At 39.4% G+C, this 72,089-nt stretch overlaps 1 pseudogene, besides 3 other annotated features; it reads left to right on the forward strand.

Moving 5' to 3' along the window:
• Positions 11,309-12,038: an enhancer, noted in NCBI's record as "H3K27ac-H3K4me1 hESC enhancer chrX:130291947-130292676 (GRCh37/hg19 assembly coordinates)". NCBI's record gives its function as "activates a minimal SCP1, AML or CMV promoter by ChIP-STARR-seq in naive H9 embryonic stem cells {active_cell/tissue: H9 hESC(naive)}" and the evidence as "EXISTENCE:reporter gene assay evidence [ECO:0000049][PMID:30033119]".
• Positions 57,432-58,380, forward strand: OR11Q1P (olfactory receptor family 11 subfamily Q member 1 pseudogene; annotated as a pseudogene).
• Positions 65,841-66,620: an enhancer, noted in NCBI's record as "OCT4-NANOG hESC enhancer chrX:130346479-130347258 (GRCh37/hg19 assembly coordinates)". NCBI's record gives its function as "activates a minimal SCP1, AML or CMV promoter by ChIP-STARR-seq in naive H9 embryonic stem cells {active_cell/tissue: H9 hESC(naive)}" and the evidence as "EXISTENCE:reporter gene assay evidence [ECO:0000049][PMID:30033119]".
• Positions 66,621-67,398: an enhancer, noted in NCBI's record as "OCT4-NANOG hESC enhancer chrX:130347259-130348036 (GRCh37/hg19 assembly coordinates)". NCBI's record gives its function as "activates a minimal SCP1, AML or CMV promoter by ChIP-STARR-seq in naive and primed H9 embryonic stem cells {active_cell/tissue: H9 hESC(naive and primed)}" and the evidence as "EXISTENCE:reporter gene assay evidence [ECO:0000049][PMID:30033119]".

The following is a 72,089-nucleotide window of genomic DNA, read 5'->3' on the forward strand; positions in this document are numbered from 1 at the left end:
CTACTTCAGGTTGGGAGCATTCCTGGCCCATGGATAACACTTAAAGGTCACGTGTCTCTGACCAATCCTTACAAGTCATCACTGACCCAATGCCATGCATATCTTGCCACACTATCTTCCCGCCCTGTCTTTTACAACTGTCCTCTATACCCCCTTAGAAGACCACTGGCATCACATCTGTCTTCATAGTGGAGCCCTCCTGGCAGCTTTATTACCCACCTCCTATGTTCCAGGCACTGTCCAAGGTACTGTGATTGACAATTGAGAATGAAACGGTACCTGTCCCTGCTTTCCCAGAGCTCACTCAGTTCAGATTTTGAATGTCTCTCTCTTCACTGCCTCTCTTTCTCTTCAGCTTTAAAAAGTGCCCAGGAGTCTCTCATATTGAGAATGCCAGTTGTCCTCTCAATGACCATCTCATCTCTTACCTTGCACTGCCTGAATCCTTTTCCCACAATTTGTAAAATAATCTTTCTAAAGCACAGATTTGATTAGTACTTATTCTAGCTTAAAAACCTCCTTTGATTCCCCACCATCTACAAGCTCAAACCCAACTTCTTAGTAAGGCACACGAGACCTTTCACAATATGGCAGCAGTTTGGTCTCTTGATCTAATTTCCCGAAAATCCACATTACAAACCCTGTGCTCAGGAATGAGACTAGAGTGAAGCACCTAGGATATGACTCTAAAAGTGAGTATCTCCTTAAATTTGTGTGCCCTAATTTCTTCACTCAACTGCCCTAGTCCTGACCCTGCTTGTATTAAAGCCACACATAATGTGCCCTGTATCCTCAAATACATGATATGCCTTTATATCTCTGTATCTTTGCAATGTTTTTTGCCTTCACCACCCCCTCCTCTCTCATCATTAAAAACAATTCATAATTTTAAACTTTATTTGTTTATTAGTGTCACGCCTAAGTAGAGTATAAGCCCCAAGAGAATAGGAGTCATGTCTATGTTGCTCACTGTTGTATCTCTAGCAATTAGGAAAAGGAAGAAATAAATTAATTCAATTCAAAGCCACTTCCTCTATGGAACCCTCCCTGACTCTTCTCTCCCTCTGAAAATTCAGTTGCTTTTCTTTTTGTGCTTACACAAGGCTCCATGGATATAACACACTTACAGCTTTATGACATTGTGTGATATTTACTAGAAGTATTTATCCCCAACTATAAATATATATTTAAGTAAACATTTCTATTTTAGAACAATTTTAGATTTACAGAATTATTACAAAGATAGTACAGAGAGTTTCTATATATGCCACACTAGTTTCCCTTTCATTAACATCTTACACTAGTATGCATACTTTTCACAGTTAATGAAACAATATTGATAGATTATTATTAACTAAAGTCTGTATTCAAATTTCCTCAGTTTTCCCTTAATGTTCTTTTTTTAATTCATCAATGTTCCATCCAGGATATCACATTACATTCAGTCACTGCACCTCCTGCAGCTCCCTTGGATTTTTCAAACTTTCCTTGTTTTTGATGACCTTAACATATTTTAGGGTTACAGGTCAGACATTTTATAAAATATATTTAAATTTTCAATGATGTTTTTCTCATGATCAGATTGGGGTAACGTGTTTTTGAAAGGAAGACCTCGGAAATAAAGTGCCATTCTCACCACTTTGTATCAAAGGTATACCAACAATATATATTAATCTTCATCACTTGGCTTGAGGTAATCTTTGTCAAGTTTCCTCACCATAAAGTTATTATTTTTTTCTCCCATTCCATGCTTTACTCTTTGGAAGAAGGTCACTCTTAAGTAACAGGGGTTTTTATTTCACCTCCTTAAGCGTGGAATATTTACATAAATTATTTGAAATTCTTCTGTATCTGGGACCTATTCTTCCCCATTTATTTATTCAATAATTTATTTATATTGGCACAAACTCAAGGATATTTGTTTTATATTTGGGGCTATAAGAATATTTTACTTATTTTGTTGCTCAAATATTCCAGCTTTGGTCACTGAGAACTATTTCAGTTGGCTCCTGTATTCCTTTTACATAGCCCCCCCTTTTTTTTTTAGCGCTTTTATTGTTTCTGGTACTCTAAGATACTCCAAGATCATTTTGTATAATTCATGCTCCAGTGATTGCCAGATATTTTCTCTAAAAAGTCCTGGTTTCTTTTATTGGAGAATGGTAGTAGAAACAAAGATCAGGGTGCCAGGTGTGTTCATTGATTGTGTCATTGCTTCTTGGCCGTCTCAGCTGACAGAGCAAGGAGATCTAAGTGTGATACTGAACCCATGTGTATAGACATATGTATAAATATTTCTCTATGTAACCACCTGCATCAGTATTAAGCTAAATGAGAGTTGCTAGTGATGTCTCTTATTCTAGTCCTCACCACATGGATCATTCTAGCCTCCTTCCCTTGCTTATCTGTAAACTTCCACTCCCACAGTGAGAAACCTGGCTCCTACCATTCACTATTTGTTTACTTAATTCTTCAATTCCAGTGTAACTGTATAGCAGTGTGAGAATTGTTAACTCATACTCCCATGGGAACCACCTTTATCACTGGAGCAGAATGCTTCTGAACAGTTCCTTTTGCCTTTAGTCTTACAGAGTTCACGCATTTCCAAAGGTACTCAGATCAGCACCTTATTCCCCCTGCCCACTTCAATTAGGTTGTTTAATACGCTTATAATGCATTTAGATCTTATTGTTATTCTGCATTCCATCCTGGGATTCCCTGGCTGTCTAAATATTTTTAATTTGCATACATTAAGTTTATTCTTTGTGTTCTAAATTTCTATAGGTTTTGACAATGCTTAATATCTTGTATTCACCATTACAATATCATAAAGAATAAATTTACCGACCTAGAAATTCCACTGTACTTTACCCATTCAACCCTCCTTCCCTCAAAACACTGTAACCTCTGACCTTTTCACTCTCTCTAGTTTTGCCTTTACCTGAATGTCACATAAGTGAAATCATGTAATATGTATCCTTTTCAGACTGACTTCTTGCACTTAGCAATAGGTATCTAATACTTATTCATGTCTTTTTGTGACTTTATAGCTCTTTTGAAATTACTTTTAAAAATCACAATTTTATTGTGTGGATGTATCAGTTTGTTTATTCATTCACACATTGAAGGGCATCTTGATTGCTTTCAATTTTTGGTGGTTATGAATAAAGCAACTACGAACATTCATGTGTACATTTTTGTGTGGACATAGCTTTTCAAATCAGTTGGGTAAATACCTAGAAGCATGACTGCTGCACTATATAGTGAGGTTTTGTTTAGCTTTGTAAGAAACTGCCAAACTGTCTTCCAAAGAGGCTGTACCATTTTTCATTCTCACCTGCAGTGAACGAGAGGTTTTGTACTGTTTACTTGCCAGCAGTTGGTATTGTCAATTGTTTGGATTCTAGCCAATCTAATACATGTAAAGTGGTATTTCATTGTTGTTTGAATTTGCAACGCTCTAATGACAAGTGGTGTTAACATCTTATATGCTTATTTGCCATCTGTGTATCTTCTTTGTTAAGTTGTCTATTCACATCTTTTGTATATTTCCCCCTGCTATATTATTTAATGTTTTAATGAAACATCACATACATGCATATGCAGAAGAAATCACAAGTGGCCACTATTTGAACTTCTATATCATAAACATACCCATGTAACAAGCGTCTGAGATCAAGAAAAAGAAGATCACTGACACCCCAGAAACTCCCCTGTGTATCCTCACATTTATTGCCCCTTGGCATCTAACAGAATAAATTTTTCCTATGTTTTAAACTTTATTATGAATGGGTTATGCAGTCTATATTTCTTTCTTTTTACTTCTTTCAATCAACATTATGTTTGAAGATACATCAATATTGTTACATGTAGTTTTAGTTTGTTCATACTCATTGCTATATGGTATTCCTTTATATAAATTTATTGATCAATTCTACACAAATATTTGTGTAGTTTGAAGCTATTATAAAGAGTACTACTATGAATATTCTTGTACATTTCTGTTGGTGCACATATATACATATTTCTATTTGGTGTATATCTAGGAAGGAATTGTTAGATTACAGAGTAGGCAGATATGCAGCTTTAGTAGATACTGCTGAACAATAGTTCAGAATGGTTTTATGAATTTACACTTCCACTAGTGTAAAAGAGTTCTAGTTTCTCCACATCCTTGAAAACACTTAGTATTGTCAGGCTTTTTAATTTTAGGCAATTTGGTGGGTGTTTTCTTATTATGGTTTTAACTTTTATTTTTCTGATAACTAATAAAGCTACTCATCTTTTCATGTGTTTATTGAACAGTTGGATATACTCTGTTGTGAAATGTCTCTTTTGGACCTGAAAGCATGTGTTAGTGAGGCTACAGAAAAGGGACTGTGACAGGAAACACCTAGTGTGATTTTAAAAGCAGGAAATAAAAAGATGCATGTAGTTAGCAAAACATTAAAGAATTTATCTAAATAGCTAGAGAGGTTCATTGCAGCCAGAAGCGGTTCCTTTATTTCTATAAGACATTCCAAAACCTGATAGGATAATTTCTCAAAAAAAACTTTGAGGAAGGAAGATGCAAGGTAGACCAAGCATTGAGCCATGCACCTTGTGTGTTTTCTTCATTCTTACAACAAATCAAGGAGGTAGCAATTTACAGACCCTAGTTTTATTCTCTCTATAATCTGCTGTGCTAAAAAGTGTCTTGCGCACCAATTGTCACAGCAGACTTAAGAAAATAATCTAAACATTAAATAAACCCTACGTAAAAAAAAAAGTCTCTTTCAATCTTTTGCCCATTTTTCTATTTGATGGTTGCATTTTCTTACTGATCTGAACTTCATATGTTCTTGATATAATTCTTTTGTTGAATATAGGTAATGCAAATATTTTCTCCAACCTATGGATTGACTTTTCACTTTCTTAATAGTATCTTCTCACAAATGGAAGTTATTACTTTTAATATAATCTAATTTATCAAAATTGTATCTTATGATTAGCATTTTTTGTGTTCTGTTTTAAAAATACCTTTGGAAATCATAATTCTCAGTAAACTATCGCAAGAACAAAAAACCAAACACTGCATGTTCTCACTCATAGGTGGGAATTGAACAATGAGAACACATGGACACAGGAAGGGGAACATCACACTCTGGGGACTGTTGTGGGGTAGCGGGAGGGGGGAGGGATAGCTTTAGGAGATATACCTAATGCTAGATGACGAGTTAATGGGTGCAGCACACCAGCATGGCACATGTATACATATGTAACTAACCTGCACATTGTGCACATGTACCTTAAAACTTAAAGTATAATAAAATAAAATAAAATAAAATAATAAAAAAATGCAAAAAAAAAATACCTTTGCCAACCACAAGATCATGAAGAATTCTCTAATGATTTCCTCTAAAAACTGTACTGTTTGGCTTTTTATATGATATGAGAAATGGGTCAATATTCATTTCTAATAGATTGAGAGACAATTGGCACAACCACATTTATTGAAAAGACACTTTCTCCACTATATTGCAATGTCACCATTGTCCTAATTAGATGACTTTGTATGTATCAGTCTATTTCTAGACTCTATTCTCTTTCTTTTTTTTTTTGGTTTCGGTTTTTTTTTTTTATTAACTTTAAGTTTTAGGGTACATGTGCACATTGTGCAGGTTAGTTACATATGTATACATGTGCCATGCTGGTGCGCTGCACCCACTAACTCGTCATCTAGCATTAGGTATATCTCCCGATGCTATCCCTCCTCACTCCCCCCACCCCACAACAGTCCCCAGAGTGTGATATTCCCCTTCCTGTGTCCATGTGATCTCATTGTTCAATTCCCACCTATGAGTGAGAATATGCGGTGTTTGGTTTTTTGTTCTTGCAATAGTTTACTGAGAATGATGATTTCCAATTTCATCCATGTCCCTACAAAGGACACGAATTCATCATTTTTTATGGCTGCATAGTATTCCATGGTGTATATGTGCCACATTTTCTTAATCCAGTCTATCATTGTTGGACATTTGGGTTGGTTCCAAGTCTTTGCTATTGTGAATAATGCCGCAATAAACATACGTGTGCATGTGTCTTTATAGCAGCATGATTTATAGTCCTCTGGGTATATACCCAGTAATGGGATGGCTGGGTCAAATGGTATTGCTAGTTCTAGATCCCTGAGGAATCGCCACACTGACTTCCACAATGGTTGAACTAGTTTACAGTCCCACCAACAGTGTAAAAGTGTTCCTATTTCTCCACATCCTCTCCAGCACCTGTTGTTTCCTGACTTTTTAATGATTGCCATTCTAACTGGTGTGAGATGGTATCTCATTGTGGTTTTGATTTGCATTTCTCTGATGGCCAGTGATGATGAGCATTCTTTCATGTGTTTTTTGGCTGCATAAATGTCTTCTTTTGAGAAGTGTCTGTTCATGTCCTTCACCCACTTTTTGATGGGGTTGTTTGTTTTTTTCTTGTAAATTTGTTTGAGTTCATTGTAGATTCTGGATATTAGCCCTTTGTCAGATGAGTAGGTTGCAAAAATTTTCTCCCATTTTGTAGGTTGCCTGTTCACTCTGATGGTAGTTTCTTTTGCTGTGCAGAAACTCTTTAGTTTAATTAGATCCCATTTGTCAATTTTGTCTTTTGTTGCCATTGCTTTTGGTGTTTTGGACATGAAGTCCTTGCCCATGCCTATGTCCTGAATGGTAATGCCTAGGTTTTCTTCTAGGGCTTTTATGGTTTTACGTCTAACGTTTAAGTGTTTAATCCATCTTGAATTGATTTTTGTATAAGGTGTAAGGAAGGGATCCAGTTTCAGCTTTCTACATATGGCTAGCCAGTTTTCCCAGCACCATTTATTAAATAGGGAATCCTTTCCCCATTGCTTGTTTTTCTCAGGTTTGTCAAAGATCAGATAGTTGTAGACATGTGGCATTATTTCTGAGGGCTCTGTTCTGTTCCATTGATCTATATCTCTGTTTTGGTACAAGTACCATGCTGTTTTGGTTACTGTAGGCTTGTAGTATAGTTTGAAGTCAGGTAGTGTGATGCCTCCAGCTTTGTTCTTTTGGCTTAGGATTGCCTTGGCAATGCGGGCTCTTTTTTGGTTCCATATGAACTTTAAAGTAGTTTTTTCCAATTCTTTGAAGTCATTGGTAGCTTGATGGGGATGGCATTGAATCTGTAAATTACCTTGGGCAGTATGGCCATTTTCACGATATTGATTCTTCCTACCCATGAGCATGGAATGTTCTTCCATTTGTTTGTATCTTCTTTCATTTCCTTGAGCAATGGTTTGTAGTTCTCCTTGAAGAGGTCCTTCACATCCCTTGTAAGTTGGATTCCTAGGTATTTTATTCTCTTTGAAGCAATTGTGAATGGGAGTTCACTCATGATTTGGCTCTCTGTTTGTCTGTTGTTGGTGTATAAGAATGCTTGTGATTTTTGTACTTGATTTTGTATCCTGAGACTTTGCTGAAGTTGCTTATCAGCTTAAGGACATTTTGGGCTGAGACAATGGGGTTTTCTAGATATACAATCATGTCGTCTGCAAAGAGGGACAATTTGACTTCCTCTTTTCCTAATTGAATACCCTTTATTTCCTTCTCCTGCCTAATTGCCCTGGCCAGAACTTCCAACACTATGTTGAATAGGAGTGGTGAGAGAGGGCATCCCTGTCTTGTGCCAGTTTGCAAAGGGAATGCTTCCAGTTTTTGCCCATTCAGTATGATATTGGCTGTGGGTTTGTCACAGATAGCTCTTATTATTTTTAAATACGTCCCATCAATACCTAATTTATTGAGAGTTTTTAGCATGAAGGGTTGTTGAATTTTGTCAAAGGTTTTTTCTGCATCTATTGAGATAATCATGTGGTTTTTGTCTTTGGCTCTGTTTATATGCTGGATTACATTTATTGATTTGTGTATATTGAACCAGCCTTGCATCCCAGGGATGAAGCCCACTTGATCATGGTGGATAAGCTTTTTGATGTGCTGCTGGATTCGTTTTGCCAGTATTTTATTGAGGATTTTTCATCAATGTTCATCAAGGATAATGGTCGAAAATTCTCTTTATTTGTTGTGTCTCTTCCTGGCTTTGGTATCAGAATGATGCTGGCCTCATAAAATGAGTTAGGGAGGATTCCCTCTTTTTCTATTGGTTGGAATAGTTTCAGAAGGAGTGGTACCAGTTCCTCCTTGTACCTCTGGTAGAATTCAGCTGTGAATCCACCTGGTCCTGGACTCTTTTTGGTTGGTAAGCTATTGATTATTGCCACAATTTCAGATCCTGTTATTGGCCTATTCAGAGATTCAACTTCTTCCTGGTTTAGTCTTGGGAGAGTGTATGTGTCAAGGAATTTATCCATTTCTTCTAGATTTTCTAGTTTATTTGCATAGAGGTGTTTGTAGTATTCTCTGATGGTAGTTTGTATTTCTGTGGGATCGCTGGTGATATCCCCTTTATCATTTTTTATTGTGTCTATTTGATTCTTCTCTCTTTTTTTCTTTATTAGTCTCACTAGCGGTCTATCAATTTTGTTGATCCTTTCAAAAAACCAGCTCCTGGATTCATTAATTTTTTGAAGGGTTTTCTGTGTCTCTATTTCCTTCAGTTCTGCTCTGATTTTAGTTATTTCTTGCGTTCTGCTAGCTTTTGAATGTGTTTGCTCTTGCTTTTCTAGTTCTTTTAATTGTGATGTTAGGGTGTCAATTTTGGATCTTTCCTGCTTTCTCTTGTGGGCATTTAGTGCTATAAATTTCCCTCTACACACTGCTTTGAATGCGTCCCAGAGATTCTGGTATGTTGTGTCTTTGTTCTCATTGGTTTCAAAGAACATCTTTATTTCTGCCTTCATTTCGTTATGTACCCAGTAGTCATTCAGGAGCAGGTTGTTCAGTTTCCATGTATTTGAGCGGTTTTGAGTGAGATTCTTAATCCTGAGTTCTAGTTTGATTGCACTGTGGTCTGAGAGATAGTTTGTTATAATTTCTGTTCTTTTACATTTGCTGAGGAGAGCTTTACTTCCCAGTATGTGGTCAATTTTGGAATAGGTGTGGTGTGGTGCTGAAAAAAATGTATATTCTGTTGAATTGGGGTGGAGAGTTCTGTAGATGTCTATTAGGTCTGCTTGGTGCAGAGCTGAGTTCAATTCCTGGGTATCCTTGTTGACTTTCTGTCTCGTTGATCTGTCTAATGTTGACAGTGGGGTGTTAAAGTCTCCCATTATTAATGTGTGGGAGTCTAAGTCTCTTTGTAGGTCACTCAGGACTTGCTTTATGAATCTGGGTGCTCCTGTATTGGGTGCATATATATTTAGGATAGTTAGCTATTCTTGTTGAATTGATCCCTTTACCATTATGTAATGGCCTTCTTTGTCTCTTTTGATCTTTGTTGGTTGAAAGTCTGTTTTATCAGAGACTAGGATTGCAACCCCTGCCTTTTTTTGTTTTCCATTGGCTTGGTAGATCTTCCTCCATCCTTTTATTTTGAGCCTATGTGTGTCTCTGCACGTGAGATGGGTTTCCTGAATACAGCACATTGATGGGTCTTGACTCTATCCAATTTGCCAGTCTGTGTCTTTTAATTGGAATATTTAGTCCATTTACATTTAAAGTTAATATTGTTATGTGTGAATTTGATCCTGTCATGATGATGTTAGTTGGTTATTTTGCTCGTTAGTTGATGTAGTTTCTTCCTAGTCTCGATGGTCTTTACATTTTGGCATGATTTTGCCGCAGCTGGTACCGGTTGTTCCTTTCCATGTTTAGTGCTTCCTTCAGGAGCTCTTTTAGGGCAGGCCTGGTGGTGACAAAATCTCTCAGCATTTGCTTGTCTGTAAAGTATTTTATTTCTCCTTCACTTATGAAGCTTAGTTTGGCTGGATAGGAAATTCTGGGTTGAAAATTCTTTTCTTTAAGAATGTTGAATATTGGCCCCCACTCTCTTCTGGCTTGTAGGGTTTCTGCCAAGAGATCTGCTGTTAGTCTGATGGGCTTCCCTTTGAGGGTAACCCGACCTTTCTCTCTGGCTGCCCTTAACATTTTTTCCTTCATTTCAACTTTGGTGAATCTGACAATTATGTGTCTTGGAGTTGCTCTTCTCGAGGAGTATCTTTGTGGCGTTCTCTGTATTTCCTGAATCTGAACATTGGCCTGCCTTGCTAGATTGGGGAAGTTCTCCTGGATAATATCCTGCAGAGTGTTTTCCAACTTGGTTCCATTCTCCCCGTCACTTTCAGGTACACCAGTCAGATGTAGATTTGGTCTTTTCACATAGTCCCATATTTCTTGGAGGCTTTGCTCATTTCTTTTTATTCTTTTTTTCTCTAAACTTCCCTTCTCGCTTCATTTCGTTCATTTCATCTTCCATCGCTGATACCCTTTCTTCCAGTTGATCGCATCGGCTCCTGAGGCTTCTGCATTCTTCACGTAGCTCTCGAGCCTTGGTTTTCAGCTCCATCAGCTCCTTTAAGCACTTCTCTCTATTGATTATTCTAGTTATACATTCTTCTAAATTTTTTTCAAAGTTTTCAACTTCTTTGCCTTTGGTTTAAATGTCCTCCTGTAGCTCAGAGTAATTTGATCGTCTGAAGCCTTTTTCTCTCAGCTCGTCAAAGTCATTCTCTGTCCAGCTTTGTTCCGTTGCTGGTGAGGAACTGCGTTCCTTTGGAGGAGGAGAGGCGCTCTACTTTTTAGAGTTTCCAGTTTTTCTGTTCTGTTTTTTCCCCATCTTTGTGGTTTTATCTACTTTTGGTCTTTGATGATGGTGATGTACAGATGGGTTTTTGGTGTGGATGTCCTTTCTGTTTGTTAGTTTTCCTTCTAACAGAGAGGACCCTCAGCTGCAGGTCTGTTGGAATACCCTGCCGTGTGAGGTGTCAGTGTGCCCCTGGTGGGGGGTGCCTCCCAGTTAGGCTGCTCGGGGGTCAGGGGTCAGGGACCCAGTTCAGGAGGCAGTCTGCCCGTTCTCAGATCTCCAGCTGCGTGCTAGGAGAACCACTGCTCTCTTCAAAGCTGTCAGACAGGGACATTTAAGTCTGCAGAGGTTACTGCTGTCTTTTTGTTTGTCTGTGCCCTGCCCCCAGAGGTGGAGCCTACAGAGGCAGGCAGGCCTCCTTGAGCTGTGGTGGGCTCCACCCAGTTCGAGCTTCCCAGCTGCTTTGCTTACCTAATCAAGCCTGGGCAATGTCGGGCGCCCCTCCCCCAGCCTCGCTGCTGCCTTGCAGTTTGATCTCAGACTGCTGTGCTAGCAATCAGTGAGACTCCGTGGGCGTAGGACCCTCCGAGCCAGGTGCGGGACAGACTCTCGTGGTGCGCAGTTTTTTAAGCCCGTCGGAAAAGCGCAGTATTCAGGTGGGAGTGACCCGATTTTCCAGGTGCGTCCGTCACCCCTTTCTTTGACTCGGAAAGGGAACTCCCTGACCCCTTGCACTTCCCAAGTGAGGCAATGCCTCGCCCTGCTTCGGCTCGCGCATGGTGCACGCACCCACTGACCTGCGCCCACTGTCTGGCACTCCCTAGTGAGATGAACCTGGTACCTCAGATGGAAATGCAGAAATCACCTGTCTTCTGCCTCGCTCACGCTGGGAGCTGTAGACCGGAGCTGTTCCTATTCTGCCATCTTGACTCCTCCCCCCTGTATTCTCTTTCTTGGTGTATTTATCAATCCTGGCACACTATATTAATTATTATACCTTTATAATAGGCCTTAACATATGGTAGTGTAACTGCTTTAGCTGCTCCAAATAGGTTTTGTGCTCCCAAATGTAGGTCTATATTTTGTTTTTCTTTCTTTTCTCAGGCCCCAACTCCGTGTCTGACACAAAGTCAGGTCTGAGTAAATAATCTAGCCTTCTATTTACCACCACACTTTTGGAGTGATTTATATCTACTTCTTTTACTTCCTTACTACCCACCTCTGCCTTAGACAGTGTCATTCAACCTCTACATTTCCATGCCAATAGAATGCTGTTTTCCAAGATCACCATTTGTGGTGAACAATGTTAGTGCTTCAACTAGATCTACTCAGATCTTTCTTTGTGTCTTCTGTGATTTGGGTGAGCATTTGTTCCAGCAATAAGCACTTGCGTTTCTTTTGCAGGTGACTGTTCTTGGATCTCAGAACCCCTTTATCCACCTGCATGGAGAGCCAGAAGTGCCAGGACATTTAGGTCCCTCTTGGATCTTAAACAATGAATAATGAATGAGGGAATATGAAAGTCCCAGATCTCTTGCCTCACACCAGAACAACTCTGGGACACAATATACTCCAAAGTTCCCCTGTGGAATCAGACTGTAGCTACATTTGGGGGACTTTGTCTATTATCATGCCCTTGCTTGACTTCTGCTCCATCCTTGTCTTGCTTCCCCAATCTCCTGTCAGTTCTCTTTGGGGGCACTACCTAGTATATGATTTGCATGTGTCTGAGGGCCTGCTTCTGAGGAAACTTTCCTAGGATAGTTGACCAAAAATGATCCTAGAAGCGGACTCTAACGATGTAATTCTGGAATTGTATCAGTTGTCAGCTACAGTGCAACAGTGATTTCTTGCTGCATTATAATTGCTAAACTTTCATCTGTTGTTAGTTGGAATGGATTCAAATGTAGAAGAAGATGCTGTGCCCTATGTGATATCTGTAGCATTTTGAGACATAGCAGGGAAATGGACTGTGGAATTTGTTGTTTCTGGGCAACACTGATGTGTTGAAGGGAGGAAATGACAGCCTCAAGTCAGCCAATTACCAACTTAATCCACTGTGTACAACTTAGAAGACCTCCATAGCAGCGTATAAAGAGACCCTCCTCCTGCATTGAGAATGGAAACCATACTGAAGACCTGATTTTTTAATTATTATTATACTTTAAGTTCTGGGATACATGTGTAGAATGTGCAGGTCTTATGTTTAAGTCTATAATCCATGTTAAGTTAATTTTTGTATAAGGTATAAGGAAGAGGTTCAGTTTCAGTTTTCTGCATATAGCTAGCCAGTTTTCCCAACACCATTTATTAAATAGGGAATCCTTTCCCCATTGCTTGTTTTTGTCACGTTTGTCAAAGATCAGATGGTTGTAGATGTGTGGCATTATTTCTGAGGCCTCTGTTCTGTTCCATTCATCTATATATCTGTTTTGGTACCAGTACCCTGCTTTTTTGGTTACTTGTAGCCTATAGAAATCAGGTAGCATGATGCCTCCAGCTTTGTTCTTTTTGCTTAGGATTGTCTTGGCTATACGGGTTCTTTTTTGGTTCCATATGAAATTTAAAGTAGTTTTTTCTAATTCTGTGAAGAAAGTCAATGATAGCTTAATGGGGATAGAATTGAATCTATAAATTACTTTGGGCAGTATGGCCATTTTCACAATATTGATTGTTCCTATCCATGAGCATGGAATGTTTTTCCATTTATTTGCGTCCTCTTTTATTTCCTTGAGCAGTGGTTTGTAGTTCTCCTTGAAGAGGTCTTTCATATCCCTTGTGAGTTGTATTCCTAGGTATTTTATTCTCTTTGTAGCAATTGTGAATGGGAGTTCACTCATGATTTGGCTTTCTGTTTGTCTACTATTGGTGTATAGCAGTGCCTGTGATTTTTGCACATTGATTTTGTATCCTGAGACTTTGCTGAAGTTGCTTATCAGCTTAAGGAGATTTTGGGATGAGATGATGGGGTTTTCTAAATATATAATCATGTCATCTGCAAACAGAGACAATTTGACTTCCTCTCTTCCTATTTGAGTACCCTTTATTTCTTTTGCTTGCCTGATTGCCCTGGCCAGAACTTCCAATACTATGTTGAATAGGAGTGGTGAGAGAGGGCATCCTTGTCTTGTGCCAGTTTTCAAAGGGAATGCTTCCAGCTTTTGCCCATTCAATATGATATTGGTTGTGGGTTTGTCATAAATAGCTCTTATTATTTTGAGATACGTTCCATCAATAACTAGCTTATTGAGAGTTTTAGCATGAAGAGGTGTTGAATGTTATCGAAGGCCTTTTCTGCATCTATTGAGATAATCATGTGGTTTTTGTCATTGGTTCTGTTTATGTGATGGATTATGTTTATTGATTTGTGTATGTTGAACCAGCCTTGCATCCCAGGGATGCAGCCAACTTCATCGTGGTGGATAAGCTTTTTGATGTGCACTGGATTCAGTTTGCTAGTATTTTATTGAGGATTTTCACATCTGTGTTTATCAGGGATACTGGCCTGAAATTTTCTTTTTTTGTTGTGTCTATGCCAGGTTTTGATATCAGCATGATGCTGGCCTCATAAAATGAGTTAGGGAGGAGTCCCTCTTTTTCTATTGTTTGGATTAGTTTCATAAGGAATTTGTCTTTGTACCTCTGGTAGAATTCGGCTGTGAATCCATCTGGTCCTGGGCTTTTTTTGGTTGGTAGGCTATTAATTACTGCTTCAATTTCAGAACTTGTTATTGGTCTATTCAGGGATTTGATTCGACTTCTTTCTGGCTTAGTCTTGGGAGGGTGTATGTGTCCAGGAATTTATCCATTTCTTCTAGATTTTCCAGTTTATTTGAGTAGAGGTGTTTATACTATTCTCCGATGGTAGTTTGTATTTCTGTGGGATCAGTGGTGATATCCCCTTTATCATTTTTTATTGTGTCTGTGTGATTCTTCTCTCTTTTCTTCTTTATTAGTCTTGCTAGCAGTCTATCTATTTTGTTGATCTTTTCAAAAAACCAGCTCCTGGATTCATTGAGTTTTGAAAGGTTTTTTGTGTCTCTATCTCCTTCAGTTCTGCTCCAATTTTAGTTATTTCTTGTCTTCTGCTAGCTTTTGAATGTGTTTGCTCCTGCTTCTCTAGTTCTTTTAATTGTGATGTTAGGGTGTCAATTTTAGATTTTTCCTCTTTCTCTTGTGGGCATTCAGTGCTATCAATTTCCCTCTAAACACTGCTTTAGCTGTGTCCCAGAGATTCTGGTACATTGTGTCTTTGTTCTCATTGGTTTCAAATAACTCATTTATTCCTGCCTTAATTTTGTTATTTACCCAGTAGTCATTCAGGAGCAGGTTGTTCAGTTTCCATGTAGTTGTGTGGTTTTGAGTGAGTTTTCTTAATCCTGAGTTCTAATTTGATTGCACTGTGGTCTGAGAGACTGTTTGTTATGATTTCTGTTCTTTTGCATTTGCTAAGGAGTGTTTTCCTTCCAATTATGTGGTCAGTTTTAGAATAAGTGTGATGTGGTGCTGAAAAGAATGTATATGCTGTTGATTTGGGGTGGAGAGTTCTGTAGATGTCTATTAAGTCCACTTGGTCCAAAGCTGAGTTCAAGTCCTGAATATCCTTGTTAATGTTCTGTCTTGTTGATCTGTCTAATATTGACAGTGGGGTGTTAAAGTCTCCCACTATTATTGTTTGGGAGTCTGAATCTCTTTGTAGGTCTCTAAGAACTTGCTTTATGAATCTGGATGTTCTTGTATTGGGTGCATATATATTTAGGATAGTTAGCTTTTCTTGTTGCGTTGATCCCTTTACCATTATGTAATGCCCTTCTTTGCCTTTTTTGATCTTTGTTGCTTTAAAGCCTGTTTTGTCAGAGACTAGGATTGCAACCCCTGCTTTTTTTTGCTTTCCATTTGCATGGTAAATGTTGCTCAATTTCTTAATTTTGAGCCTATGTATGTCTTTGCATGTGAGATGGGTCTCCTGAATACAGCACGCTGATGCGTCCTGACTCTTTATCCAATTTGCCAGTTTGTGTCTTTTAATTGTGACATTTAGCCCATTTACATTTAAGGTTAATATTGTTACTGTTATGTGTGAATTTGATCCTGTCATTATGATGCTAGCTGGTTATTTTGCCTGTTAGTTGATGCAGTTTCTTCATAGTATTGATGGTCTTTACAATTTGGTATGTTTTTGCAGTGACCGGTACTGGTTTTTCCTTTCCATAATTAGTGCTTCCTTCAGGAGCTCTTGTAAGGCAGGGCTACTGGTGACAAAATCTCTCAGCATTTGCTTGTCTGTAAAGGATTTTATTTCCCCTTATGAAGCTTAATTTGGCTGGATATGAAATTCTGTGTTGAAAATTCTTTTCTTTAACAATGTTGAATGTCGGCCTCCACTCTCTTCTGGCTTGTATGGTTTCTGCCGAGAGATCTGCTGTTAGTCTGATGGGCTTCCCTTTGTGGGTAACGAGACCTTTCTTTCTGGCTGCCTTTAACATTTTTTCCTTCATTTCAACCTTGGTGAATCTGACGATTATGTGTCTTGGGGTTGCTCTTCTCGAGGGGTATATTTGTGGTGTTCTCTGTATTTCCTGAATTTGAATGTTGGCCTGTCTTGCTAGGTTGGGAAGTTTTCCTGGATAACATCCTGAAGAGTGTTTTCCAACTTGGTTCCATTCACCCTGTCACTTTCAGGTACACCAATCAAATGTAGGTTTGGTCTTTTCACATAGTCCCATATTTCTTGTAGGCTTTGTTCATTCATTTTTATTCTTTTTTCTCTAATCTTGTCTTCACACTTTGTTTCATTAAGTTGATCTTTAATCTGTGATATCCTTTCCTCCACTTGATCAATTCGGCTGTTGATACTTGTGTATGTTTCATGAAGTTCTCATGCTGTGATTTCAGCTCCATCAGGTCATTTATGTTCTTCTCTAAACTGTTTATTCTAGTTAGCAATTCCTCTAACCTTTTTTCAAGATTTTTAGCTTCCTTGCATTGGATTAGTACATGCTCCTTTAGCTCAGAGGAGTTTGTTATTACCCACCTTCTGAACCCTACTTCTTTTAATTCGTCAAACTCATTCTCTGTCTAGTTTTGTTTCCTTGCTGGCGAGGAGTTGTGATCCTTTGGAGAAGAGGCATTCTGATTTTTGAAAATTTCAGCCTTTTTGTGCTTGTTTTTTCTCATCTTCGTGGATTTCTCTTCCTTTGGTCTTTGATGTTGGTGACCTTCAGATGGGATTTCTGTTTGGGCATCCTTTTTGTTGATGTTGATGCTATTCCTTTCTGTTTGTTAGTTTTCCTTCTAACAGTCAGGCCCCTCTGCTGCAGGTCTGCTGGAGTTTGCTGGAGGTCCACTCCAGACACTGTTTGCCTGAGTATTACCAGCAGAGGCTGCAGAACTGCAAAAATTGCTGTCTCTTCCTTCCTCTGGAAGCTTTGTCCCACAGGGGCACCCGCCAGATGCCAGCCTGAGCTCTCCTGTATGAGGTGTCTGTCAACCCCTGCTGGGAAGTGTCTCCCAGTCAGGATGCACGGGGGTCAGGGACTCACTTGAGGAGGCAGTCTGTCCCTTAGCAGAGCTCAAACGCTGTGCTGGGTGTTCCGCTGCTCTCTTCAGAGCCAGCAGGCAGGAACATTTAAGTCTGCTGAAGCTGTGCCCACAGCTGCCCCTTCCCCCAGGTGCTCTGTCCCAGGGAGATGGGAGTTTTGTCTATAAGCCCCTGACTGGGGCTGCTGTCTTTCTTTCAGAGATACCCTGCCCAGAGAGGAGAAATCTAGAGAGGCAGTCTGACTACAGTGGCGTTGCCCAGCTGCGGTGGGCTCCGCCCAGTTTGAACTTCTTGGTGGCTTTGTTTACACTGTGAGGGGAAAATCGCCTACTCAAGTCTCAGTAATGGTGGATGTCCTTCCCCCCACCAAGCTCGAGTGTCTCTGGTCAACTTCAGACTGCTGTACTGGCAGCAAGAATTTTGAGCCAGTGGATCTTAGCTTGCTGGGCTCCTTGGGGGTAGGATCTGTTGAGCTAGACCATTTGGCTCCCTGGCTTCAGCCCCCTTTGCAGGGGAGTGAACAGTTATCTCGCTGGCGTTACAGGTGCCACTGGGGTATAAAAAACAGCAAACAAACAAAAAAACTCCTGCAGCTAGCTTGGTGTCTGCCCAAACAGCTGCCCAGTTTTATGCTTGAAATCCTGGGCCATGGTGGCGTAGGCACCTGAGGGAATCTCCTGATCTGCAGGTTGTGAAGACCATGGGAAAAGCATAGCATCTGGGCTGGAATGCACCATTCCTCAGGGCACAGTCCCTTATGGTTTTCCTTGGCTAGGGGAAGGAGTTCCCCGACCCCTTGTGCTTCCTGAGTGAGGTGACGCACCACCCTGCTTTGGCTAGCTCTCCATGGGCTGCACCCACTGTCTAACCAGTCCCAATGAGAAGAGCCAGGTACCTCAGTTGGAAATGCAGAAATCACCCGCCTTTTGCGTTGATCTCGCTGTGAACTGCAGACCGGAGCCGTTCCTATTCGGCCATCTTGCCAGCCACCCTGAAGACCTGATTTTTAAAAGTAGAAGAGTGTCAGAGAAGGTGAAATTCATAGCCTCCATAAGACTAAGACCCGTACACAAAAATTATGGCTCTGACAGGGAATGACTCACAATCTGAGGCTTGGGTTGGGGTCACCTAAGTTTACCCACTGACGAAATATGGAACCTTTTTATTCTCCAAAACATTGTGGTCCTGCAATAAATAGTCCATTCCTTATTGCTAGTAGATAACAGCACTCTCCTGTCTGAAGGCTAAGTAGAGATTTTAACTGAAGTAGATGCCTTGCAAGCCAATACTTGCCCTTCTCAAGATCTACCCCAACATTTCTTTCTGGCCATTGGACCAATAACTAGGTCAAGTTAGCGTGACCAATCTGGGGAAGGTCTGGCTTTACTAATGGAGGAAATGTGTTATTAATCAAAGGAGCTACAGAATCTAATAATATGTGTTATCAGGAACTGGGGTAACATGCCTGCATATGTATCTTGAAGCTAACTTGATTAAAGAAAAGTGAAATATAAAGCTGGATAAGAGAAAACACTTTTAAAATTTGTTTTCTATATGTGAGCATTCTACTGTGACTCAATATTTAACATATCTTGTAAGGGTACCTGGAGCCAAGCCTATTAGTTAAAATGACTGAGATGACTCCTGGAAATTTGGGGGAAAATGTGAATCGCATTAAATGAAATGAGATGCTTGAACTGCTTTGTCAGAGTGTTAAAAAATGGGGATAAAAATGCTCTCAGAAGTGGGCATGTTAGAATGGATCTATTTCATAAAACCTGAGGTCCCACCAGAGGACTATTTTTGGGAAGGCTCAGAGTACACTCCCTTGACTAAGGTGAAAAGAAGTGCAATAATAAGGGGCAGTTCCAAAATATTTTAGAAGCTCAGAAGTAAATGATCTCTGCTCTGCTAGGCTGGAGCTGACTGTAGGAGATTAGGTTATAGAATTGAGCTTTCTAGTTTCTGTGGAAATGATAAGATTCCAGAAGAACAGAGGTCAGATGGCAGCACACAATCGCCAGAAGCCAGGTGAACACAATTATTGTAATGGTCAAGTGGCAACCAAAGTGTCCTGTCATGCAGGAATGTATGGTGATGACTAATAGATCATGGTGTTCCTAGAAGCAAGATACACAGTTGGCCAATGAGAGTGTTGTTTGCTTGACATATATAATTTATAATCATAAGTGGATGAATAGAAGTTAATCTACACTACCCCAATGAAGGGTCAAAATATTTTGCCTTGTTTTCATGCCTGAGCCAGTTGTTAGCCTCAGAAGTCATCAATCGAAAGAGAAATTGAGTACGCTTGAAGAAAGATCTTGCAATGCAAAAGCAAGCATATACAGTAGTGATTCTATCAGTTCTTCCCCAAAAGGGACTTATTAACATTTATAAATATAAGCGAACACTAAGAAAAAGGGGATTGCCCATATCTTTTAAGGGCTGTTGGATACAGAGTTTAAGCAGATGCTGATATTAAGGAACCTAAAGCACAATAACACCCACCCCCAACACTAAAATAGGTCCTTGTGGAATTCAGTTCTTGCCTTGGTCCATCTTACAGTGGGTCCAATGGGTCCAAAGACTCAGTGGGAATTTCTGATTGCTTAAGCAGAAGGACATACTTAGCATGTGGAAGAAACCTGACTTTTGGTTCCAGGACCCATGAATTAAGAGCTATTATGGTAGAAAATCACACATGAACATTATGAAAGTGGTACCTTCCCCAGAACAAGGTGGTAAATAAAAAACGATACCACATTTTAAGTGGAATGGTAGAGATTAGTGACAATCCCAAAGACTTAAGGGAGCAGGGCTGATAATCCACATTATGTCTTCATTCACTGTGAAAAAAATAGATGTACCATGGTAGATTATGATGAACTAACACAAACTTAAACAAGTAATAGTCCTGACTAAAGCTTGTATGCCAGATATGGTTTTTTTACTATAATGGATTATTATCAATGCAGCATCTGGTATTTGGTAGGTGGATTTGATGGGGCTAAAAGATTTGTTTAAATCTTCATCTGGAAAGAGGAGGAGAAGTTGTTCATATTCACCCAAATAGGCAGTAGTATACCTTTATGCTTTTGATTCAGGTCTATTTTAACTCTCCTGCCATTTGTTATAATACAGTACAAAGAGAATACGATCGTCTGAAAATTCTATAGGATATCATGATGGTCCACTATATTGATAACATCAATTTAATTGGCTCTGATAAAGAGAAAGTGGCAAGTACTCTGGATTCGCGAGCTCCAGAGGGTAGAAAATAAACCTTATAAGGATGCAGAGATTTGTCACATTGGTGAAATTTTGCAGGATTCACTTACGTTTCTTTGAATGGCAAAAAATGACAATTACTTTTGCACCAACATAATATTTAGGTCATGCCAGTATGTCCTTTCCATGAAAAGGGCACTTTATTACACCTTGACTCTCCTACTATTGAGAACATAGCACAGTGCTTTGTAGGTCTTTTTGGATTTTGGAGACTGCATATACTGCAATTGGGAATACTAGCTTGACTCATTTTTGAGATTACTTTGAAATCTTCCAGTTTTAATTGGGGTTATAAACAAGAAAGGGCATTGAGGAATATCCAGGCTATAGTACAAATGGCATGACTGCTTGAGATAAACAACCTGGCAAATTTCATGGAGCTGAGGATATTTGCAGTAGATACAGATGCCAGATGGAGTCTTGGGTGAATCCCAACAGAAGAGTTGAGGCATAAATCCCTAGGGTTTTGAAGCAAGTCATATTTTCTGCAGCAAAGAAAGGGACACACTTCAAAAAGAAGCTCCAGATATGCTATTAGGTCCTGGTAGAGAATGAGTGAGTGTCCATGGGACATCAATTGACTATGCATTCAGAGCTTGTATATAAACTGGGTTCTGTCAGACACACGAGGTCATAAGTTGGTCAATCACAGCAGCAATTCATGGTATATTTGGAATTAGATCTGACTATGTCCAGTGGGTATGAGTGAGTTACATGAACCAGTGGCCCAGTTCTCATTGTTGCAATAAGGCCTATCTCTTTCTCAGCTCACACCTATGGGTTCATGGGGGCATTCTCTATGACGAGTTGACAGAGGCAGCTAAACTACATCCTCACTCAGAGGTAACTCTAAAAATGCAGTAGTAATTGAAGTTTTTCAAGTATGCAAAGCTGGTCAATCATCCACTCTGGGTGAAGACATAAATGGCTCTTGTTAGTCATACATGAACTTCTGGACAGTGGTAAATAGTTTGTCTGATTGGGCAAGGTCTTAGGAGAAGCAGGATTGAATGATTAAGGCAAAGAAGAGGCATACAGTTAAACCTATAGGAGTTGGCACCAAATGTGAGGATCTTTACATCTCACAGTAATGCCCATGAAAGATCATCCACAAAACGAAAAGTACTAAACAATGGGTCAACAGAATTATTCGTTCAGTAGATGTCAGCATCTGTGTTTGTCATACAAGCACTTACATGATATACCTATGAATGTAGTAATCATGGTATGCGAGACAGAGGCTATGTATTGGACTAACATTTGGGCTTCCTTTCACCAAAGCTGATTAGCTACTATCACTTAGTATCTTTAATAAATATCTTTTTGATCTTTCAGCACTGGAGACTAATGCTTAATCTTCAATATGGTACTGTTTCTCAAAGAGAAAAACCAACTACTTGATGGAAAGTTGATTTTATCTTGCTTCAGAAGGGACAATGATTTATCAGAACTTCGATTTACTTGTATTCTGGGTGTGGATTTGTCTTTTCTACCTGCAGTGCTTCAACCCACTCTACTATCTATATTCTTATAGAAAATCTGACTTACTGACATGAGGTTCGATATAATATTATCTCACATTAATTGATTCACTTTATATCAAAGCAGTCATAACAATAATTTTATAACCATGGGATCCACTTGTTCTACAATATACCGCATACCCAGAAGCTGCCAGCCTTAGTGGAGTACTGACATGGTCTCTTAAAGGCACATATAAAGCAGTATCTTGGAAATGATGCCTGTGATTTGAGGGCTTTGTTCTTCATGAGGCAATGTATGTCTTAAACCAGCAGTCATTATATGACACTCTACCATAAATAGGTAGAATACACAGACCTGGCAGAAAATGAGTGGACATTGGAGTGACCCCATTCACCATCATTCCCAGGGACTCATTTGAAAACTTTAAGTTCTGTGGTTCTAGATGTCCTGGTTTCCAGAAAGTAGATGCTTCCGCTAGGGAACACTATAAGATTCCTACTAAACTTAAAGTTATGGCTGCCACCTGGTAATTTGAGGTTTCTTGTGCCACTGGAGCAGCAGGTAAAGAAAGGAGTTAACATACTGGCAAGGCTAATTGGCCTTGATCATAATGAGCAGATAGAGTTGTTTCTCCCATATACATTTTTAACTGTGAATGGACAATGGCCCTGGGAGGAAGGGGCTGGAGAACAGGAAAGTCAGTCATCTTTCTGCCATGTACAGCCTTCCAGGCATCTTGAGCACCTTAAGACTGATTCTACCTCCACAGCAATGAGCTCAGAACATAGCAAGAAGGGAAGACATTTCCAAGGTGACCCAGGCCCAAACATCACCTCCACAAGGCATCAGCATGAAGCATTCCCAATCATGATGAGGCCCGAGGATTGGCTCCACTCTCAGGAAAAGAAGGAAATGTATTTATTAACTATAGGCCAAGAGGGAATATGGCAACAGGGATCTGAATGTCAGGAAATGATGCCCTAGGTGGAATTGGATTACTTATTCAAAAGCTAAATCAAAAAAGTTGTTCAGTGCTGGCTGAAAGGGTAATTCTGGGACTTGTGAGGATTTGACTCCATCAGCCAGAGATGGGATAAACTTGCTATATCAGAGGGCCTATCCAAGGATCTATTTGGCATATTTTTATTTCTATGCCCGATCATATGACACTGAGTACCCCTCACATTATCCTACACTTATTCAAAGTTTCTTATTTGCTGAGTGTCCACAGTGTTCCAGGCACTGTGCCAAATTCAAGTAGTGGTGGGACTGAGAGAGTGGCACTGGGTGCTGGGATAAGATACACAGTTGAATTAGCCAGGGTACCTTCCCTTGAATAGACTGAGTGAGATCTAGCAGGGCAGACAGAATATTGATCGAAAATAGTATGAAAAGTGATAATACACAAGTCTAAACACAATGCCATGAGACTCCAAGGGAAGAATAAGTTGTTCAGCTGTCTGAAAGTCAAGGAAGTATTCACAAAGGAGAAGACACTTGAGTGAAGGTTTAATTGATAAGTAGAAGTTTGATAGGCTGAGCAGAGGAGGAAAGTCATTCTGGGCAGAGGGAATAAAGGCACAAAAATAAGAAAATAGCCAGATTTCTGTGAAATGGTGAGGAGCCTTTGTGGGGATGAGATCCATTACAAACAGTTGCGCAAGTTTTTCTCTGTATAAGGGTGCCTGGCTAAAAGATCCCCCCTTGCATTCTGCTTGATACATCAGACATTCTGATGAGGAGCTTTAAGCTGTGTCTTCCTAAAGAAAGGGTCTTATTCTACAAACTGTTGTTATCAGAGGTCCACAATTTTCCTTTTGTCTTGGAGTTTCATCCCAGGGTACTATAGAGAATGATCCCCTCAAGATATTCTCAGCCCCAAATCAGATACCAGTGGCAGATTTTTCTTGTGAATCTCTGCCAGGTCCTAGAGTTGATGGCTCTTACTTCATGCTAGAAACCCTGAGACATTCGGGGGAAGGAAAAACTGGAGATGGCCTCTTCCAGAGGCTCCTTGTGGCTTTGGAGAACATGGTGCCCAAGAAGTTCAGTGATTCAGGGGAGCCAAGGAAGGGGCAGGAGAGAGGCAATTGGTAGCTAATGCAAAGAAGAATAACTCCAACCATGGGCCACAAATACATTTAATATATAGTTAGACTCAACTAACAATACCTATTTCCTCCCACCACCAAGTACAAACACACACACACGCATGCACACACACACATTCTCCTACATTCTCCTAAGGAAGAAAAGGAAAAGGAGGCAGAACTATAAGCTGATGCCCTATCACCCAATAACCTAAAGCTGTGAGTCAGAAAATAAGCCATAGTAGGAATATAAAACTCCTTCTTGCTTTCCCTCACCCATTCTAACACTTTCCTCAAGTTTTTAGCAGATTTGCCCTAGCAGTACCAGGGCTGGCTGCCAGACATCAAAGCTTCATGTGTCCACTGTAGCTATTGCCCACTCCACTCCAGATGTCACAACTTGTTATTGATATTTTACCACCAATACTCCCAACTTGGAGGCAAGATGACTTTGTGCCTCTTTACATCTTTGTAGAGACTCCTCAGCACTCCATATCCCAATTTCTGTGACCTTGATCAGTTTGCTTGTCAGCACGAAGTCTGTTTCTTCATCTCTTAAACAGTAAAGATGATAATATCTATCTCAGTGGGTTGTTTGTAAGGATTAAATGAGATGTTTTGGGCAAGGCACCCAACACAGTGTGTCTGGCACATAGTACAAACCCACTAAATATTATTAATTAGTGTCTATCCAACACAGGTGCAGTTCAGTTACACAGTTAATAAAAGACTCAATGGGGGCTTGAACCAAAGTTTTATGATTTGGTCAAATTTATTAGTTTATGGATCTATCCACTTATCCTGGAAGGGAACTTTGGGGTTTTTCCAGTTTACTTTCTGAGTGTCTACTCTGTGTAAGTAACTAGGGCTCGGCACTGGAAATACCAAGATGAACAAGATATTATTCCTGCTTTTGAGAAGTTGATAGTCTCATCGGGGAGAATGGTGACCAAATAGTTACAATGCAAAGAGGTAGTCCTGTTATAGTTGGATGCAGGATTCTGTGGAAGCACAAATCAGAGGCAATTGGTTCAAAGTAGGAATAAAGGGAAAAATTTCTTCATGAGATGTCACCTGAGGTGAGTTTTGGCAGATGAGTGGGTGTTGGTGTTATGAAAAGGAGAGGCATGGGTGTGTTGCTGATAAGAGTTATGGGTGGGAGTCCACATCCAGGCTATGGTGCCTAAGCAAGATCCTAGTGTCCAGGGTACCTTAGGGCTGAAGCACGAGGGATAGGGAAGAAGCTAGAGAGTTTGGCAGGAACCAAGTCACGAGAGTTTGTAGACTCTAGATTATGGGACTTTTTTTTCCTGAGAGTAATAGGGACAATTGACTGATTTTAAAATGGACAATGATATATTTGGATGTGATGTTTTAAAAGGACTAGGGCAGGCACATCAGATAAGAGATACTTGCAGTAGTTGAGGCTAGAGATGAAGTTGGCTTACACCAGAGTAGTAGTAGTGGAGATGGAGGATATATATGTGATGGGAGATATATTTGGGGGATACAGAATGGACAGGACATGATAGGACTCATTGATGGATGAAGGGTGAGGGCAAAAACCAAAATCCAGGGTTACTGTAAGGATTTTGGCCTAAGGAACTGGGTAAATGATGGTGGCAGCCAGTAAGACTAGGAACATGGAAGAAATTTTTTCCTACTCTCTCATTTTGCATGTAAGAAAACTGAGTCCCTCAGAGGAGAAGCAGTATGCCCAAGGTTGCACAAAATAGTAGAAACAAGTTGGGGGTGTGGGACACAGATTTCATTTTTATTTAGTTTTTGTCCAACACATTTTACACTGCCCCAAAATGTTCCTCAGCTCAGCAGTCTTTGTACATTGGTAAGAGATAAATGAATCAAATTAACATCAGAAGCTCAGTATCAAAGCAGGGAGGGTAGATGCTTAGGTAATAAATCTACAGTTTTGTTAACATGACTCCCATTAAAGAGAATTTATTCACCAGGCATTGATTTTTTTCTTTTAGCATTGGACTTACAATGAGTGATTTCATATTTAGCAAAACACACTACTCTTGGTAATTAATGAGACAAGAATCACAGCCCAGTCAGGAGGATATGTGGTTTCCAACAACGATGTAAGGCCTGGTTGAAAAAGGAGAGATAGCTTTTATACTCTAAGGAGTCTCAGTCTTCAGCAACCCCCAGTCTGGAGAAGGAAATAGCTATTCATCCAAGTTATATCTATTGAGGGCCCCACTGTGTTCCAGGCACTGTTCTAAGCATTTGGGATATGTTGATGAGCTAAATAGACATAGGTAGCTGATTTAATTGAGCTTACATTTTAGTGAAGGAGAAAGACAATAAACAGTAAATGCCATATGTAAGTAAAACATATAGTATGTTTGATAAAGATAAATGCTAAGGAAAAATATGAAATGAAAAATATAAGCATGTGTTACGAATTGAATTGTGTCCCTCAAAAATTCATATGTTGAAGTCCCAATTTCCCGTACTTCAGATTGTGACTATATATGGAGATAAAGGCTTCAAAAATTAATTTAAAGGGAGGTCATTGGGGGCAGGCCTAATCCAATATGACTGGTGTCCTTATAAGTAAAGAGAATTTGAACATGAACATGTACACAAGAAGACCATATGAAAACACAGGGAGAGGACAGTCATCTACAATCCAAGGAGAGAGGTCTCAGAAAAAACCAACCTATTTGATATCAAACTTTCAGTCTCCAGAACTGTGAGAAAATAAACTTTCATAGTCTTAGCTGCATAGTTTGTAACACTTTGTTATGGCAGTCCTAGCAAACTAACATGAGAGGGGGATAAGGAGTGCTGGGGTGGCACTAGGGTTTCAGTTTTGCCTAGAAAGATAAGGTGAAATATGAGCAAAAAACATGGAGGAAATGAAGGAGCATCACAGAGAGATATCTGGGGAAGTGTGTCTGAGGCAGAGGAGAGAGCAAGTACAAAGGTCCTGAGGTGGGAGTGTGCCTGGTGAGTTTTACGAACAGCAAAGAAAGCCAGCATGGCTAAAGCAGAGTGATTAAGGGGGAAATTGGGAGGAGATGAGGTCACAAAGTTAATATATGATGGGCCAGATCATGTAGGGCCTTTTAGGTTATTGTATGAAAGTTTACTCTCGGTGAAATTAAGATCAAGCCACTATGGAAAACAGTTTGTTGGTTCCTCAGTGAATTAAAGATACACTTACCATATGACCCAGAAATTCTACTCTTAGGTATATACGCAAAAGAACTGAAAATAGATGCTTGTACGTGGATGCTCATAGCAGCATAATTTACAGTAGCCAAAAGGTAGAAACAACTCAAACGTCTAACAAAAGATAACTGGATAAATAAAATGTAGTATATCCATACAATGGAATATTATTTCACCATAAAAAGAAATGAAGTTAATTCCTGTACATTGTAGGACTGCTACAATATGGATAAACCTTGAAAATATCATACTAAATGAAAGGAACCAGTCACAAAAGGCTACATATCATGTAGTTCCATTTATATGAAATGTTTAGAATAGGCAAATCCATGGAGGCAGAAAGATTAGTGAATGTCAGGTTCTGGGTAGAATGGGGAATGGGGAGTGATTGCTTAATGGGAATCGATTTTCCTTTTAGGGCAATGAAAATGTTCTGGAACTAGATGGTGGTGATGATGACATAACATTGTGAATTTACTAAAATTCACCAATGGTAAATTTTATGTTACATATATTTTACCATGTATTAATTAGTCAGGATTCTCCAGAGGAAAAAACCACCTAGAGAGAGAGTGAGAGTAGAAATTGGCTCACTCAATTGTGGAGACTGGAAGTCTCATAATCTACCACCTGCAAGCTGGAGAACCAGGAAAGTCAGTGATGCAAGTCAGTCTGAGTCTGAAGGCCTGAGAACTAGGAGCACTGATGTCTGAGGGCAGGAGAAGATGGATGTCCCAGATCAAACAGGAAGTAAATTCACACTTACTTTGCCTTTTTGTTCCAGTCAGGCTTTCAATGGATTGGATGAGCCCACTGTATTGGTGAAAGTGATCTCTATTCAGTCTATCAGTTCAAATGTCAATCTCTCCTGGAAACACCATCATAGACGCACCCAGAAATAATGTTTGACAAACTATCTGGGCATCCCTTAGCCAAATCAAGTTGATACACAAAATTAACCATCACATACCACAGTAAAAATATTTATATCCAAAGTACTGTTTTGAACAGAGGAGTATAATGATTTGGCCTATGTATTTTTTAATAAAAGATCATTTACCTGCTCTGTTAAGAAGGAACTTATAGGCAACAACAGAAGCAGGGCTATCAATCAGAGGCTGTTTCAACATAAAATTGAAAGTTGTGACTTAGAATGGTAGTAGTGGAGATGGTGAGAAATGATTGTATACTGGGAATATACTGAACATAGAGACAGCAGTTTTTCCTAACAGATTAGATGTGGATGTGAGAGAAAAAGAAGAGTCAAGGATGACTTTAAGGTTTTGACTTGACCAAGTGGAAGAATAAAGTTGCCATCAACTGAAGAAGGGGCACTTTTGAAGAGAAAGATCAGGAGGTGTTTGTTTGCTTGTTTTTTGATGGACATGTCAAGTTTGAAATTTCTATTAGACATCTAAATGTATATGTTGATTAAATAAGTGGATGAAGAGTTCTGGAACTTAGTGGAAAGGTCTGGGAAGGAGATACTAGTTTGGAAGTTTTCAGCATGTAGATATTTAAAGCCATGAGACTTGATGAGATTATAAGTGATGGTTCTCCCATCCTATATAGGCTGTTCAGACTCTCACATTGTGGAACCTTAATTCTGATAGAGGAAACATAATTTCTTTACTCTAAAAAGCTCTCAATTTTTAGGAAGATATGGTCAACAGGTTCCTTGTCTGCACAGAGAAATTTTTGGTACCCTGATATGTCCCCAGCATGACAGAAAAATCATTGTCTCCTTACTCTAAAGATCTCCCAATTTTATTAGGGAGACATTGTCCACCTACTCTAAGTAACCCCAAGGTTGAGAAGAAAGACATTCTTTCTCAGTAGGGAACCTCCCCAAGCCTGATGAAGAAAGCGTGGCCTCTGCTCCAGTCTCCCTAGGGTTTATACCAGCTGCCCCAAGAAGGAGGCATATAAAGCACTAGCATAGCTCAGGCAGAAGCAACAGCTCACAGACCTAAAGCTAACAATGAAGAAATCCATACATGTTACAGCCCAAAGCTGAATACCAGCTAATGTCTATGTCTGGGAAGAGCAGTTAGAGTTCATTAATTGAGTTGCTGGTAACACTGCCATTCTCAAGGCTAATTATCCTTAATTGGAGTTGTCTACTTTGATAATAAGCATTTAGTTTCCTTCCATTCAATTTAACAATATTCCAGGCACTATGCTAGACACTTTGGAGAATACCATACTTTAAAGAGCTCAATGTTTAGGCATGAGATCAGCCTGATATGTAGATAACTCAAACTTAAGGCAGAAGGTAATGAGTGCAGTAGAGAATTATATGCACTAGCATATAGTGTTAGAGCAGAGATTAATTCTGCCTGGGAGTGGGGGGAGTTGGATGGAGTTGTATAGAAGAAACAATATTTGAGCTAGAATTTAGGAGAATGGAGTAAAATTTCCATGGGTAGGAGAAAGGCATTCCAGGCAGAGGAAACATCAGCAAGTGATTGAAAGCCTACAAATGCAGAGCATAAATAATTATCTATGTACTCACTTGTTTATTTCATTTATCCATTAATTTAGCAAATATTTATTGAGCACCTATTATGTCCCAGGCATCCTCCTAGGTGCTTTAGATATAACAGTGAACAAATCAAATTCCCTGTACTCAGGGAGTTTATATTCTAGAGGACTGGGATGGATTATAAACAAAGAAACAAACAAATATGTAATTTGTTAGGTAGTAATAAATGCTTTGAAGAAAAATAAAGCATAATAAGGGGTAGAGTGTGATGGGGAAGAGGTTCTGTCATTTTATATAGAGTGATCAGGGAAGTCATCTCTGCTAAGGTGCCAGTTGAATAGAGACTTGAATGAGATGAAGGAGTGCATAAAATACATATCCAATGGAAGAACATTTTATTAAATAGATGGGGAAAATAGCAAGTGGAAATACCTTGTGGCAAGAGTATGTTTTCTATGTTCTAAGGATCAAGACCTGAGCAACAAGAAGACTAAAATCACCATTTACCAAAATTGGGAAGCCTGAGATAGAGGCAGCCTTGGAATTTATGGAGGATCTGGAGTTTGGTTTGGAGTATATTAGGTTTAACATGTTTATTAGATATCCAGGTGTAGGTAACCAATAGGCAATTGGATATATGAATCTGTAGTTTAGGAGAGATATCCAGTCTGGAGCTAAAAACTGGGGAGCTGATGGCTCATCAATTATATTTAACATCATGAAACTGGATGAGATCGTAAAGGAGCAACTGAAGATAGAGTCATGGTCTAAGGACTGAGCTCCAAGGTACTCTAACGTTAAGCATTTGGATCAATGATCAGAAGCCAATGAAAGAGATTTGAAATAAATCATGAGTAGAGAGGTTTTCCAAAGTGAAAGCAAGAAGTAACAAGGCTCAGAATTACAGCCTGGCATTGGGGATATAGAAATGGGCTAAGGATCGGGTGTGGAGGGCACCAGGTTGGGGACGTGTAAAGGAGAGAGAAGGTCATGGGAGGCCTCATGGGTATTATTTTGGCTCACAGAACTTGGTAGATAATGGTGCCATTAGCTAATACAGGGGATATGAGCAGAAAAGAACTAGCTTGAGCAGAGGAAATAAGAGGAGTTGGGGAAATGTTGAGTTCAGTTTGTGATATTTGAGTTTGAGATTTTTGTAAGGCATTCAAGAAGAGAAATCAGATTGACATTTGTAAATGCAAGATCTCTAGAACATAAAAACTGGCATTGTTTCTTCAGCCACTAACCACTGTGTGTTTGTCACTCAATTTCATAACATGGTGTCCACTGATGAGTGAGGGCTGGAGGAGAGACATACTTAGTAAGGAGGAGATTCAAATTTCTGAATCTACTCTGCCACACACTAGATGTGAGACCTTGGGACAGTCATGTCATCTCTCTGAGCCTAGGTTTCCTCATTGGTAAATGGAGACAATATTAATACCTCATGGGTTGTTTTGGGGATTAAATGAGATAATGCATGGAAAAAATCTTGAGAGAAGTAAGTGCATACAAAATTTTGGTTGAGTGAAACTATGAATAAAACAATAGTTTGAGCACCTCCCAGGGGAACCAGGAAATTCCAGATGGGGAGGTGCAAGTCAGACAAGGCATATCTGGGACATAAGTGGGAAGTGGGAGTAGAAAGGACCTTTCTGGAAGTTCCTGGTGTTTCCCTAGAGACTCTAGAAGTTTAAGAGGTGGCCTTCAGGAAGGGCTACTGGGAAGTCACCTGCTTGTCTGGGCTTCGGGCAGACCTGCCCTTGAGATGTCTGTGCCAATTCCTCCAGGAGGGGAGCTGTCTCTGGGGACTAGGTGGGGCTCAGAAAAGGGATAAGAGGCCAGAAACTGAGGGCTTGTGGGCTGAGCAGATCTGAAGTGGGTTAGTCATTGACTGGGCTGGGGCAGATGGAGATACAGAAAAAGGGAAAGGATAAAAGGAGTATAACATCACAGCAATAATGTAAGAAACAGTGCATGTGTATGTGATGGGGTGAAGAGGTTGAGTGACAGAGACTGGAAATAGAATGAGAAAGCAATCAGCACTACAGCAGTGCCTGTCAGAGCCTAGCAGAGGGCCTGACACTCAATTGGTAGGCAGTATTTGTTGAATGAATGTATGAATGGAGCAGGGGGCAGGCTGGGAGGAGAGAGAGAGAGAGAGAGAGAGAGAGAGAGAGAGAGAGAGAATGATATGAGTGGTGGAAGACTGGATCTGTAACTCGACAAACATTATTGATCCCCTATCGCCTGCCAGGTACTGAGAAAATAACAGGCTGAAGCACAGCACTGAGTCACAAATAGCTTCAGGCCATAACAGGCTGGCGACTGTGTAGAAAGCAATATGGAAAGCAGTCACTGTTCTCAGTTGTCTGAAGTGTCTGAGTGTCCACCAGAAAATCCTTACCCTGCCTGCTTCTGTGGTGATTTAGTGTCCCTGTACCTACTGTATGTCAAACTCCAGGAAAATCAGCAAGCCTGTTTTAATATCAGTTATCAGTACATTAAACTGGGAAGAAAACTCATTTGGAATGCCAAGAACTGTCACCTGATTTATGTCTTTTGATTCTTACCAGAATTCTGAAAGGTAGGCATCATGAATCATTCCCATTTTCGATATGACAAACCTGAGGCTTATAAGTAGAATGGCTTGCTCAAGATCATAGCAGAACCAGGATTCAAACCTAGTTCTCCTATTCATTGGTCTGTTTTCTGTTCTCTCATCCCTGGCTGCATTCATGAATCCTGTACACATCCAGCCCCAGCACTGCCTCCCAAAGACTGGATAAATGGAAACACACATATCTGAAGTCAGCATATGTTGAACAGAAGCATATGCTGCACAGGAAGAATCTTGGCTTTAGTATAGATTTTACATCAGGGACTCTAATATAAAAAGGATCCCAGTGCAATTCATTCATACATTCATTACTCATTCACTCATTTAATCACATATATTCATATATACTTTGAACATAGGCTGGTCTCATGCTATGTGTCCCAAGTAGTTGTAAGTATAAACAGAAGTCAGAAATGGTGAGTTACATAGAGAAGTTCTCTCTATTAAGTGATGGGAAAATTAAAGAGAACAATGATAATAGCTAACGTTTATTGCATGCTTACACTGTTCCAACTACTTCCCGTGGTTTAACTTCTTATATCTTCAAAAATAACTGTATAAGGTATAGGTACCATTATTTTCTCCATTTTATGGTTGGAGAATGGAGACCCAGAGAAATTATACAGCTTGCCTAAGGTGACACAGCCAGTTAAGTGGCAGAGCCAGGATTTGAATCCAGGAAGTCTGGCTCCAGAGTTCCCAAAATGACAATTCCTGGCTGGGATAAGTGCTATGTTTTCTATCCTCTCTTCTCAATCATCCTGACATTCCTTCTCTGCTCAAAGGAGATCTCTCTCCCTTTTTGTATCATTCTCTTTGCCAGTCCATGCTTCTGTTTCTTCTGTTACCCTCACCTAGAGTGACCCTCCACTGCTTTATCCTCCTATCCAAGTCTCTGAATTCTTATGCTGAAAATATCACTTCCAATGTTGTCAACTTCTTCCTGAAGCTTCACATGAACCCACCTTATCAATGTGAAGTGAATTCTTTCTCTTTCTCTGTAGAGTAAGTATGTAGCACTTACTATATTCTGCTGATATTTTTGTTTTTATATTATTACTTGTATACTTATATTTCCTTCCTCTCCCCACTGCCAACTAGATTGCATCTTCCTTAAGAGCTAGGACCATGTCTTGAGTCCTGAAAGTGTTTGGCGTGGTGCTGAGGGGTTGTAGGTGTCTGTTTGTACAGAAGTGAATTATCTGATGCTTGGTTTCCCAGATATACATGAGCTTCATGCAATATGTCTTGGTGTATGAGTCAAAATCACCTGCTTCCTAAAGGGACTTTTCACATCTTTGATGCAAGTTGTAGAGGTGGTGTGGAGCATAGGTTTGATGATGCCATAGAAGACAACAATGAATTTGTTTATACCTTGGAAAACCTGTGAATGAGATTTTAATAGGCTGCAAAAGGACCTGGGGAAGAACAGCAGATAACACAAATGCAGTGACCTCAGTTGAAATCCCATGGTGTCAGTATCCTTAGAATAGCCCATAATACTTCCAGAGGGAGAAGGGATGTTTGGCTGGGGACTTTCTAGTGCTTTTGTCATTTCATAACTATGTTGACATTAAAAAACAAATTTCACCTGAAATTCCCCAATAGAGCTGGGATGAGGCAGGACATATATAATGGTTTCCTTGGAAAATATTGGTTATATAGAAGATAGGGAATTCTTACTTCTGAACACTGGGAATCACCTTCCAGCAGATAGTTTCAAAAATGGGGGTGTGGGAGGTGAGAGACTTTCCTCCCAAGCCATCAAGGAAAGAAAAAAAAAATACTGCTTCAGAAATTTGGGCACTATTTGAAGAAAGGAGCTATCTTCCCATGTTTGCCACCAAAAACTTTGCACTAGTCTGACTTAGACTTGAGGAACTATAGTTCTATCTGAATGCAGAATGTAGAGGAAAAGCTGCCTCTTCATTGAACCAATGAAAAACTGGATATTGGTCATGTTCCAGGACTCTAAACCACGCCTGCTGCCACTTTTACCCTTTGCAGCTGATTAAATCAACTGCCTAGGACCCACCTTGAGCCATTGTCTGCTGGGTTTCTACATCTTTGATGGAGGTAAATGCTTCTACATGAGTTTATCTCAGGCTCTAAAGAGCAAAGATTGGTGAGCAGAGACTAATCTGTTCAAATTCTCTCGACTACCTGAGGCTAGGTTATCTGGGGGATCTGGCTTCCAAAGGAGAAATTAGAACGTAATAGGAACCTCTGTGCAAAACATGTGGAGTGACTGAGGGAAGCTAACGTAAAGGTTAAAAATTCCTTCCTGTTTCTCTTCCTTCTGCTATTTAACTCCCTGCAGCCTGTAGCCTCGCAAACTGGTGGATACCCAGTTTACTTATTTTTTGTGATGCAGAGCTCATTAACATACACATGTGGTACATGTCGGAAAAGCTCTAGCTGTTTCTTATTACTCTATGGAGCCACGCAGAATAAGTTTGAACTTTCTTCAAAATGACAACTTTTCAAATATTCAAGATAGCTCTTATTGTCCTTCATCACCTAACACCCTGATTATTCAATATCCCCCAACAGATCTACCAAATCTCTGCCCTTCTTTCTAATCTATCCTGCAAAAATGTAATCTCTATACAGGGCCCTTTTATCCCGTTGCTTGCTCCAGAGCCTAAAATGCATTCCATCAGGTCTATTAAGGTATATATAGTAAAATTTACTAATTTTTAGGTTTACAGTTCTGAGTTTCAGAAAACATACAGTCATTTAACCATCACCACATGAATACATGGAATATTCTCATCAACCCATATCACCCCACTGACAGCCTTTGCAGTCAGTCCCTCCATCCATTCTCACTCCCACAACCACTAGTTTAATTTCTCTCCCTTTTCTTGAAAGTTAGATAACTGGACCATGGAATATATAGCCGTTTGTGTCCTTCTTTCACATAGCACAATGCTTTTGAGATTCATACATGTTGTGGCATGTATCAGTAGTTCACTCCTTTCATTGGTAGTATTGCTCCATTCTGTAAATGTACTACAATTTAATCATCCATTCCATAGTAGATAGAAATTTGGGTTTATCCTTCTTTGTTAGCTATTTTGAGTAAATCTGCTGTAAGTATTTTCATGTAAGTCTTTGTTGACGTATGCTATTATTTCTTTTGGATAAATACATAAGGGTGAGGTGGCTGGATCATAAGTTATTTGTTTAAATTCATAAGAAACTACTAAACTGTTTTCCAAAGGGGCTATACTATTTTCTTTGCCAACAGCAATGTATATACGTTTTAGTTGCTCTGCAACATCATCAGGTATTGTCAGTAATCTTTGCTTTGTTTTGTTTTTAACATTCTAGAAAATGTGTATTGCTATTTTACTGTGGGTTTAATATGAATTTCTCTAAAGAAAAATTATATTGGATATCTTGAATTGTCTGTTTGAAACTTGTCAAATTTTCTTTGGGTTGTTTGTTTTATTCTTATTGAGCTGTGAGAGTTATTTATATATTCTGGATACAAGTCCTTTATCAGACATGTGTTCTGAAAATATTTCTGTCTGCCTGTGGCTTGCCTGTTTATTTCCTTAACAGTGCCATTTGAAGAGTAGAGGCTTGGAAAGATAAAGTCAAATTTATTAAATTTACTTTTGTTGTCTGTGTTTTTTGAGTCCTTTCTAGGAAATCTTTCCCTAACCCAGATCACATTAAATTTCCCCACAAGTTTTATAGGTTTTGGTTTAACATTTACAACTATGATCCCTTTGGAGTCAGTTTTTAAATATGGTACAGCTTATAAGTTAAAGCTCATTTTTAGCTTGTGGTGGTCCTATTGTTCCAGCATTATTTGCTGAGAATACTATCCTTTCATCACTACTTATTTAGTCACCTTTGTAGAAAATCGGTCGATCATATGTATTTTGGATCTCTTTCTAGACTCTGTTTTGTTTCATTGATCTATCATTTTTTCTTGACATTGTAACTTTACACTAAGTCTTGGAAGCAAGCAATGTAAGTCTTCCAATGTTGTTATTTTTCAAAATTGTATTGGCTATTTTAGACAGTATAGCCCAATATAAAACAAGGCCTTTAAAAATTGAAAATCATTTTTAAGGATGATTTCAATCACCATTTTTCTATATAAATCTAAGTAGATGACTGAAAATCATCATGAGATCTATTTAGAAAAAGGGTAATTATCCCCATCACTTCTCCATTTAACAGTCCAATTTGGCCTGTTCTTAAACTTGGAAAGGTTGAATGGAACCTCATAATGGCTTATCTCAGCTTTAATTCTTGGTCCCGCCCATTAAGGCCCATGTATTAATTTCATATTATTGCTGTAACAAATTACCATAAATTAAAGGGCTTTAAATACCCAACTCTATTATATTACAACTCTGTAGATCAGAAATCTGACTCGGGTTATTATGTTAATATCAAGGTGTTGACAGAACTGTGTTTCTTTCTAGAATCTCTAGGGGAGAATTTGTTTTCTGGCCCTTTCCAGCCTCTAGAAGCTGTCCTCATTACTAGGCTTGTAACCCCTTTACATCTTAAAAACTAGCAATGGCCAGTTGAGTCTTTCTCATGTCACATTGCTGTGATGCTGACTTTTCTTCTGCTTCCCTCTTCTACATTTAAGGGCCTTGTATATTTATCTGGGTTCACTGGATGATCCAGAATAATTGTCCTATTTTAAGATCACTGGAATACAAAATTTACATTCCATATGAAACATTAGTACTTTTTAGCCATCTAACTTTTTCTCTCTATATATATTTATATAGAATGTATTTATATATTATTAATTACATAAATATATTTTATGTAATATACTTATATGTTACATATATAATAATATAATATGTATATTCATAGGTTCTGGGGGTTAGGACATGACATCTTTCTGAGACCATTATTTTGCCTACCACAGTCATGATGTATTTTCCTTAGTATATATTGCTAGATTCTGCTTGTTAAGATTTCCTTAAGGCTTTCCACATTTTTGCTCCTGAGGGATATTTTTCTGTACTTTTCTTGACTTGTGATGCCCTTGTCCAGTTTTGATATCAGAGTAATGGTGGTGTATTAATGCAATGTTCTGGACAATGTTTCTTAGGCTTATCTTTTCTGGAAGAGTTTGTTTGTAATTGATGTGATTTTTTTCATTAAATGCTTGGAAGAATTTGCCACTGAAGACACACATGACTGAAGTTTTTGTGTTGTTTCTGTTTGTTTGTTTGGATGTTTCTAACTATGAATTTAATTTCTGTAGTAGATATAGGACAATTGAAGTTGTTGATTTTTTTCTTGAGTGAGCAACAGTAGTGCCTTTCAAGGAATTTGTCTATTTCATTTAAATGATCAAATTTATTGGCATAAATTGTTCAAAATAGTCCTTCGTTATATTTTTTAATTTCTGTAAGATCTGTAGTAATGCCCTTTCTTCCTTTCTAACACTGGTAATTTGTGTCTTCTTTTCTTTCTTCTTGATCCATCTGGCTTGAGGTTCATAAATTTTATTGTTCTTGTGTGAGAACCAGGCTTTGGCTTCATTAATTTTTATTGCTTTTCTGTTTTTTCTGCCATTGATTTGTAGTCTTTGTATTTTCGTACCTTCTTCCCGCTTTAGAATCTAATTTTGCTCTTTTTTCTAGTTTCTTAAACTAGACGTTTGGATAATTGATTTAAAAGCTTTCTTCTTTTCTGACATAAGCTTTTTCTGCTAAAAAATCTTTCTCTAAGCATGTTTTATGTGTGTCCCACATATTTTGATATGTTTTAATTTTCATTAAATTCAACATATTTTATGATTTCATTTATAACTACTTCTTTGACCCTTTTTTTTTTTTAGAATAGTGTTGTTTACTTTCCACCTAATTATGTATTTCTGGAATAACAATTTCAAGTTTAATTCTGTTGTAGTCAGAAAATACTTTCTATGACTTCAATTATTTTAAATTTATTGTGTCTCCTGTGGCCCAGAAAATAGGCCATTTTTGTTGAAAGCACCATGTGCACCTGAAACCAATACATATTGTACTGTTGGCTGGAGTGTTCTATAAAAGTCAGTTATGTCAATTTTGTTGATAGTGTTGTATAGATCTATATTCTTGTTTATTTTTGTCTACTTGTTCTATTATTAAATGAAAGAAAAATGTTGAAGTATCCAACTGTAATAGTGTATTCATCTTTGTTCCCTTTTAGTTCTAACAGTTTTTGCTTAATGTATTTTAAAATTCTATAGCTAGGTACACACACATTTAAAATTATGATGTTTTCTTAACAAATTTAATAATGATATATAATTCAATTTGTTAAGAAAACATCATAATCATCTCTGGTGGTAATATTACTTATTCTGAAGTGTTCCTGGTGTGATATTAATTAATATAACCATTCCATCTTTCTTTTGGTTAAGATTTACATGATATATCTTATTTTTATTTTACTTTTCATCTATTGATGTTTCTTCTAAACAGCATATAGTTGAGTCTTGCTTTTACAGCCAATCTGAAAAGATTGAACTGTTCTGTGGGTCTTCAGATCATTTACAATTAGTGGAAATATTGATATTGTTACATTTACATCTATACCTTGATAGTTACTTTTTGTTCATCTGATCTTTTCTTTGTTCATTTATTTTCTTGTTTCCTTTGGAATAAATTGGATAATCTTTATGATTCCAATTTATCTCCTCTATTGACTTGTTTATGCCATTTTTCAAAATTTTGTTTATTGGCTTTACTATAGTTTACAATATACATCTTTATTTAATCTAAGCCCAACTTTAAATTATATTATGCAAATTCACATATAGTATAAGAACCTTACACCAATGTTTACAATTTCTACTTGACATCTATTGTGCCATTGTTGCCATACATTTCGCTTATACGTGTTACAAACCCCACCATATATTGTTACTATTTTTTATCTTGAAACTGTCTGTTATCTTTTATCGAGATTAAAATATTCAAAGGATGCCTTTTATGTTTAGTTTTATTTTTACCATTCCTGGCACTTTTCATTACTTTCTATAGATCCAAGTTTCCATCTGGTGTCATATATTTTCTGCCTTAATTACTTCCTTTAACATTTCTTATGGCATTTGCTTGCTAGAAGTAAATAATCTCAGCTTTTGTTCATCTGAGAAAGTCTTCATTTTCCCTTCATTTTTGAAAAATATTTTCAATAAGTGTAGATTTCTGGGTTGACATATTTTTCTTGCAATTGTAAAGATGCCACTTAATTGTCTTCTGGATTGCATAGTTTCTGATTCGAAATCCACTGTGACTCTGATTTTGTTCTTCTGTATTTACTGTGTCTTTTTACCATTAATATTTTTTTTATAGTTGGTTTTCTATCTTTATGTTGGTGTGTGTGAATGTGTGTGTGTTTATTCACAACTTGTTCCTCTCAGCTTCTTGAATGTGTAGTATATAGTCTTTCATTATTTTTGGAAAATTCTGTCATTATGTTTTCAAATAATTCTGCCAATTTTTTTCTGCCTTCCATTTCTGAGACTTGAATTACTTGTATTTTAGTCAACTATGTATTGTCTTACAGCTTTTTGATACTTATTCTTTTTACTTTTCTTTCTTTTGCATTGTAGTTTGGATAATTTATAATGACCTATCCTCAAGTTTACTATTCTTTCTTTGACTGTATTATGACTACTGGGAGAGGGACAGGAAATCCCTCCATCAAATTTATTTATTAATAACTTATTTTGACTTTTTTATTTATTAACAGCTCCATCAAAGCAATTATTCATCTGTATAATTTTATTACAGCATTACTTTCTTATTGTGGGGTTTTTAAATTTTCTAGCATTTCCATTTCACTTTTTCTTAGTGTTTTGATTGCTATGCTAAAATTTCCCATCTGTTCATACATGCATTTCCATATTTTCTGCTAGATCTGTTATCATATTAATTGTAGGTATTTTAAAGTCTCTTATGTAATCTTTCCAATATTTGCACCATCTCTAAATCAGGTTTGATTGATTGCTTTATTTCCTGGCAATCGATGATTTTTTATTGCCTTTGTTTTTGTACCTTATTTTTTATTTAATGTCATACAATGTGTATAGAGGAATAGTAGAGACTAAGGTAAATAGTAGCTATACCTGGAAATGGCCTTCAGTCTTCTTCTATAAGGCTTTTTAATTATGAAATTGAGCCAACCCACTCAGGAGTTGAGCAAGCCTTGGGATTTGTGCTATCATTACCATCAGTACACCACAGGTTTTAAATTCTCTTAGTGGACTGCTGCTGCTACCATATGCTTGGAATTAAAATTGTATCTAGAGAGTTTTTCTCAGTGTTTCTAGTTCCCCTTCAGCTTTCAGCTGCTCTTGCATGCCTGGGCCACAGAGGGGACTCTCTCTCCATGTTCTTGCCCTTCCTCCAATAGTAAAATGCTTTTGCTTGTTATTTGGTGCTCACTGCTCATAGGGAAATGGCATGTTCTCTGTTATGGTCCGGTCTCAATCTCTAGCAGGACTTGCACACATGAGCTTCAGAAATGGGGCTTAGTAGTGTTCCTCACAGTGGCAATGAAACTCTGCTTTGTAACTGTGGTTGTTCTTGAATAGGAATTTCCTGTCCCTCTCGCAGTAGTAGCAAACCTATGTTTGGTATGTTTGTAGGATCCTGTGCCTAAGAAAGTTCTCTGCCCCTTCTCTGGAGGAGAGGGTTTTGCTTATATTCTTTCCCCAGGAAAGATTTTTCTTGAGTCCTGGGTGCAAGAGAGTTTATACTCTCCCTCAGAGGGTTTATAACCTTTCCTCAGAGGCAGACACGTTTTGGTTCTACTACTCCCCAGAAGTAATAAGATTTTTGACTGTCATGGGAGTGAGGGGAGTCCCTGTCCTATCCCTAGCATCTTAAGTCTTTTGCTTCATAGGAGAGAAGAGTCTGAGAAAGCTGACAGGGAAGCCCTTCCCCCAAACTTGAACACCCAGTGTAGGCATATGGAAAATTGCATGTATGTGAATGCAAACTCCCCTTGTGTCAGAAACAACCAGCAACTGTATATTGACATACTATTTCAAACTCTTCCCTAACCTGTATCTTATGTTGAAATTAAGGCAGTCTTTTCATTGTTCCCATACACGGGTTCGAACCTGTTCTGTATTTCTTTATGCTGCCCCTCTTGCATGGAAAGCCCTCTTCCTTTTTATATAAATTCCCAAATCATTCCTAGTCAAGCTCAACTCTAATTTCTTCCTTGGTAATTCCAGCCAACTTTAATTTCTCCCTTGTTGGTATCTCTTATAACTTATTTTTAACCTATTATTGCCTCCAATTTACAAAAGGACATTAAAATGTGTACAATTTAGTGCTTTATTCCACTGTATTATATTATTCTCTTATTGTGTCGCAAGACCTAGCCAGATGTACAGTAGGTTCCTACTGTCCTAGCAATAAACTTTAGTTAGAAAAAAATGTATTAACCTCCTCTTGTGTAACATTGACTGCAATAACAAAATAAACACAGCTATTCCAGCTTCTTTTGATTAGTGTTTGTATGGCATTAGCCCATTAGCAGATTAGTTTGACAAATTAGCTCTGAAAGGCAGTGTAATGCTGCAGAAAGAGCTTGCACATTTAAAGTCCAATGGCTCTGAATTGCAATCTTGGCTCCACCGTTTATCGGCTGTGGGATTTATGGCAAATTATGTAACTTCTCCTGAAGATTAAATGAGATAATATTGTCTACTGGGCATAGAGAAGATGGTCTAGGATGAAGAGACATAAAATGGGTTGTTTTCTGGGGACAAGAGAGGGCAAAATTCTGGAATGTAGTTTGAAAAGGGTAAAGCCAAAATAGGACTTTGTGTGTGTGTGTGTGTGTGTGTGTGTGTGTGTGTGTGTGTTTGTGGTGGGGTGTGGGGGGGGCAGTGACAGTACAGGGTAGGACAGCAAAGAATGTAGTAGTATAGTTTTAAAAGTATTGGAAGCAGAATCATAAATATCTAGGTTCAAAACATGCCTCTGACACCAATTAGCTTTGTGGACCTTAGGCATGTCACTACATCTTATGGAACTCCATTTTCTATACCATTAAAATGAGGGTGGTCATTAAATCTGCTTGGATAATTTTAGAGAGCTGTCTCAAGAATCAAAAGAAGTAATTCTGACAGCAAGTTATAAACTATAAAGAGCTCTGCAAAAAGGTATGGCATTTGTAATGATAGTGACCCAAAGAGGGAAGCAAACAAGTTCCCTGCACTACCAGCCCTGTTCTTGTCAAAAACGATGTAAGTCAAGTTGCTGCCAGATCAATTCCCATTCAGACCAGGACTTGGGACAGTGATCACACACGTGATTTAGGACCTCAGTTTTCTGATCTTGCCTTAATCACTATCTCAGATCTAGTGCAGCCTCAGGGAAGTTAGATGTGAAGTTGACTGTTATGGTCTGAATGTCTTTGTCCTCCAAAATTCATATATTAAACCTAATCCCCAATGTGACAGTATTAAGAGGTGGTGCCTTTGGCGGTGATTAGGTCATGAGGACTCCACCCTCATAAACGGGATTAGTGCCCTTATAAAAAAGGCTTGAGGGAGCGTGTTCATCCTTTGCCCTTCTGCCATGTTAGTATGCAGCAAAAGGGTGCCATCTTTGAAGCAGAGAGCATGGCCTCACCAAACACTGACCATGCTGACATCTTGATCCTGGGCTTCTCAGCCTCTAGAACTGTAAGCAATAAATTATGTTGTTTGTAAATTACCCAATCCAAAGTATTTTGTTATAGCAGCCGGAACAGACTAAGACATTGCTTCAACAGGAGCAGGACTTGAGTAAGGATTTGGAAAATGCCAATTCAAAAGTGAAACCTGGTTCAGAAAAATTTTGAGTCTTGACAAAATATCCTGGGACGATGGGGTGTGGCACAGGGATAATAGTTTGCCATTTACTAATACAGTGAAGGAGAAAAATATGGTTTGTGGGGGTATTTTCCTATTTCCAGCTCTGAGTTTTACTTTATTCCAGAGAATGGTGACTTTCAAGTAAACACTCTAGTATTCCTCAAACTTCAGCTGCCAAGGATAGGCAGTAAATTGTATTGGGAATTTGTACAGCAACTTTTGTTTTTAAATGATCAAGTTAGGGAAAACTTTATATGCTGGGGCCAGTAAAGAAAGGGCTGGGAGCAGTGGCACATTACCACTTTGGGAGAATTCCGTTTGTCTAATTAGCCCAGGAACTCAGACTACTCTAAGTCTGAAAGTATATTTGTGTTGTGTGTATGTGTGATCATTTGTATGTTTTTATCTGTATATTCATGGATTTATATCTGTATGATAGTATGCTTCTGCCTGGTTCTTTTTGTTACCTTTTGTATGTGACTGAATCTGTATGTATGTCCTGTTAACATTTGAGTTTGTGTCTGTATGCACATACTTATCAGGGTTCTGGGATTATTTTAAGACTTTGGTAATCTATGGACTCTTTCTTATAGGATAAGCCTGTGAACAAAAGGAGGTGCTTGTTCACTGAGAAAATTACAGGCTAGACTGGAATTTGCTCTGATATTTAAAGGCTGCCCCCTCAATCAATGCCTCCTTTCTATTCCCACACCAACAACGCATGCTACCTTCTGATTGTCCCCAACTCCTACTCAGATCATTTTCCCACAGAGATAGGGTTCTGTTGAGGGATGATTGGGACAATTCCACACCTTTCTTTTGAGTGAGTGGAAGATGAGGTGTTACCAGAGCAGGGGGCTTTTTTCCCCATCCCAGCTTCCCTTCAGTTATTGAAGAATTGCAGTTCTGGCCTCAATTATTTTATGTTTACCTGCCTGGAGGTCTGCTTTCCATCCTTTTAGGCAAGTTTCAGAATGGGGCACAGAGACTGAAATTTTGGAGAAAGGCTTGCCTCCTTCAGAGAAAGTCTGTTGTTGTAGACTAGAAAGTATTAGTTTGGTGCAAAAGTAATCGCGTTTTTTGCCATTGAAAGCAATGAGATCTAGTAGTGAGAAATTGAATTAGTCAGCAATGCTCGTAGGCTACCTTGGAAACTCAGTCCTACTCCTGTGTTCCGATGAGAGGGCAGGGGTACTTCCCTAGGTGGGCCTCTGATTCGTTTATTCAGCAAATATTTGTGAAATACCTATTCTGCATAGCTCCAGCTCCAGGAGCAGAATTATCCTTTTGACAGGATCCTTTGAGAGATAATGGCTAGGAGCAACTTGTGGTAGGAATTGCAAACCAGGCCATGGGGGAGAGCAGTGGACTTCAAGACCCCACAGGAAAGGTGGAACTCTGTGCAGTTCCTTAATCCCCAAAGATAAGACTGTTCAGAGGTCATGGTTCTGCTTTTCTTTCTGCTGTTGATTCCAAGTTGGTTACCCCATAATTGGTGAAACCTGTGGGTTCTGCCTTCCCTTTCGTCCCTCCCTTTTTCCCATGCTTCAAAGCCATTTTATGAAACTCCTCAGGAGCAACAGTACTTGAACCACAAGGTGCTTTTATGAACTGCAGCCACCCAGAGTCTGAATCCCGCCCTTCACTTCTGTTAATGCAGGGTTGAAAGTGGCTTTTTCTTTTTCTTTTTTTTTTAAATTTATTTATTTATTATTATTATACTTTAAGTTTTAGGGTACATGTGCACAATGTGCAGGTTAGTTACATATGTATACATGTGCCATGCTGGTGTGCTGCACCCACTAACTCGTCATCTAGCATTAGGTATATCTCCCAATGCTATCCCTCCCCCCTCCCCCCACCCCACAACAGTCCCCAGAGTGTGATGTTCCCCTTCCTGTGTCCATGTGTTCTCATTGCTCAATTCCCACCTATGAGTGAGAATACGCGGTGTTTGGTTTTTTGTTCCTGCGATAGTTTACTGAGAATGATGATTTCCAATTTCATCCATGTCCCTACAAAGGACATGAACTCATCATTTTTTATGGCTGCATAGTATTCCATGGTGTATATGTGCCACATTTTCTTAATCCAGTCTATCATTGTTGGACATCTGGGTTGGTTCCAAGTCTTTGCTATTGTGAATAATGCCGCAATAAACATACGTGTGCATGTGTCTTTACAGCAGCATGATTTATAGTCCTTTGGGTATATACCCAGTAATGGGATGGCTGAGTCAAATGGTATTTCTAGTTCTAGATCCCTGAGGAATTGCCATACTGACTTCCACAAGGGTTGAACTAGTTTACAGTCCCACCAACAGTGTAAAAGTGTTCTTATTTCTCCACATCCTCTCCAGCACCTGTTGTTTCCTGACTTTTTAATGATTGCCATTCTAACTGGTGTGAGATGGTATCTCATTGTGGTTTTGATTTGCATTTCTCTGATGGCCAGTGATGGTGAGCATTTTTTCATGTGTTTTACATTTATGCAGCCGAAAGTGGCTTTTTCTGAGCCAGCTCCTGAGGAGTCAGAAACACCCACACTTGGGAGATAGGACACCTTGATTCTGGTTGAATCCTTGCTGCAGAGCCAGAAAAATGTAAGTATTTCCCTTTTCTAGCCATTGAAGAATTACATGTGAACAATCTTTAAGGCCTCTTCTGCTCTGGAATTCTATGATTACTTCTAAAAATGATTGCTTCAAGCCACTTCAATCTGCATTACCAAGTGCTAGAGACAACGTGGAATAGATGTACTCTCTGAGAACTAAAGTTCTTGCCATTTACTTATAGATTTGAAAAGGAAAGGAGCTGACATTTATTAAGTGTATTATGAGCCAGGCACTCTCTTATATTGTCCATTATTATTTCAATAATAATTCATAACCTGAAGAAATTTGGGGAGGATAAAGTGAGTGCTTATGTGAAGCAGAGTACAATGCCTGGAAGGAAGTCTGCACTCAGTAAATGTCATTCTCTGGCTCCTCCTTCAGCTCCTCTTTTACCCAGCTCCCAGCCTTTAAAGAGATAAAGAAACAGAAGCTCAGAGGGATTATGTAACTGCCCAAAGTCACCCAGATTTTCAGCTGCAGGGGCCATGTGTATCCTGTTATATTACACTGCCTCTGCAATGTGAAGTCTATAGTTATTGCCCCTATAGTTATTGTCCCTTGCTTGGAAACCTCCTACTTTCTGGCCCAGTTCCTCTTTGTGATCCAGGCCTGTGTTTGGGAAGTGGTCACCCAGAGATTTCAGGTGCACCACACATTTCCCTCTGCAGTATTATAACTGGTCCCACAGAGCGTGAACACTCCATATAGACATTGTTAACTTCAGACTCTCATTCTTGGCCAACCATCCCTTAGGGCAGTCCTCTGCTCACCGAGGCAAGGGTTCTGTGGAAACTCTGCCCTCCAGCTCTGTTCCCCTGACACAGATATGGGAAGATGACCATATGGGGGAAGAGCCAAGGGGTCATTTTCAAATAATAGAAAAGGTAAGTTTGCTTGCTCAGGATTGAATTCAGAAAATCATATCCTTGGCTGGCAGAATATTGAGCACTGGAGCAAGAGTGGAGGGTGTGGGAGTAGCTACGAGAAGAGATGAGGATGAACACTGACCCCAGCGAAGGAAGGAGGTAGGCTGGGAATTGCCTACTGAGAGGTATTGTCATTGGCCCACATATTAGTAGAGTTGAACAGGGGAAGTTGCTGAGCTGAATGACAGAGGACTGATCTTAAAGGCAACTTCATGCCTTGAAGATAATCTTCTTATGAAATCATTAAGTCCATTTGTTCTACATTAGGCTTTCCTGTGTTGCCCTTTATTTAGCAGAAGGTACCATGGAGTTCTATTTCTAGTAGTAAAGGTGATTTTGCATGGATCATGTCCCACTCTGGTCTAATACCCAGTGTGCATAGAATAATCCTGGGTTTAGGATGGCATCGATGTATCTTTTGTATAAGATTAAGCAGGTGGTTCAGAAATGCTATTTCGTGGTAGCTAGACTTGGTGGTTTTTTGTGGTCCCTTCCATCTCCAGGGTTACTAGCATTTTTGAGCTCTCTTTCTTTCTCCCCCTACCCTCAGCCGCATTCTCCCTATCTCCTCCTTACACAGGGCACTTTCTCTCCTAGGCTACAGAGGGCAGTCCACCTAACAGAACCCTACTGCTGGGGACCAACAATCTGGGCTCCCTAGTGGTGTACAAGATGATCCAAAATCTATTGCTTTGCATACAGTAAAACATAGTTTGCCTTCTAGAAGTAGCACAATATTCTGGAAAGAGTGCAGGCTTTGAAGACAGACAAACTTAATTTTCAATCCAGATACTGCCATTTCCTAGCTCTATGATGGCTAGCACAACAGTTGAACCTCCTTGAGCTCCATATCCTCATCTGCAAAATTGGGATAATCCTGGTTCTCATCTGCTAGTGGTGTTGTGAAGATTTACTGAGACAATTTATGGAAAGAATTTAGCTCAGTGCTTCACACAGAGTATGTGCTGAAGGCATGGTTCTTGAATGAACGAGTGAGTGCATATTGGTGTCATTCTTTCCCTTCCTCCCTATGATGAAGTGCTGTTAAAAGGCTTCTGCTCTCCTTTAATTAAGTGGTAAGAGCATGGATATAGAATTCAGCCAATTCAGGGACTGCTGTGTGATCTTAGTTAGTAGTTAAAAAATTATCTGAGGCTCAGTCTCTTTATGCATGAAATCTGGATAACAAGGCCAAGTGTGCAGAGCTGTTGTGACGATTAAAGGAAACAATGTATGCGATAGCACAGGACCTGGAACGTGGTGCGTAATTGATAATGCCAGGTCCTTTACTCTGCCTACCCCTAGGCACTTTCATGTATGTGGGCTCATTTAGTTCTCAGAACAACCATATGAAATACGTATTATCATCATAATGAGATAATGTATGTGGAAGGCACCTAGTACAATATGATGCAGGTGGTCAGTAAGTGTTTGTTTCCTTCCCTTTCTTTTTCTTCATTAAGACAATTATTATCCTGCCAACAATCGTGCTTTCGCATGAACTATGAATATTTTAAAGAATGAGGTGCTAATCTTATATCGTTATCAATTTAGAAGGCAGTCTGGACCCCTGGCTTATAATCAAAATTATGTTGATTTTAATAAGATGACAAAAGATCACAGAGTTTATAGATATAAAGTGCTTGCCTAATTCCTGCCTTGTTATGGTAAGTTATGAATAGATTAATTTGATATTTCAGAATGTAACAGTCATTAAGAAAGCATTTTCATGTAAGTTATAGTTTTACATATTAACGCCATACTTTCCTTAGCATCTAAAAGTACTGTTCTTTACTTACCATGAGAAGGAGAAAGTTTTGGATCTGTATTTGTAGAACTGGGGATTAGTTGGGGTTGAGTTCTTTTGACTTGAAACTGATCTCTTACCTGGTTTCACACCTTACCCTCTATTATCTTCTATGTCATGTATTAGAATATGATTTAGAGAGGGCCAAAGAGTGGGTAATATTTGCAAGGCAGAGAGCTTTATGGTGAAATGAAATCTCATCTGATCTATGAGCAAGTTACTTCACATCCTTTTTCCTTAGTTTCATTATTGGCAAAATAAGTATAATATTAACATTTACCTGACAGGGTTGCTTTGAGGATTAAATAGGATAAGTTATGAATAAATAAGTTAATTCATCTAAAGACTTTAACATAGAGTTCACTGTGTAGTGGACTCAATAAATGTTAACAGCTGGCACTGCTATGGCCACCACCACCACCACTTCCACCACTACAATGATAATGATGTGACCATTATCTTCAAGCACTACAGAATGGTTAAGGAATTGGGTATTCTGTCTCATGAGGTACTTCAGTTCTCTGAAGGGTAGGCTGAGAACTTTCTTAATTTCAACTCCCTTTTTAAAATCCCTCCAAGGGCTCTGTGTCCATATTGCTTGAGTTACCATGGAAAGTCTGGGATCAACATTGATTCTTGATACACTAAGGCTCTTTCAGGGCCATAGGTGGATCATTCATATACTGTTACCATTGTCCAAAGCTTCAGCTGTAGAAGGTGTAGGAAACTGGGCTGAATGTTATTTGAATGCAGAGAAGCCCTTGAAAATTTTTGTAATTTGAATTGTGATCATTTCTATTTTAATTTTTCTTAGTTCCCACAAAGCAAACTTTCTTAGTTTTGTTGAGTCTCAGCTGATCAGAATTTTATAAGAAACTTTTTCCTGTCTCTAAATAAACAAGACTGTTATATAGAGAGATTTATCTAGGTGTCATGCATATTCAAGGAAGTAGGGAAAAGGCAATACAACTAGGTTTAGTGAATTCTCTTTTGAATACTGACCAGTTGTTTGGCTGTTCTGAAGACTAAATTAATACAGGTAAATTTCCTAAGTGGCATATCGATGGCTCAGGTGGGAATAGTGAACCTGGATGTGTTGTCCGGAAATTTTCAATAAGTTACAGACCAGTGTGTGAGCTACAGACCAGTGTGTGAGCATGACTTTACTGACAATAAAAATGGGAGGTAACGAGAGCCATGGACACTTTTGTCCCATGAATTCTCAAAAATGAAATGATGAGCGGTTCAAATAATCTGTGTGAATGCAGAGGGCTAGACACTAGTGGTCTCTTATGGTTTCTTCTACCTCCAGGGCCTTAAGATTCTAGAATGCTTTACTCCAGCACCAATCTTTCTTTAGATGGTTTTCTTAGAACCACCCCTCTTCCTTCTTCCTTCCATGCCTTATATTCTTTATATTCTTCCTTCCCAAAATATTGTACTGACTGCACACTAAATGCCTAAGCACTGTTCTAGGCATTGGAGTACAGAATAATAAAGAGAAATGCTCCTCAACTCTCATGGGTTCGGCAATTTCTAATATTCTGGGATGTCCCTGACCTGATGGTAGGAAAAAGATGGCTCCTCAGTCATGGTTGAACTTTATTTTGTACATACGCAATTCCTTATAAGTGAGTTTTTTCCCCCTTTTCTTTGACTTGCAGGTTTTGAAATCTTGGACAAAAGGAACATTTTTTAGAATGCAAGTGACCAAGTTGAGGTGGCATAGAAGTGAGGCTGAGGTGCCTCTGACACAGCCTCATAGCTTAAGCAGCTCAAGGTCTCTCCTGCTTGCTATGCTCACCTGGATTATAGAGAGGGGGTGGGATGTGTATAATTAAAATAAACCATCAAGCAAACAAGCAAACAACCAAACAGGATCACAAGGAAAAACAAAATTCAAACCAAACTGAAAGACAAAAAGAAAATAAACACACAAAACTCCTCTTTCCAGTGGGCCCCACAGAAAGTTTCTTTCTTTGTCTTTGAAGGGCTCAGTCCATTTTTCTTTTAGTTACTTGATTTGATATTGAGGCTGCAGCATTAACACCTGGTAATTAAATAAATGGTCAATCCACTAGCTTTGTCTAAAAGGGAACTTAGGACCAGGCTGCCTGATCCCCACAAGCCCCCTCCCTTGCAAAAACAAACAAACAAACAAAAACAAAAAAGAAAAGATTCATCTTGGCGTCAGTTACTGACACTGGTTCCCAAAAGGGAGGGTGTTTGTGAAATGCCCTTCTGGAAGAATAGAGGAACAAAGCTAGGTGTTCTGTCGGTGTAAACTGGAAGCAAGTCTCAGCATGCTGGGACTCAGCACGCTGGGGCTCAAGGCACGCTAGCACCATGGGCAGGAGTTGGAAACTCCAGGCTGTTGTGCTTAAGAAAAAGAAAATTTATTATAGAGTTTCATCCACTTATTCATGAGTACATCAAAAGGGTATTAAGCGCTGACTAGAATTGGGAATAAAAGAGTAAACCCAAACATCTTTTCACTTTTCTGGACTCAACAAACATCATTTCCATATGTTAACAACCTCCAAAGGGGACCATAGCCATCAGTCAAGTAAACAATAATGTTGAGAACAAAAATGTGAGTCCACTGATATCATACTTTTCCTCTTCTTTAAGAGATTCTTAACTGACTGACTTGTTTTTTTCTAGCCCAGAGAAGAGAAAACCTAGATGTAGGCGTAGAATGGGACCTAAATATCTCTCTTCAATTATCTGAAAGGCTACATGTAGAAAAAGAGTTAGATCTGTTATATAAAATCAATGAGCAGACCAGAGATGAATGAGCAGAATTTAAAGAGATTCTAATTTTGGTTTATTTCTAATAATTAGAGCTTATCAAATGAATAGGTGGTCTTGGGAGCCAATAATAAGAACAATAATAATAGTGATAATTGCTATTGTTATTTTTAATGTATTTTGTATAGTACTTTAACTTTGGAAACACTGTGCCTCATTTAATCCTCAGTACTCATTTTGTATATCAGTCAAGGCAGATATCATTCTCCTGATTTTAGAGATGAAGAAACTGTGTCTCAGAGAGGTTAAGGATATTACTTCAGGTCACACAGCTAATATGAGATAAGCTGGAATTCAAATCAACACCTGTTGATTGGTTCTGAGGGAGTGATTAAGGAAGGACTCCCTTCCTCAGCTTGTTTCAAAATGTAAAGAAGCTGCCTTCAGATAGGAAGAATCAAATGGCAGCTCAAACTTCCCGTGAAGCAAGGGACATTTACCAGGCCACAGGCCAGTGTAGAACTGTGCTCTGCAAGCCAATCTGGATGAAAGTGAACTATTTTATTTTTATTTTTATTTTTTTTTTTTTGAGACGGAGTGAAAGTGAACTATTTTATTTATTGCCATTTCTATTTTAAGGCTGTGTTCTCTGATTTCAATGTAAAAATGTAGGTCTGGGCTGGTGGATGGCATCATGTACACCATTCTCTGTTCATCACAGCTGCAGTCACACTGTCTCCTGTGTACACTGATGTATGTTTGCTTGCACATATAAAATTACTTTCCTGGGACTGCAAACACAAACCAGGCTCACAATTTGCCTAATACAGTGAAGGTTGCAAAAAGAAGCATATTTTACCATTTCCTGCATAAAAAGAAACAACAGAATTAATTCATTTGATTGACTTGCCCATTTTTCCCAGTAGTTTTCTCGGCATGGGGAAGACAAATTCTCCACGAGTGAAGACTGTATGTGTGTGTGAGTATGTATGTGAGGGCCACCCTATAGCAAGCCCTGTTCTAAAACTTGTCCTTTTCTCTTAATATGTTTTCCAAAGTTCTGCTTGATAATTATGGATTGTATCTGGAGGCCCACTCGCTAAAAGCAGGTTGAGTCATAAGCAGGTTGTAAGAGTCCAGGAGACCTGCAGCGATGACTAAGAGAGTCATTATTTGATGAAAAGGGGAAAATAGGTGTTGGTTTGAATGGAAGGCTGGGGGAGCATGACGGACTTCTTGAGCAGGGGAGAAAAAAAACCCACTTGGAAGCTAGCTGGCAGGGTGAGTGGGGACCGGAGAAAACCGGTCTTGTGCAGTAAGACTTGCTGCTGCATTTTAATCACATCTCGATGTGACTGTTTTTTTTTCCCCCCTCTTTTTGTTTTTTCATCAAGAAAGAAAGGACTCAGAGAGAATTCAGCAGTAACCTAGCTCTTTAAACTTTGGACTATACTCTGCTCTCTTGCACATTTTAAAATTGACACCTAGAAATTTTTCATCATAAATTCAAGTAGATGCAAATACCGTATACTTTTTGTCACCTTGTAAATATTGAGTTTAAATTAAACTCTTGCATCACTCTTTTAACTTCTTCAATAGATTCTAAGTACCATAGTATTTTTATATCCATTGCCACCCATTAAAATACTAATGGAAAAGGTCTCTAACAGTTGGATATTTAACACCATTACCTTTTCTTCTTCAACTCACATTTCCATTCACTTGCTCCACAGAGTTTTATCCTAATATCTTTCATATTTTTATGTGGAAAAGGCTTTTCTTGTTCATCCTATTATGTATCCCAATAAAAATATGTATATAAAATGAAATGAAATTTTAAACCAAATTTTTCTGTGACCAGAAGTCTCCAAAGTGTTAAAATAAATAAGTAAGTAAATAAATAAGTGTTACGTAGCCCAAAAGTGACAGAGTAGTAATTAGAATCTAGGACTATGCTCTGACTTCCAGATCTCATCCACTCTGCTCTGCTCTACTCTGGAACCTCAGAGGAGAAAGTGAGCACAGCCATGGTAAGATTCAAGATGTCTGATAGGTAGTCCTTTCTCTTATAACGTAGGAGGAAGGTAATTGTGAAAGGAGAGGGGAGAAGGGAGGAACCAGAATGACTACCTAACCTCAAGCAAATATTGCCAAATGTCCCCTGGTGGGGCGGGGAGGAAACAAAATCACCCTCAGTTGAGGATGCATACTCCAGTTTGAACATTGATTGCTTATCTATCTTATTAGGAATGTGAAAAAGACCCAAAGCAGTCAAATGTATTATTTGCACTTTATTCAGGAAAAGGGCAAAATCTGGTTGTTTGTTTAAATTCTCTTTCCAGGGTGGGTGCGGTGGCTCATGCCTATAATCCCAACACTTTGGGAGGCCGAGGTGGGGGAATCACCTGAGGTCAGGAGTTTGAGACCAGCCTGGCCAGTATGGCAAAACCTCGTCTCTACTAAAAATATAAAAATGAGCTGAGTGTAGTGGTGCACGCCTGTAGTCCCAGCTACTCGGCAGGCTGAGGCAGGAGAACTGCTTGCTTGAACCTGGGAGGCAGTGGTTGCAGTGAGCCAAGATAGTACCACTGCACTCCAGCCTGGGCAACAGAGTGAGACTCGGTCTCAAATAAATAAATAATCTTTGCACATGAGTGGAGAGGGGGTTGTTGAATCCATCTCAAAGGTTTTGGGGCCTGATCAAACATTGGATCTCAAGGGAACTAAAATTAGATGTAAACATATCAGGGGAAGGGAAGAATGGAGAAGAGGAATGAAGTCACAAACAACAGAAATCATAATGAAAGCTGCCATTTACTTTGTGTCAATTGCTCTGCTAAGTGCTTTACATGGAGTATCTTGTTGAATAATCATAATAACCTAGGAGGTAATTGTAATCATTTGTTAGTTAGAGTGCAGGTTAGGCTGTTGTAACAAAAAGACTAAAAACTTTCAGTGACTTAGACAAAATAGAAATACATTTATTTCCATGAAAGGGCCAGGTAGGCTGTTCAGGGTTACTGTGGCCTCCAGGCTGCTTCTGTGCTGTTCCTCTGCAATTTCAATCCCCAGCTTCTATCACATGGTCCCAGATGGCAACTCTGGATTCTGCTATCAGGTCTGCATTCCAGCCAGTGGGAAAGATGAAAAGGGGAAGGTGAGAATATATACTTTTCTTCTAAGGGCACAATCTAAAAGGTACAAACCTCATTCCATTTATACCCTATAGGCTTGACCCATCTTGTAAAAGTAATGTGGACTTTAGCCAGGCAGCCATGTATCCAGCTACAGGGGCAGGTAAACTACACACTGAGGTCCAACAACCTCTTTCTGGTAAATGAAATTTTAATGGAACATAGCCACTCCAATTCTTCTATGTATCATCTATGCTGCTTTCTCAAAACAATGGCATTCTTGAATAGTTGTGACAAAGACTGGGTCGCAACAGTCCACAAAGCTTAAAATATTACTCTCTGGTCTTTAAGAAAAAGTTTGCCAATCTCTGATAGAGAACAAGAAGGGAATGGATATCTAGAGACACCTAAGGGGCCCTGTCAAGATTCTTATTTAACAAATGAGGAAACAGAAGCACATAGAGGTCCCATAAAAAGTCCCAAGGTCACATATGGATAAGTGGCAGAGCTGAGATCTGAATGTGGTTCTGTTTGGCTCCGAAGGCAAAGCACTGTTCGCTATATCATACTGTCTCACTAATTCATATAGCAAATATTTATTACATCTATTCTGTACCAGGCAATGTTCTAGGTGCTGAGGATTCAGTGGTGAATAAAAGAGAGGAAATATCTGCTCTCATGAAGTCTACATTAAAGGAAACAGACCATTAGAAATAATTAAGCAAAATATATTATACCTCAGAGGTGATACGTGTTATAAATAAAAATGAATCAGGAAAGAAGGGAAGACAGTGACAGAGTGTGGTAGGGATTCATTTTTCAAACAAATGGTTAATTATGGCCTCAATATTGGAGAAACCAAGGAGAATGAGTCTGAGCCAAAGCTCTTGAGAAGGAGGCAGGAGCCTGAGTTGAGAACACCCAGTAAAAACCCAGAGTTCCCCCTCAAAAGGGAGGTTAAACCAAAGGTCAGGAGCTGTACAGGAACTGGAGCCAAAAGAACAAAGACAGCAGTGTGGGCACCCATGGCTTGTGTGTGGTGTGTACACTGTGGTAACTGGTACAAGTGGGTGTGTAGGAAGAGAGCTTGCATAAAGGTACACAATTACACAGAAGAGTTTGCCTTTAATCCTTTTAGACAGAATCCTAAAGACTCTTTGCATGCAGACAAAAAAAAACATGCATGCACAGACGCACATACATGTAAATATAATGAGAGCAGGCAGTAAGTCAGTGCGATCTATGGAAAGATCATGGTTGTTGCAGTCCCGTGGAACTGTGAATCTCAGCTCTGCCGCATGCTGTTTTGATGACTTTAGGCAAATTGTTGGTACTGTTTTTAGTCACGATTTATTGAGTGTTTTGTATGTGGCAGGCACTTTATATACATGATTCATCTAATCTTTACATAACTCTATATAGACAGATGCTTGTAATATCTTCAATTATTTTCAAGTTAAATTAAGTGGTAAAATTAAGTGGTGATAGGTGACAGTCAAGAAGTAATGAGAAATGTACAATTTTCTTCCTGTGCATTTATATTGCTTTATTTTATTTAAGTATAGTGATTAATAATCTTGGTTAATGTTTCCGTGGGCTCATTTTTATTAAAAATTTTGTATTTTGAAAGTAAAAATATTTAATGCTTGTTTAGTGCTTACTATGTGTCAGACACCATTCTAATTACTTTACATGTACTTCTCAAAACAAAACTGTGAGGAAATACTCTTATGCGCCTCATTTTTTTCTGAGATGAGAAAACAGAGGCACAGAGAGGTTAAACAACTTACCCAAGGTCACACAGCCAGTAAACAGAGAGACTGAGATTTGACCCCAGGCAGCCTGGCTCTGGAGTTCATGTGTTTAATCATTACACTACATTGCCTTACAAAACAGACCAATAACCATATTGAATGAGAAGACATGCTAGCTTCTCTTTCACTTCTGGTGATGCATGTGGAAAGCCTGGTTATTTGTACTTTGTGATCTAACCCAGGGCCACTACCTCTTTAGTGTCAGCACATCTGAAATGGAGACCAAGTCCCACGGAGCGAATATTCCACTTCTAGAAGACTAACCTGGGAAACCCAAATTTAAAAAGTGATAGTAAAGATGACAGCATGTGTGCTCTTTGTAAGTGTGACTACCTACAAATGTGTGTGCATGCGTGTGTGTGTGTTTAGATGTGTACATGTGAGTCTAACTAGTAGTTTTAGATGTCAGGGGCTAGCCTTTCTCCCCAGGAGCCTAAAATCCAACTTTTTATGGAGCAAGATTTAGAAATAAGAAACCCTTATTTTGTTTCAGGATATATACCTGGTTTTCCAGAATCTATTTTCTCTCTAGAGACCAGTTCTGCTTCCTCAGGCATGTAACTACCAAACAAGCATGGATGCTCCAGTAACACCAATGAAATGATTCTCTGCTTCAGTCCTAGTGTATCAGCTCTCATTTCATGCTCCGATCAAAAAGGCCAAACATAATTTGCTATCTGGCCGGCCTCTTCTTCGAATTGTCAGCATTTAGTAAGGATTTTCTGTGGGAATATCTTCTGTCCAAAATGGCATAGAAGATTCCAAACATGGGCTCTACATGTCACCTTTGATTGTGAATTTGGGAGCCTCAACTTGTTACCAGTACAATTGTAATCTAGATGGCTACTTTAGGGATGAGGATAGATTTTTCACTGAGCCACTCCTTCTCTCATTTAGTCTCCTCATCCCTATTCCATACCCTAACCAGATGACAGGTTCAGCTGACTTCTAGAAACAGTTTTCTGAGGAATAATTTAACTGGCTATGATGAGGACCAATCCGCAAGAAATGCCCTCATCAGCACAGTGTTCTAATCACTGATAGAACTAGACTATGTGGAAAATCTAAGTGGTAGAGTGAGCTGACATATTGGTATGGAGAAGCTGACATTTCATCAGGAACTATTGACTTCTGTGGGGCCAGAAAATACCACTACGGTGGTGACCGAGTTTATCATACTGGGGTTTGGAGACCTCAAAGAATTGAGTCCCTTGTCCTTCCTGGTGTTTGGGGTTACCTATGTAGCCATCTTTTCTGGGAATCTTCCCCTCATGGTACTGGTGAGCACTCGACGGAGACCTCACACTCCAATGTTGTTCTTTTTGGTGAACCTCTCATGCCTGGAGATCTGTTATACAACCAACATTGTGCCCAGGATGCTGGTGGACCTGTTGACGGAAAACAGAATGATCTCTATGGTGGGTTGTATCATTCAAGCCTACTTATTTTTGGTCCTGGGCAGCACTGAATGTTATTTACTGGCAATGATGTTATATGATGGGTATCTGGCTATCCATCAGCCCATGCATTATTAAAAACTAATGCATGGAACCATGTGCGTGGGGATAGTAAGTGGCTCATGAACAGTGTAAGCTGCATTCCAGGCTGCTATGGTATCAAATTTGACCTTCTACGGTGGCGATGAGGTTAACCATTTATTCTGTGACTTGAAACCTCTGCATAAGCTCTCCTGCTCAGATCTCTATCTGGTCAACCTAGTCTGCATGAGTCTAACAGCTCTGTTGACCCAGCTTCCTTTGGACTAACCCTAACCTCCTACTGGAGGATTTTTTCAATGGTGTTGCATATACCTTCCATGACTAGTAGGCAGAAGGCATTCTGTACTTGCTAGTGGTTGTGATCTTGTTCTATGGGATCTTGATCCTGGTCTATGCTGTGCCCTTGGCTGGCCAAGTGCCAGCTCTCAACAAAACCTTCTCCTTGCTCTACACCATTGCTGCTCCCATGTGTAATCCCCTTATCAACAGCCTCAAACACAAAGATGTTAAAGAGGCTGTGAGGAAGCTGAGGATTTGATCCTACAATGATGAGGTTCATACAACTGACAAAAATTAGGGCAATCTGGAGGTCAAGGCAATGTTTTTGTCCTCAAGAAATTTCCAATCAGATTAGAAAAACACAGGATAGGTGGGGCGTGGTGGCTCATGCCTGTAATTCCAGTGCTTTGGGAGGCTGAGGCAGGCAGATCACCTGAGGTCAGGAGTTCAAGACCAGCCTGGCTAACATGGTGAAACCCCGTTTCTACTAAAAATACAAAAAATTAGTCGGGCGTGGTGGCACGCACGTGTAATCGCAGCTACTCGGGAGGCTGAGGCAGGAGAATAGCTTGAACCCAGGAGGTGGAGACTGCAGTGAGCCGAGATCATGCCATTGAACTCCAGCTTGGGCAACAGGAGCAAAACTCCATCAGAAAAAAAAAAAAAAAGAGAAAGAAGAAAAAAAAAAGAGAAGAAAAGGAAAAACACAAGATAGATTATAATTTTTATAACCTCAAATATTGGATAATTGCCAAATATTCTGATTTTAGGGGAAGAGTTGTTACTAGTCTCCTTGAAATAATCTAGTTTTTCTTGGGCATATTTATATTGCAAGAGGGGAAAAGTACTTTTGAGTTTATGGGAGGTAAACCATTCTGGGATAGATAATAAATAATTGCTCCACACAATCCCCCAAAGGTGCAATCTTGGAAGTAGGGATTGGCAGGTAAACTTTAATTGTGTTCAGTTTCATTTTTTAAAAAAATCACACCTGGAGGTTCTGGAGGTGGAGGAAGAGTGATAACTGTGTTACCCTCATAAGAGAGGAGAGCTCCCTAAATAAATAGTCCATGTTTATTTCCTTCACTGCCTAGACTACAGTTCTGGCTATGAGGCTATGATAATAATTTTGGACTTCTACTTGACCTGAGATTAAAAAGATAAAAATTGAATCTAATAGAACATATGGAAACCCACCAGTAGGCTAGCTTTGGAGAAATGTGCATTAAGCACTTATAGCAATTTGTTAGACATGTGGATTGCCTCACGGCACTTTTTTCGAGATTGCATTTTTTTTCTAGCATTTACAGCTACCTGCTGCATTTTCATCTATTTATTTTTGTTCCCCTCCCAGGTCCTTTTCCTGCTGTGTACCTGAGTTTACCTCGCTGGCTTCACTTGTGCTTCTGTTTCTTATTTTCCTGTTACCAGCTACCTAACATTATCAACTGATATATTCAAGCTACACTCCAAGGGAGAGTAAAAGCAAAAAGAGTCTGCTCTGAAAAGCAGATAATGCACTTATTAATTTATTCAAGCAAAAATATTTATTGAGAGCCTAATATTATCCAGTCATTGTGCTAGATGCTAGGAAGAGAATAGTGAACAACATAGATACAGCTTCCAACCTCAAAAATGGTAAAATCTGGTGGCCTTAGTGTTCCAGTTGCTCGGAATTTATATTTTTACATTGTTTATATAATATGTAGATCTTGAAAGAATCATTTCTAAAGAGAATCTCTGCATGTCAAATCCCAATATTGTTATTTACCTTCATTTTAAGAGTAACTATAATAATTAATGGGAAACAACCTTATGTAAAGACCTAATAAATCTTTTAGTAGAACATGTAAACAGAGAAATACTCAGAATGTCCCTCGTTGAGCTAAACTCACCCTATTTTGTCCTTTAAGATTCAACTCCAGTCCTACCTTCTCTTTGAACCCTCCATGAGTATGCTGCTTATGTCATTTCTCCCCCTGAGAAGTGCTTTATTTCTCTTCATCTGACATGTAGGATGCACTGCTCTGCACTTTTTATATATGTGTCCTGTCTTCTCATTAGATTGTAAACCCTTAAAGGACAGAGGCAGAAAGTTGTTTCTAGCTGTATCCTCAAGCACCCAGCATAATTCCTGTGCACACAGTCAGTGTTCGATGACCATCTTCACAGGATAAAATCCAAGATTCTCAGCATGAAATTGAAGGCCTTCTATTACTCTGTTCTTGTCCCTTTCTGCAGTCTCATCTCCCATCAGGCTGCAACTCACAATTTGCCACATTGTACCCTGTGCATCCTTATTCATGCCCTTTGCCTGGAAAATTCTGCCCATATTTATATTTCACCTGGCTAATGCCCCTCATCTTTTAATACTCAGATCCATCATCATCCTCTCCAGCAGGACTTGCTTGACCGTTTTCTCCTATCCAATACACTGAAGCAAATGATGCTTTTCTGTGTCTCTACGGGATTCATTGTAGATATAGTTTAATAAATTATTATTTTATCTGGTTGTTTGCCAGTGTCTACAGTGCCTAGGAGAATGCTTGGGATGTGGGAGCCACTCAATGAATATTTTTTGAGTGAATGGCTCAATTGTTTATGTGCCTTCCTCCCTCACTAAACTATTGTTATTTCCTTGTCATCAAGTACCACCTATAGCCTGACAATCCCTCAATAATTTAACACTGTGATAAATGTTATGAAGGAAATGTATAGGAAGGTATATAACAAGGTTATCTAATTTGGATTGGGTTAGGAATATCAGATAAGGTTTATCTGAAGTTATGACATTTGAACAGAGAACTGAAAGATAAACAGAAATAAGCCAGGCAAAGATAGGTTATAAGGTGAAGGGGGGTAGCAGAGGATTTCAGTGGCAGGACTAGCTAGCAACAAGGTCTGCTGTGGAAAAGTTCTTAGAGTGATTGGGAACAGAGAAAAGGCTAGCATGGTTAGAATGCAGTGATCAAGGGAGAGAGTATCATAGATGGGACTGGGAAGGTAGGCAGGAATCAGATAATGCATTGCTTCACTAGATTTCTTTGTGAGATTGGAATTCTTGAACAATTTTTAGTCGAGTGACATGATCCATTTTATGTTTTAAGATCACTCAGATTGCTACATGGAGAACAACTGTTGATGGGACTGGAGGGCTAATAGATGTTTGGAAATCAATTAGGACACTATTACAATGTTACCGGTGAGAGATGATGTTGGTGTGGACTAAGAGTAGTGGCAGAGATGGAGAGAAATGAATTGAAGTTGATATATTCAGAGATAGAATTGATATCTATCTATCAATTCTAGATAGGTTTGGTGATGGATTATAGAAGGAAGCATCAATAATAACTTTCTGGTTACTAGTTTGTGAATTGAATACATGCTTACACCACTCACAGGGATGGGAGACTCCTGGGATAGGGCCAGATTTGGAGGAGAGAAGTAATGATCACATCAACTTTGTGCAAGAGTATTCCAATATGGCAGTGGCTGTCAAGTAGGTAGTTAAATATACTGATCTGGAACTCAGAAGAGACATCTAGGCTAGAAATACAAATTTAGATGCCATCAGCATGTAGGTGGCATTTAAAAGCATGAGAGTGGGTAAAATCATGTAGAGGAACAGTCCAGACGGAGAAGAGAACCCAGAATGGAGCCCTGAGAATTCCTCTTTTTGAGATCATGTAGAAGAAAAATAACCAGCAAATGAGGAGGTGATAGAGAGGTAGGAGAAAAACCCTGAGTGTATAGGTTCATGCAGGTAGGGAGAGGAGAATGTTTTAAGAAGGAGAACTTAGTAAACTATGCTGAAGACTGTTGAGGGGAGGAGTAAGCTGAGGACAAAGACGGGTTCATTGTATCTGATAACATAGAGGGCAGTGATGACCTCAGTAAAGACACTTTTGGTAGAGTGATGAGTGCAGAAGCCATATTGGAGTGAGATAAAGAAATGAATAAAAGGTGAAGAAGACACTATATGTAGATAATTCTTTGGAGAAGCCTGGCTCTGGAAGAAAATAGATTTGATGAGAGCTGGAACAAGAAGCTTAAAGGAAGATGTTTGTTTTACAATGTAAATAAAAGAAAATGTTTGAATACCGTTAGAAGGATTCATTAAAGAGGGAGAAGTCTTCATTAAAGGGGTCTTCTTTAAAGACCCGGCACTCTCCACGCTTGGCTCTCATTTCATTTCTCCACTTGGTTTGCCCTGTGGACCAAGGTCCCTGGGAACCTTGGGTATGCTTCCCCCGCCCCTACCCCAAATCAGCAGTCCCCACTTCAGGCAGCTTCTCATGCATCTGGGTTCCTATTGTCCCCAAGGGAACTGGATGCACACCATGCAAAGCCCTCCAGTCCAACCCTGTCACCTTGCTCCTGCCCCCATGGAGCCTAGCTCTGCTAGGACTAGTGCTTAACTTAGCCTAAGCAGGCTCATTAGGTCAGTTTCAAGGAAGTAGTTCTGGCTAGAATGAACCAAAAAACAGGTGGCAGCTTTGGCAGGAGGATGCAGTGGAGACTACAGGTTGAAGATGCAGGGATATGGATGTATTCCCTGCAAAGGCAGGAAGGCCCATGGTCCAGAGCACATGTGAAGAGTGTGTCTTCTGATCAGAGTGACACTTACACTGTGACAAATATGTACTGAACACCTACTATGTTCTTGGTTTTATTTCAAGTCCTAAGGATCCAACAATGAGTAAATCATGATCCTTGCCCCCCATGGAGCTTGCAATCTGATGAGAGAGATAAGCAATTAAATAGACAATTATAATTAGGTTGATTAATGCTATAAGCACAGGGTCCTGTGGAAGCACTAGGAAGAGGCACTGTTATGGGTTGAGTTGTGTCTCCCAAAGAAAGATATGTTGGAGTCCTAATGCCTAGTATCTCAAAATGTTGTCTTATTTGGAGGTAGAGTCTTTGCAGAGGCAATCAAGTTAAAATGACATCATTAGAGTGGGCCGTAATTCAATACAACTGGTGTCCTTATAAAAGCAGAAATTTGGACACAGACACAGACACGCACAGAAGGAGAATGCCATGTGAACAGGAAGAGACTGGGAACATAGAAGCCAAGAGACACCAAAGACTGCCAGCAAGTCACTAGAAGCTAGGAGAGAGGCATGGAACAGATTCTTCCTTACTGGAACCAACCCTGCCTTGATGTTAGACATCCAGCCTCCAGAACTATAAGAAAATGAACTTATGTTGTTGAAGCCACTCAGTTTGTGGTACTTTGTTATGGCAGTCCAAGAAAACTAAACCAGGCATTTAAACCTATTCAGGGTGTGGTGGTCAGGTTAAGGGAAGACTTCCCAGAGTAGGTGTTATTTGTGCTGAATCAAGATAAATAAGTAAGATTTCATGGGTAGAGCCTGGGGAAGACATTCCATGTAAAGCGATCATAGTTTGCAATATCTAGGAAGTGAAAGGGAGTATAGATGGCTAAGCTACTGCAAGTAATCCAATGTGTCTGCATGTAGAGCATGTGGGCAATGGTGGTAACAACTGAGACCTGAGAAGCTGGAGCTTCTATTCATGAAGGGCCTTCTATTCCCAGCCAAGGAATTTGGACTTTATCCTGAAGCCAAGTGGGTGGCCTTTAAATGTTCATTCCCCCCTCCACTATTCACCCACCTTACTTCATTTTTCCAGGAAGCCTTCTCTTACATTTATTGTGGCACTTCTCACACAGAACGATAAACAAGAATTCGCTTCTTGGTTTCTTCCAACACATAGTAAGCTCCTTGAAGGCTGAGATGATGTCATGTTTGCTGAGATAGATATGTCCAGTGCCTGGAAAGTGCTTGGCATATAGTAGGTCCTCAATAAATGATTGTCTGGTATGTTATTTGTGACTGCATTGGGATTTCCTGGATCTCTTCAGGGTGATATTCCAGGACACGCCACATTTTCCCTTGACTCTGCTCTCCTCTTCCTTCCTCTCACGGATGACCCAGCACTCTCCACGCTTGGCTCTCATTTCATTTCTCCACTTGGTTTGCCCTGTGGACCAAGGTCCCTGGGAACCTTGGGTATGCTTCCCCCGCCCCTACCCCAAATCAGCAGTCCCCACTTCAGGCAGCTTCTCATGCATCTGGGTTCCTATTGTCCCCAAGGGAACTGGGTGCACACCATGCAAATCCCTCCAGTCCAACCCTATCACCTTGCTCCTGCCCGCATGGAGCCTAGCTCTGCCAGGACTAGTGCTTAACTTAGCCTAAGCAGGCTCATTAGGTCAGTTTCAAGGAAGTAGTTCTGGCTAGAATGAACCAAAAAACAGGTGGCAGCTTTGGCAGGAGGATGCAGTTGAGACTACAGGTTGGGGCAATGAAGTGGCTGGGTTTGACAGGTAGGTAGGGTCAGATAATCAGAGCAATCTCCAACTAAGCCAAATTTGACCCATGGGATCCCCGTTGAAGAAGGCAAAACAGAGTACTAAAAAAGGAAACCAGGAAGAATGATGGTCAAGGCAAGATGTTAGGCAGAAACCATGTGTTTTGCATTAGATTACATTTTTTTTTTTTTTGAGACGGAGTCTCGCTCTGTTGCCCAGGCTGGAGTGCAGTGGCATGGTCTCATCTCACTGCAACCTCTGCCTCCTGGGTTCAAGTGATTCTCCTGCCTCAGCCTCCCAAATAGCTGGGATTATAGTCACCTGCCCCCACGCCCGGGTAAATTTTTTGTATTTTTAGTAGAGACGGGGTTTCACCATGTTGGCAAGGCTGGTCTCAAACTCCTGACCTCATGATCCACCTGCCTTGGCCTCCCAAAGTGCTGGGATTACAGGCATGAGCCACCATGCCCTACCAGATTAAATTTATTTTTTAAAAATGTACATCCTGCACCTGTTGTTTCCTGACTTTTTAATGATTGCCATTCTAACTGGTGTGAGATGGTATCTCATTGTGGTTTTGATTTGCATTTCTCTGATGGCCACTGATGATGAGCATTTTTTCATGTGTCTTTTGGCTGCATAAATGTCTTCTTTTGAGAAGTGTCTGTTCATATCCTTCGCCCACGTGTTGATGGGGTTGTTTGTTTTTTTTCTTGTAAATTTGTTTGAGTTCATTGTGGAGAGGATGTGGAGAAACAGGAATACTTTTACACTGTTGGTGGGACTGTAAACTAGTTCAACCATTGTGGAAGTCAGTATGGCGATTCCTCAGGGATCTAGAACTAGCAATACCATTTGACCCAGCCATCCCATTACTGGGTATATACCCAAAGGACTATAAATCATGCTGCTATAAAGACACATGCACACGTGTGTTTATTGTGGCACTATTCACAATAGCAAAGACTTGGAACCAACCCAAATGTCCAACAATGATAGACTGGATTAAGAAAATGTGGCACGTATACACCATGGAATACTATGCAGCCATAAAAAATGATGAGTTCATGTCCTTTGTAGGGACATGGATGAAGCTGGAAACCATCATTCTCAGCAAACTATTGCAAGGACAAAAAACCAAACACCGCATGTTCTCACTCATAGGTGGGAATTGAACAATGAGAACACATGGACACAGGAAGGGGAACATCACACACCGGGGCCTGTTGTTGGTGGGGAAGGGATAGCATTAGGAGATATACCTAATGTTAAATGACGAGTTAATGGGTGCAGCACACCAAAATGGCACATGTATATATATGTAACAAACCTGCACGTAGTGCACATGTACCCTAGAACTTACAGTATATTAAAAAAAAAGACCAAAAAAAGTACACCCTTTAATGCCAGGCATTTCAACAAGCATAAACACACTTCAGCCTGAGCAATCTTACACACACACACACACCCCACAGATGCAAAGTGATGACACACAGACCCACGCCAGCACTGGCAGAACTAAGTGTGGAATGGTTGGCAGATACTGTCACACCTGATCTGTTTGCAATTGGCAGGGAAAGTGTGATTCTCTTTATGTGTGCAAGTACCAAATAATAGCCTCATTCATTCAAGTAGCCAAGTACTTTTCACTGTAATTGTTTCAAATGTATAGCTTTCTGTCTTGTAATACCAAGTGAACTTGATACAATTTAACTTTTTCTGGATGATTCCAGGACATCTTTATGCATACTAATTACTGTGGGCTGGGCTGAGAGATAGAGTGCTGTTAAGTGCTGTCTCGAGGTGTATTGGACTCTATTGCTCCACGAAATGCCTCAGTGTAAATATCCTATTTACACAGAGACACATTACCCTTATATATGCACAGAAACACATAGGTATAAACACACACACACACATATCTTTCATGTAAATGTCTCCATACAAAATGCATACACAAATCATACTGCATAGACACACACATTGAAGTTACTCAAAAGCTACCTATACACTCTTTGCAGCTAGGTTCATAAGTAACTCCCTTTCCTATAGCCAATAACCTGCTTCTTTTGTCATTCTCCTTTCTTCCTTTGCATGCTAATTATTGGGATTAAGGAGTTAGCACCTCATTCACTGAGTTGATGGTGTTAATTGGTCGCATCTGACTTAGTTAAAAGAAGGCATTTTGACTACAAAGAACTTCACTGGGAGATGGGCATAGGGCGAGTTATTAAAAGCAAGTGCATAACAGCTCCTTGGGAGGTCATTATTTTGTGCTTCTCCCCCCACCCCCCAGAAGTATGTTTATTATTGGTAGCAAGGTGAGAAGAAATTCCCTGACTTCATTAGAAACCCAGAAAAAGAACTTTTATTTGCCAATATCTTACTTTCTTGCTGGAACACATTTCTTCTGGAGGGTGCTATGGCAAAATGGCCTGGCCCAAGCATACTTTTTGTCTAAAGGGAGCGGTAACAAACTCCCTGGGGCTTCAGGGCTCATCCTAGACAATACTCCCGCCGCTCCCCGCCTCCACACTCACACACAGCAAAACAGCCACCTCATTAACTCAAAGTTGGAAGTAACTCAGACACCACCAAACTACTTGTATTCACGTGTGCACCACCTCAGGGAGGGGAAAAGAAAAGTTTCACAAACATTTGACTAGTATCTATTTTATATGCATATAAACAATGTGCTCATCAAAAACCTTTATCTGTTCATTGAGCCAGGCTGGCAGAACCCAGTGTGACATGCCTTGGTTGGCGGATACTGTAACACCAGATCTATTTGGCATTGGTCAGGAAGGAGATGTTTGTAAGTGCATGTCCCAAATAATAGAAGTGTCCCTTGCAGTACTAATTGTTTCAAACGGATAGGTCTCTGTGTTTTCATGCCAAGTGAACCTGACACAATTTGCCTTCTTCAGGTTGATTCCAGGCCATCTTTAAGGACATTAATCATTGGGTCGGGCTGAGATGTGTAGTGTCTTTAGGAGCAATCTTGAGGTGTATCAGACTGTTTAATTATCCAGTAAATGGCCGCAGGCTGTTTTTTTTTTTTTTTTTTAAGAACTATTCTGTCTTATATCTAAAGTTTTTACTTACTGATAACATTGTTTATGCCTCCAGTAGTCCATTGACATTTTCTCTTCTATCCTAGGCTCAGAAAATAAGCTGAGTTACAATTGTGTATAAAGTAGGATTGTGAACCTTAGGGGGTTTTTCTACAAGCACTCTGGATGAGGTTTGGGGCAGAGATTTTGTATCATCTCTTTTGGCTCTCCTAAGGTCTTTAAAGGTTATTTATTAGTTTTAGCTCTGTGAGTACTAGACAATTATGATTTCCAGGAAGGGGACCTTTAGATAAGTAATATATCAGTGTAGTTAGGGTTAGTATAGATAAAGTAAACCTTATTAATTTGGACTTCACTAGCTCATGACAGGGGACTGCTTTATTTATAGACTAGGCTTTGGAGTTTACCATTCCACCAGCTACAAAAAGAAAGGATATGCTTGGTAAACTAATACCTTAAACAAAATTACAGGGGTAATATAGGTTTCATTTACATGTGAAACATTGATTATATTTCTCTATTTATTAATATTGATGCCATTAAGCCATCTACTTGATAATACAATTCATTGTTTATATTTGGAGGTAACAATAGCAAACAATAACATCTCAATTAATCAATCCATTAAGTAGGAATTTCATTTGATTAAAGTTAGCCTGAGTACACAGAGACATAGAAGACTAATGGAAGCTCTCAGTCCTTGACTAGCAGCAGTGGCAGCTGAAGAAATGAGACAGCCTAGCTAGTTTCTTTTAATGGAGGAAGCTAAAGGTCTGTAGTATCTTCAGCTCAGCAATAACCAGTGTAGGGTCAAATCCCAAGGAAACAGAAGTACACTTGCAAACTTGAGTGAGCCACAACCTCCCCTTGGAGTATGGCTGGAATTGAGTATTGTTTCTGATGTTATTCTGTGAAGGAAGTTTCTGAATAAGAAGAGTCAATATTAATAGAGGTGTTACTTTATAACTTTGAAAGATATCCTGACTTTTCAGTAAGTCAGGCTGGTCTTCCCACTGATTAATAATAGATAGGCTGGTACCATGCTAAGTGTGTTATATATATATTATTTCATTTAATCTCTGTGAACTTTGCAGGTGGATATTATTTCTATCACGTAGGTAAGAATTCACTTGACTACATTAGTGAATGATCATTAAGTTTCAAGCCCAATTCTAACTTCAGAGCCTGCTTCCTTAACCACTACCATATACTGTAATTACTCAGGAGATAGGATAACACAAATAGTCTAGGGTGCTATAATAGGTATGTGTCAGCAACTAAGCTGAGACTTGGGGTAAGGGGCTCTCCCAAACCCTACTTACTTACCCTCGAAGCCCATACGGAAATGACCTTCAACTAGCTCAGGCTGATATAATGATGATGACAAGATACATGAAAGAGAAAGAACAATATAGGCATCTTAATTTCTAAAATAATTATCTTTGGGGTCACATATACATTGAGTTGTTATTCAATGTTGGGAACTGTGACCAAGGCCAAACTGGAAACATGCTTTAACTTTCAGGAACAAAACTATCAAGGTCAGTTAATCGGTCTTGCACTAGCTAGTATTGGTGGTGAAATGCATGCTAGTTTCATATCACTGCAAAAATCAATGGCCATTGTTTAGAGCAAAATATCAATATAAAATATTGCATAAAATGAATTTGCAAGTTAGATACTTCATGTATTAAGAGATGCTTATGGGGGCATGAATAATCTCAAGAGCAAAAATTGGGACTGCTATGAAAGGTTTAGGGAAGGTCTCCATGATGATGCATGACTGGGTCATCTAGTCATCCACAGGACAGATGGAAATATTGAAAAGGTCAGAGATTTGCTTCATTAAATGTCTTTATGTCTTGCAACTGCGAGAATGATGTCTGAAGAATCCAATTTGGATGAAGAAGCTGACTTGATCTGGAAGAAACCCTAAACACAAGCAAAGTTTCTATAAAGATGTCAATTCATTTTAAGTGATGAATGAAAACAGAAGGTTTGACATTTGTTTTGAACTTTCCAGGGAAGCTCAAAAGAAAAAGATGTTCTTGAGTAAAATAGTAACCAGGGAGGAAAATGGTTTTTCTGGTGTGATTAAGAAACAAAAGTGTTAGAATCTTCAGAGGCAAACTTCGGTCTGCCAGAGACCCCAAGATAAGCGCAGAATCCAACTACAGATGAGGATAATGGAGTTGTGCTATTTTTCCAACAACCATGGCACTGTCATGTAGAATTCACCTCTCAAAGGTAGTCAGACTAATAGGATAGACATTCTGAAGCACTGGCAGAATTATGTGGTTGACTTCTTCACCACCACAGTGTTATGAATGATACATCACTTGTGTAATTTTCATTGTGCTTAGGCCACTCAATAATTCTTGTGGGTTCGGCTCTGTCCTAGGTTCTTGGAACAATCATAGTTTGGCACAGAAGAAATATTAGAAATTCAGGCTTACTCTGACCTTGTCATCTCATGACTTTACTTGGGATCCTACTTAATTTCCTATAACTCTTCTAGAACCCAAATCTCATATTTGGTCCCCCAATTAACACTCGAGATCCCTGAGAGTAGGATTCTGGTTTACCTCTCTACAGGTCTTTTTAATCCTTACTTGAATACTATATTTCTATCTGCTCTTGGGTTTCCTGGACTCCCTCTGCCTATTTCTTGCCTTAACCTCTATTATTGCCACTGCCATGTCACCCTGACAATTTGTCACCTGCTTGAGCATGCTCCATAATACTTAGACCCATCTTAGAGTTAGTATCACACTGACTTGTCTGTTTAACTTTCAGATCCTGGCCTTCTCTGATTTGGCCCAAGGGCCTGAACTGCACTTAAGAACTTGTAACTAAAACTGATAGTTAAAGAATCTAACTTAGTTGAATGGTATGACTCAACTTAGTCTCCAAAGTTATTTATTACAGCAATCTCGGAAAGACTCTTGGCTATTTGTAGCATGCAAATCTATTCTCAAAAGATGAAAGTTAACCTCAGCTAAGCAGGACCAAAAGTCTGTGTCGAAGGATCTAAAAAATATACTCGAAAAGAGTCCCAGTGTTTTTTTTAAAACATCAGTGGAAAAAGTGTGTAGTTTCCCAGGGAACTTCTGTGAGAGGAAAACTCTCATTTGGATTATAAATTCTGATGGATTTGTCACACAATTATTCCTGTCACTTTGCTATTACTGTGAAACAGAGTTTGATATCAGCTTTGTTAAACTCCAATCTTGACCATGCAAAGAGTATTGAGACCTTATAGTCCCCACGCTGTATTTGTGTCTTCATTCATATTTATGCCAGCAATAATCTTGCACTACAGATGAAGTTGGGGATGGAAGGTAAACTTGAGGAGCCTGTAGAGCTTGAGAAGAGGAAGAAACAGATTATGCATTAAAATTTAGAAATCTTGGAGACCCTGCCAGGATACTCTGAATATAGTTTGCCTCTATTTTTGGTTTGTACTACAGTTGACCTATGCACCCCACTCTGAATCCCAATTCATTTGGCTGGGATCCTGATACCTGCCTAACTCTTGGAAGTTCCTTCTTCCTCAGGTCCTGGACTCTACCTCTAGGTCCTTTCTCTGGAGTTCTACTTCTAGGCACACTACTCTGCAATTTAATTCTAGCTTTTCTCCTGAAAATGATTAGCCCTACTGCCCAGAGAGCCACTTTGCCTTTCTCCTTCCCAGCCTGGCCCTTTGGTATAGCAATGCTAATACAGACAGTCCCCTGATGTTGAGGCAGATACTGTTGGCAACTTTCTTTTAGACCAGGCCCAAAACCCACTTTGCCTTTTCTTGTATCAGACTTGCCTGTTCCAGGTTTCCTCTCCCTCTTTCCTGAGCAGCTGCTGAGGTACTAGCAAGCCATCTGGCTGAAACAGCAGGGTTAAAGTACAAATTGAAACTGGAGCTCTTCTAATCTAGTATGACAGTTTGTACTGATCAGGTTAATGGGGATAATTTCTCTTTGGCTTGTACAGAGACATGAAAATTTAATCTGATCTGCTATTAATTACTCTGTCCAATCATTAACATAGTGTTTCACTAAATAAAGAAAAATCTATTCACACGGCAGAGGCAAGCGTTATCAACCAACGCACGGTAATAGAAAAGTATTGCCTTTTGTGTCCAGCAGGGAAGCTGTGCTACCACTGTAAGTAGGACATGTACTTTGACACGTTTCTCACCATTAGGGATGGACTGTCCTAAGCCAAACAATCTCTTCCAGTTCCCTCTGGGGGATTACACACATTTGTGAGATGATCGGCAGGGGATACTAAGGTGCACTGTGGTTTTGGGAACAGAGTGAAACTAATTGGCTCACAGGAAGATTAAATAATCACATCTCTAGTGAGAGCAACAAAATGCCCTATCAAATAAATGAAATGACTCTAGATGGCTCTTTTCCCTTCTTTTATTAACAAGTATTTATTGAACAATTATTCAGTGTTAAGTGGCTGTGCTGGGTGCTGAGGATGCAATATTCAAACAAAACTGACACAATCCTACCTTTGCGAAGTTTCTAGTGCAAGTAGGGGAGAATTATATATATAATATATGTATTATATATACACATATATT

Source organism: Homo sapiens, chromosome X, assembly GCF_000001405.40.
Source record: "Homo sapiens chromosome X, GRCh38.p14 Primary Assembly".
NCBI lineage: Eukaryota > Metazoa > Chordata > Mammalia > Primates > Hominidae > Homo > Homo sapiens.